General features: G+C 45.0%; 1 protein-coding gene and 2 long non-coding RNA genes across 4 annotated transcripts; all 3 read right to left on the bottom strand.

Moving 5' to 3' along the window:
- Positions 1–20956: 20956 nt before the first annotated feature.
- On the bottom strand, positions 20957–28992 carry LOC144373186 (uncharacterized). Its single transcript, XM_078036284.1, has 7 exons — positions 28708–28992; positions 28312–28542; positions 27102–27216; positions 24703–24801; positions 24418–24536; positions 23329–23443; positions 20957–21424 (listed from the first exon to the last, which is right to left on the bottom strand). Exons 2-7 carry the CDS (start codon positions 28429–28431, stop codon positions 21219–21221), a joined length of 774 nt encoding a protein of 257 aa, XP_077892410.1. The 5' UTR covers positions 28432–28542; positions 28708–28992; the 3' UTR covers positions 20957–21218.
- Positions 28993–29709: 717 nt separating this feature from the next.
- Positions 29710–34763, bottom strand: LOC144373182 (uncharacterized). The gene is made up of 4 exons (XR_013432920.1): positions 33040–34763; positions 31868–32073; positions 31427–31632; positions 29710–30353 (listed from the first exon to the last, which is right to left on the bottom strand). It is a non-coding gene; the product is annotated as an uncharacterized LOC144373182 (long non-coding RNA).
- A 2736-nt stretch (positions 34764–37499) lies between these two features.
- LOC144373183 (uncharacterized) lies at positions 37500–44876 on the bottom strand. 2 transcript variants are annotated; one of them, XR_013432922.1, is made up of 4 exons: positions 44727–44867; positions 44344–44504; positions 41338–41551; positions 37500–38447 (listed from the first exon to the last, which is right to left on the bottom strand). It is a non-coding gene; the product is annotated as an uncharacterized LOC144373183 (long non-coding RNA). The 2 variants fall into 2 exon arrangements; XR_013432921.1 differs by lacking the exon at positions 44344–44504 and having other exon boundaries at positions 44727–44876.
- Positions 44877–59597: the final 14721 nt, after the last annotated feature.

Below are 59597 nucleotides of genomic sequence, written 5' to 3'. Positions count from 1 at the left end.
GTGGCTTTAGGTTATATATTTGTTTCTAGAGAGTGGAGTCTTACTCTCCCTGCTTCTTGATCACCATGATGTGAGCTGTTTCCCTCTGCCATGATGTTCAGCCTCATCTCAAACCCCAACAAATGGAGCCAGGCTTCTATGGACTAAGACCTCTGAAACCTCAAATAAACTTTTCCTCCTCTATAATTGTTCTGGTCAAATCCATTGGTCACAGCAGTGATAGAGCTGACTGAAACCACCATCAACGTATTTAATCCACTAATTAATACAATACCACATTACCACTTACCCCAGAAAATACAATTTTAAACTGACAACCATTTGCTTTGATACCTTTACTTCCATTTCGTTACCCAGTGATGATGAATTCAATACTTCAAGTGATACAGTTTTATTACAGAATGTCTAAGATCTTATATTTTAGCTCTGCCCATGTTATTGTTTAATTATTTTATAAATAATAAAATATAACATCCAAGATCTGTTAAGTCAGATTGTTGTGAACATTTCTGTAAGTCATAATCTACTCAGATACTTTCTATGACTCACCAAACACAAAGACCTATGAAGTATTACAGTTGCCATAAATGAATTTATCACCAATAGCCTTGATAGTCAACAAGAGCTTCACTAGCTGCATGGGTACTTGGCACCAATCCAGCCCTGGTAAAGCAGAATCTGTAGTTTTATAAATTCCCAGGGGAGTTGAGTAAACATCGCAGCCAAAATTTCCAGCAAGGAACATTCTGATGGTGACTCGCATGTTACTAACAGAATTTCTTCTTCTGTGAGTAGATGTGACAGACCAAGATGTCAGTGAAGAAATTGTGCATATTAAAATTAGAATAAGAAAACTATTTCCAATTAATGTCCACCTACCCTATGCATCGAAGCAGTGTCAGAGGATATGTGATTAGGAATGCATAAAACTCACTATGAGTGTCAAGAAAAAACCTTTATTACAATAGGCAATTTAACACTGACTCCCTAAAATCTTCTAAAACATTTCTGTGATCACATTGTAGAACACCCCTTGACCATAGTTCACACACAGCTCACAGTTTTCAGTATTCGTTGTGAGTCTTATTCTGTGATTCCAGGGAAATTAAGCACAATTGCTATTCACAGTTTAGAGCATTAGCCCACCACAGACACAGTGGTCAGCCTAGGCCCTTCTACTTTCCCTCTCCTCAGGGGATTCCCAAAACCACAGTGGTGTCACAGGGTTGTGTGTCCTTCTGATGAACAATCAGTGGCCATGCTGGAACTGACCTCAACACCAGATCAAGCTGGGCCCAAGAGTCACTAGTCTTGGGTACCTTGTCAGAAACATAAAATATCTCCCCCTGCCTCCTGCCACCACATGATTTGGCTACTGCCATGGTCTGGGGACATTTCTATCAAAGTTAGAAATACATTACAATTCCTTTGGGTCAGATCTATGGGATCTCCCCTGTTAAGGTCTGTAGACAAGTCAAAATAACATGTGGTATTTTCCCAGAGAAATGTTAGAGTTCGTAAACAAGTCTGGATGGTGCCTGGCAAAATGTCAGAGGGAGTGGTTTGAGAAGTACCAAAAGCGAGCCATTAAGTGTGGAGATTCCTTATTGGTTGACTGATGTATCTATTTTATGCTAATTAAGATAAGCTGTGCAAAATGTATAAATAGCTCTGTTGTCCTACAATAAACGGCTTCCATTCCTGCTGCATCAACGTACACAAGTTATTCGTCACCCCCCGGTTATTCTGCTGCAGCCGGACTGCGGCACTCCCTGTTAGATGTCTAGCTGACTTAGATGCCCTGGCCAGAGCAGGAGTTCTGGATAGAGCTCTGGACACAATTCCATACTGAGACATTGACCAGGTACCTTATGTCATTGTCTGGTAAACATTTCAATGAACTGAACTAGTTGATGTTTAAAACTTACTAAGAATAAAAAATGCTTCATTATTCCCAATAAAAACAAAATAGTTATCAATTGCCATGTTAAAAATGATTCAAAGTTCAAGGCCAACCTCATAAACTTAGCAAGTCCCCATGCAACTTAGTGTCACCCTAATAAAAAATGAAAGGGGCTGGAGATGTGCTCAGTGGTAAAGTACCCCTGTGTTCCATCCTTAGTGTGAAAATTAAAAAAGAAAAATGAGTTGTTTCTGGAAGGTTGACCATTTGTGAGATAAGTGTTCTTTTTTACTAACTCATGATATCTTACTGGTTATTGTCATTAATCCATTTCAATATCCTTTCTACCCTCTTTTGTATCAAGTCTTCACTTTTCTCTTGACTCTGATTGTAGAATATAGAACATGAAACTCAGAATCCAGCAGAACTTATTGGAAAGAAATCAGATGACAAAGTTCCAGATAAAGCTATCCATTATACCACATTTGATGTTAAAAAGCAGAATCCATGCCAAAATATTCATCATGTCCTGCTGAAATCATGATATAATTTATGCCTCTATCATGGGAAAAGGTTTTCATATTTTCTTTTGGTCAAAATAATTTTTTTAAAAAAAATTGCTGAATCTTTCAGAAGATTTGGAGAGTTTTCTCTGGGTCAGAAAGATAACATATGTGATGAACAAGTCAGTGAAAAGAACTATTTAAAAAACAATAAATGTAACAAAAGTGTTTCATCAGCCACTACAGGAAAGGGAAGTTTGTGGTCTAAAACCACAAATCACCTGTCCCCAGTTTCCCTCCAGAGTTCTGGCTGATAAGGTAAAAATACACAAAATTTAGCCAGAGGTGGTAAAGACACTTCACAGAAGGCTTTATATATCAGAAGGATTCATTCATTCAAAGATACTTATTGAGGGGTCGTTGTGTACTTGGCAATCTTCAAGGTACAGTTTAAGGCAATGAACACAATCAAACTCTTTTCTTGTGAAAATTACATTGTACTGATGAGAAAAATGAACATGAATAATATATGTTAGCTGGATGTTTTAATATGACACAGGGAAAGGTACTAGGGGTTGCAATAAAAGAATTGAAGGAATCTCTTTTATTCTTCTTCAAAATTATACCTTTGACTTCCTAGGCTTGGTCAGATGATATGCAACAGGGAACCAGAAAAAGACAACAGAGGCCTCTGACCACTTATTCTTGACACAGTGGTCTCAATGCCCAATACCCTTGGCCAGCCAGGCAGTAGCCTCTCCCTGAGTCACAAACCAGTCTCCCATTGATTTGGGTTTGAATTAATGGAATCACAAGGCCACCTGCCTCCTGGCTATTGGTGAACACAATGAAAAGAATAGGCCAACTCTGGACAGGGCAGATGGGTGAGAGGGGAAGAGAGGCACAGGGTGATGTGGAATGATGGGGACAGCAATGATGGTGGAATGTGATAGACATCATTATCCAAAGGACATGTATGAAGACATGAATCGGTGTGAACATACTTTATATACAAACAGAGATATCAAAAATTGTGCTCTATGTGTGTAATAAGAATTGTAATGCATTCCACTCTCTCATTGTTTAAAAAATAAAATCAATTAAATATTTTAAAAATAAAAAATAAATAAAAATAAAAAAGAAGTATATGTCATAATAATTGGAACTTAAATCTCATGAAAGAGAAATAAAAACTCATTCTCAGGGCCCAAATGACCTGGAGAAGAGAAAAACTGCAACTTCAGGCTGTACAGGCTGGCATGGGGGGAAGGGAGATTATGAACCCCTCTAACCTTCCATGTGGAGGAAAAGAAATTCTAAACATGAATCCCCTCTAACTGTCCTCTACAACCTAAGGGAAGGGTGGAGGAGGAAGTGAATTTCACTGAGGATGATCAGAATCCTGCACACATGCTCACCAAAACACTAAGTTATAATCCCAGGACCACAGAAAATTCCCTTTCTTCGACATCTTACCCACACATTACTCAAGGCCTATGTATCTGAATTCTTTTAACAAGTACATCATGTCCAGATTTCAAGAAAAAATTATTAGGCAAAAATCATAGCTTGTAGAGACAGTGCATGCATCAGAAGCCAGACTCAGATGGCAGGCAATGATCAGACGAGGACTGTCAAGCAACTGTGACTCATAAGCCAAGCCTGATGATCTGCTATTTATGCCTATGCTAACTCAGGTCTTCGGGAAAAGGGGTGAGGGAACTGAGAGCAGGGCAGGCAGAGGGAAGAGGCCTCATTAGCATGAGAGAAAAATACACCTCCTAGGTCAGGGAGAGAAAATATTGAAGGGACATGAGTAACTAAAGATAAGTGAAACTGAGAGGACCAGGAGACCTGTAAGTTTCAGGGTTTAATCAATGCTTAACTTGTATATGTACTGCACTAGAGGAGAGTTAGGAAAAAGACAAAAGGCTGGTCAGTTTGCGTGTTCATTGCACATTCTAATACATATTATGTCCCATGTGAGCATGTGGCTTAATAAACATTTTTCTGATGTCCATCTGTTACAATTCGGGTATGAAGTGCCCACCCCCCCACACACACAAAGCTTCTATGTTAACACCACAAATTTTCAGAAGTGAAGTGATTGGATTGTGAGAGCTCTGACCTAAAGAGTTCATCCTAGTCGGAATGACAGGGTAGTAACTCTAGGCAGGTGGGATACTACTAGAGGAGCAGGGTTACTGGGGCTGTGCCCTGGCAGGATGTATTGAACACATGTCCCCTTCCCACCTCTCTTTGCTTCCTGATCCTACTAGGCGCTGAGCAGCTATTCTCTGCTGGGCTCTCCTCCATGATGAGCTGCCCCACTCCAGAGAGATCGAGTCAGCCATCTAAGTAGGGACTGAGTCCTCTGAAACCATGTGACCCCCAATAAACTTTATCTCTATCAGTTGTTCTTATTGGCTGCTTAGGTGACAGTGGGGAACAGCAAATGACTACAACAACAACAAAAAATCCAATAGAATGAAGGCAAGTACCAAGATTTTACATAGGTTTGCTAGATTATGGGTCCCCCTGCTGGACACAAAGGATGCAATAATTCTGAATCACCAGATCCTCCCAACCACTTGGAGTCACCTATAGGGATTAAATCTGGAAAAGCAAAGTCCATTTGCAGAGGATTAAGAAAAAAAAAATCCCATAGACATTTCCTGTCCCTGGAGTGTTATGCAGTGGATGCTTGCTTCTTTCTATAGAGTCATGCTAATTCTCAGGCTTTTAAGTTAGCCTCATTTGGAAAAGACAAATCCAGAGTGCACATTTTCCAGCACTATCTGGAAAGCAAAGATTTCTGGACACATGTACTAAGTCCCCAGACATTTGAGCTTATGGAATACTAAACAATGACTAATTGATGAGTCAATAAAGCTGTCCAGGTCATGTTTACATCAAAATGGGAAAACATCTTGATTATTCAAATTAGTGAAAAAATGCACACGGACACAATGTCAGATATAAGGAATCCTTAGTCAGAGGAACATTTTTGCATATAATACAAAACAGAGAGAGAAAAAATGCAACACTCATATACCCACTGCTTAAGATATCACCAGCACAGGGGAAGCCAATGGATACCATCTCAGAGAGCATTCCTTTTCCTTCTGTCTGATATTTGTGATTCTCATTCCCATGCAGTTTTGATATTTATCATAATCAAGCTTACAGATTTAAATCATCATAATATAGATATATATTCTTCCCCAAATTTCTTTTTCTGTTGGACACTATGTCTGGCATATTCATCCATGTTCAAACAGAGTCCTGGTTCTTTCACTGTAGTTTAACATTTCAGAAATGAGTAGAATAAACCCACTTCTCTCTTGGTTTTATCATAAATCATAATTTATTTAGATATCTATTCCCCTATTGTTAGGTGGTTAGGCTGATTCCAAGACTTTGCCCTACCCTCAATGCCACTCTGATTATTGCGACCATGTTGCCTTGGGAGTTTATATCCAGTTTTCCTGGGTATAAACCAAGTAGGAAATTCCTGGGTCACAGTGCTATATATTTACATACAGCATGACCAGATATTGAAGAAAGGCAAAGTAGATTGAACCAGTTTACACTCCCAAAGTTGAGAAAGTTAACCTTTTCACTTCTTGACTGGTCAGTGGTTTAAAGATCTCATTAAAATTCAATACTTTTTTATGATTCTATACCCTTAATATGAATTCTTGTTTTTCAACACTTTCCTCTTTGCAGACATCATTGCCCACACTAAAATACCCTCCTCCCTTTTTAGACCTTAACGTTATTTCACATTCAAATATCTCCTGCTCTTTTTCCAGTAGAGAATGTCATAGACTATAAACCTAAGATACACAGAAATATAAATCTTCAAATTTTTCTATAATTAAGCTTCACTTCTGATTATGAGCCTCGTGTTATTAAAAAATAAGAAATCAGGCTGAAATCATGTCCTGGTGAATATGATTAAGTTGACTATTGCTAAATCACTTTGAAAATTATTACCCAAATTCAGAATTTTACCATTCCCTCTATGTCTTCCAAGGACAGAATCTATATTAAGGGATGGAAAGGTAATAATTGATGTTACTGGGGAAAAAAACTGCATTTAGAAACATGGAGACTACTTGGAAAGAAAATCAGACCAAGATAAAATGGGACAGCAGAAGCAAAGACAGTGAAGGAGATCAAACAATTTTGCCCCAACTGTGAGCTGAAAACCATGCGAGAAAGGTAAGACATTTTATATAGAATCTACAGCTAGTCAGCCTCCACAGAAACAATTAAATAAATCCAACTTCTGCCTATGTATAAGGAATTACAAATAAAACCCAAGGGAATGCCTCTGAAATGGGTTTTCTCAGTAATCTTTCTAAAAGGAACTCATTGAGGGATCCTTGCTGGATGAAGGCTATGGAACACCCTTAGTGGGGTGGAGCTGACCCCAAAGCAAATGGCTCCCAGGCAGTGCTAACCCCACCTCGTGCTACAGTCACCACAGGACTCAGGTGAGGGCCAGCCAATTGACACCCTATCCCCTTCAGGGTAAATGGTAAAAACCAGTGATCTGCAGGAGCCAGCATAGAAGCTTCTAAACCACAGAATGCCTGGCCAGCCTGCACCCACAGGTCCTGCACTTGTACACAGGTAGCAAGCACTTAGCACTGCTACACAGAAGCCCCACTGGAGGGAAATAGGTGCACAAGTTCAAAGCTGCCAGTCCCAGGAGCTCAGATGAGGGCAGGTAAACGGACACCCCACCCTAGTCACATATTGATACCCAGGTGATCCTCATCAGCTAGGGTGCGGCTATTATGCCACCGACCACCCACAGAGAGCCGGCATTCACAGGGCCCACAGTTGCAGTCAGACACCAAGGCTACTGCTACTAAGTCGCCCCTGCAGAGGGAATCAGTGCTCAATGTTCCGCAGCAGCCAGGGACAGTCCTGCACCCTGCACTCTTGCCTCCAAGGGAAACACCAGCATGTTGAGAGCCCATCAGATGTGACGCCCTCCAAGTATGCAGACTCAGGACGCTGGGCTGACTATCAAGCACCAAGTGGCAGGAAAAATCACAGAAGCCAGGGAAGTAGCTCCTATGATCCAGCACCTCTAAGATGGTCCATGGCTTACAAGCCCCAGAATTGCTAGTCAACTTGATTCTCATTCAAACACATGAACTCACAGAAGGCAATGGCTGAGGAGAACCCCAAGCAGCCAGTGGAGAACACTGCACAAACACAACAGCAGTATACCCCACAAAAAGGCTCACAGAGGTGCATCACACAGAAAACAGCCACCACCCAGTGTGCCCAGATATAAGCCCACCAACCTGCATCCTCTGCACTCCAGAGGATGCAAAAACTCAATTCATAAATGAGAAAACACAACTTTTCAAGCCCAAGTTCAAGGTTTAAAAACTCAGCCAGGAACTGCATGAAAAGAGAAAGGGAGAAAACAGATGAGTCCAGACACTAGATGATGTGGAGCCAGATCCCATTGCTGCAGACGAGGCTGCTCCCATGAAAGCAGCAAAAGTTCCTCAAGACCTGGAGAACTTCAACATGAAATGCAGTTTAGAGGAGCAGAACATTCTTTGGACAATATCCTTTTACACTGATTAAGTTGTCAACAATTAAAACCTAGAGAGAAGTGAGAAAACCTATCGCTGGAGTGGATGTGGATCCCTAGGTTCCCCGTACATTACTAGTTGAGGTGAAACTTATTTCAAATACTTTGCCATTTGGCAATATCTTCTAAAGCTGAATTGTCATAAATTTTCATGCAGCAATTCCTCCCATTTTCCTGTGAGTATACTTTGCACATTCATAAAGAAGACACATATTATAAAGTTCATGGCCAAGTACTCTAATTGCATGAACTTTGGCATGATACCAGTGCCAGTAAGCAGTGTAGCAATCATGGTGAAGTACAATGATACAGATGGGCTTTAGGGAAATAGTAAATGCAAAAAAAGCCCTAATACATCAGAAACAACATGACATGCTATTCATGAAGTTAAAAACTAACATGGAAAAACATTTTCAATGATACTTACAGATGCAACGAAACTTCACACAAGGCAAAGAAATCATGAGCATGAATTTAGGATGATGGTTACCTTGGGTGTGGGAAAGTAGTGGGTGGGATAAGAAGGGGTGGAGACCACAGAGGAAGATGCATATCATTTTTTACATCCTAGCCTTTCTTTTGCATTCACAGCTGATTCAATTACAAATATTTCACTATGATGGAATCAGAGACTGCAAAAGTAAAAGTCAACTTTAGAAAACATGAACTTATTACTTCAGAAAGACAGAACATGTTCTATATTTTAAAAAGATATATGAAAGAATATTCAGATATCAAGAATTAGTTTTTTAAAATTAAACATTTAAATCCCAAAATAGAGTGGTAAGAAATCAGAAGTCAATGACATTTCTTAGACAAAATGAAAATGAAAATCAAACGGACAGGGCCCCTGAAAAGGAGCCTGCCATTCTCCTTGTCTGCAAGGGGATGCTGTGACATAGGCCAGGCAGGGAGAGGGGTTCCCCAGAGCAAGGCCCAGACAGAGCGCTGGATGGGCATTGCTTGTAAAATGACTGCTGTGGGTCAGGACGCCAAGAACAAATTGCCATCTGTATTAATAGTCATTAGAAAAATATCGCTCACAACCATTTTTCTACCTCTATTATGTGACTGTATTCCATTCCCCATGAGCAAGGTCATGGGCATGTGTTATTCTGTGCTTGCTCTGTTTCTTATCTCAGAGGCCCCTGGTACTCTTTGGGCTCCAGGACTGGAAGCTCTCTTACCATAGGGTTTTTTTTTTTTAATTCGGTATATGTGAAAGCAGAATGCATTTGGATTCATTGTACACTATTGCAACACAACTTTTCATTTACCTAATTGGACACGATGTAGCATTGCACCCTATGTTACTCATCCATGTACCTGGGGGAATAATGTCCATCTCATTCCACCATCTATCCTGCCCCTATGCGCCCTCCCTTCTCTTCCTTCCTCTTTGGTCAAAATTTCTCCATTTCTCACATTCCCCCCATTTTGGATCAGCATCCAGTTCTCAGAGAGAACATTCAGCCTCTGGGTTTATGGGATTGGCTTACTTCACTTAGCATGATAGTCTTCAACTCCATTCATTTACCTGCAAATGCCATCATTATATTTTCTTTTAATGCTGAGTATTAGTCCATTGTGTTTATATAGGACAATGTTTTTGTATCCACAGCAGAACATCTAGGTTGCTTCCACAGTTTCGCTATTGTGAATTGAGTTGCTATAAACATTGGTGTGGCTGCGTTACTACAGTATGCTGGTATTAAGTCCTTTGGTTATTGATCCAGGAGTGGGGTAGCTGGGCCAAATGGTGGTTCCATTCCAAGTTTTCTAAGAAAAGATGGGGTTTTGAACTGGCCATTGGTCACCTGATGGTACTCCATGGGTTCCTCCAAGCCTGGCTTGCAGCTGCCTCCCCCCATTCTCTGGGATGAGCCAGATGCTCAATCGTGTCATCTGCAGTAAAGATGGCTTTCCTATGTCCTGTTCCTCATCAGCTTGCAGTGCTGGGTCTGCCCCCAAGATGGAACTGAGCAGTGGATGCACAGGCATTGCTCCAATGTCCTGCTACCTCCTGAGATGGAAGGAATATCTCTGAGGTTTGTTGTATATCCACCTCTGCCCCTGCTTTTGCTGTCTCTCCTTGAAGTCTTAAGTACCCTCATTCCACTTGTTCTAACTTGTTCCCCTTCTCCAAAACAATGACTTTTCTACTCTGATAAATACCCCTCATTCAACACCCACATTTGCAAGTTGCTGCAAAGATGAAAAAATTAGGTGCTGTACTAAAATTCTCAGAACAGATGCTCTAGCATTGAAAATGCTGCAGAGACACTTGGATATACCATGAACTAGCTCTGCTATTGACTTCAGATCCTTCCCTGCCAGGAAAGGAGGCCAAGTGCTATCCAGGTGCAGCTAATAGAATTATCTCTGTTCTCTGGCTTTGATTCTTCAGAATCAAACACACACACACATTCTCTCTCTCTCTCTCTCTCTCTCTCTCTCTCTCTCTCTCTCTCAATTTGGACCACGGCACACACATCAATATGTTAAATACTAATTATTTACAGAAGAAGGTTCTAGACTGTGTGTTTGCTTGATGTTGTTTTTATTATTTTCTCAAGAGGCTAGGAGCAAAGAGGATCCTGTGGCTGTCCTCCTTAAAGTCTTCCATGGCTTTTCCTTTCTGTCAAGTCTCATGGGTTATACAGCCAGGAAGGGGAATAACTTTGGAGACTAGAGCTAAGGACAGCCCAGTCTGTGAAATCAGATTTGGTGTTTTCTGGCACAGTTTGGAACACTGACCACATGAGTCCAAAGATTTGTCCAGAGAGTCACCTTTGAAAACACTTGTCTTTACACATGGAAGGCACATCTTCAGGGAAAGATTAAAAGAAGGAAATGTGACTTATAATTACTGTTAAGCATGTGTTAACATGGCCCTTGATGAATGCCAAATTTATGCCCTTTTTCCAAACCACACACACACACACGAAAAAAAAATTCTAACACTTAAAACATCCATGACATCCTATCAAATAATATTCAAAAATAGGTAAAATTAAATGTATAGCAAAGGAATTTCAGAATAAGCTGCTGAATTTATAAAATGAATCAATTTTTAAAACACATTAATATGATATCTCGGGGTAAACTCTATCAAATATGTGTTTATTCAGTGCAAAGTGTTCATTTCCTTCAAGAAAATGTTTCATGATACATATAGGCCAAGAACCAAAACCTGGAGATTTTTTCAGTTGAGAGAAGCCAGGAACTTTGTGTTTCATTGGAGAATTTCTGCCTAAATCTCAGAAGCTGGACCTCAATGACATGACCAGATAGTGGGTTTATTGGAGAATGTCCCCCATTCCTAAAATGATAGTATGGACTATATCCCTCTAGGCCAAGGGTAGTTTTGGCTTCTGCCTTCTATTTGATAATATTTTCCCCTCTCTGCTCCCCCCAGCTCACTCTTGAAAGGCCTTCTGTTCTGCCAGCCATAGTGACATCTGCTGGCGGACATGGGAAGTCACAAATCTGGGGGACCCTCTCAACCAAACCTTGTTAAAGCTGCCATTTATCACAGGGGCAGGGGTGCGGGCTCTGGAGGGCTGGGCGTCTTGTCATTTCTCCCATACCCTCTTCCAAGAGAGCAACCATGTCTCAAGCAGCCAGTTCCCACCTTCCATTCGCAGAACTGAAAGTCAGAGAGATGCAAACCCCAATGCTAGCATGGGCCCTGGAGAAGAAACCACCACTCCAGGTGACAATAGACTTGACTGGATGCTTGGGGACTGAAGCAAGGCAGTTCTCACCCACCTCTGCACCCTCCTCATTTTCAGAAGGCCTCTGACTGCGGCTAGGAGAGGAGTGGAGCTCTGTCCCCCACCTGGCCCCGCTGTCTCAGCGCTGCTTTAAGGGCAAACTTGCAACTAGGTGAGTCCAAAGAGGATTATTCCAACTCAGAGTTTCTTTTCTTCTAAATTAATGCAGTAGATGTCCACTTTGTGTTTCTGAGAAGTTCATGGTGTCCTAAGAACTCCATGTCACTTTTGCTACTCAAAGTGGGGTCCCTTGGTCAGCAGCACCAGCATCCCTGCTCAGAGCCTGTGAGAAACACTGCTACTCAGAGGTGCTGGCGTTTTGCACTGACAGAAGACACTTTGAAAGAATCCCCGAGGCTATATCTGCACACACCCAAGTTCATGTGCTTGTACTCCACACTGGGTTACTCACCTTGGCGCCCTTGGCCCATCAGGCCATATCCTTCTTAGTCTGTAGAGGTCTTCCCCGTGCAGTGTAGACATTCAGCAGCACCCATGGCCTCTACCTGAGTTGTGCACCAACACCCCTGACTTGTGATAACTCAAAAGGTCTCCAGGCATTGTCAAATGACCCGAGGGGAGGGGGAAAGTCACCTGTGTTGAGACCTTCAGGGTCACCTGAGACCTTGTTACAAACACACATTCTCAGACCCCACCCCAGACTGGCAAAACCAGGAGCTCCAATAGGGACCAGGAATCTGATTAAACTCTCTGCAAGACACAGGAACTCTGAGGTAGATGAGGACTCAGGAAAGGCCCTGTAGTGAATCACTGTTTGGTGACAGACAAGTCACAGGGGCCACAGCATGACCAAGAGGTTGCAGGCCGTGGGGGATAAAGAGCCCAAAGCTGGAGCCACATGGGAGGATTTGCAGCCACACTTCCCCCTGTGCTATCTCCATGACCTTGGCCAAGTGACCTGATCTGTCAGTGCCTCAGTTGCCACCTATGGACAACAAAAGCACTGTTCCTCCTGCAACTATTGAATGATGAGGAAGTTTTTACGTTAAGGTGCTTAGAAGAGTGCTCCGTACCAAGAGCTTCGGACACGTCACCTACCGGTCTCATCTTCACCATCACTTTCCTGTCTTGACCCGGATTGTTAAGTCCCTTACAAGCCAGCCAGGCAGGTGCTTCGTTCTCTGCCACATCCTCGGCCGGGAGCCCTGGCCTGGGCTAGATCAGGCTCTCAATGAACATCAGTGGAGAAAGGCATTGCAGTGTGGGAAGTCGTTCTCGCACGTGATTGGGCAGCTCCCTGACTGGGTGTGAGGCCTTCCGGCTAAACTGTGTCAGAACTAATCCCCACCCTTTCTAGGTGAGAGAGCCCATCCGTGTGGGGGTGTGACTGACCATTGACCCTGAGACCAATCACTGACCCTGACCTTGGAATGCTGTCCCCCTCGACCTTCATTGGATGGAATTTTCCCCTGAATTTCTTGTTCCCCAATAAAAGGCCATCCTCTGGCGTGCTCCCTGTCTCTCCTGATAGTCTTGTGTAACCTCACTGCCCACCCGGTGGCTCAAGGCAGGAGCCAGAGGGAGAGCCGTCTCAGACCTGTTGAAAGAAAAAGGTAAATTGAGTTTATGTGTGTTTATTTTGATCTCACTAGTTAACTTCTATGCTTAGAACCTCTAGTATGAGGCTAGCGTGCTGGTTGCGCGGCTGAATTTGCAGTGCCCCCAAGGACATGAGGACACCAGCAGAAGCCCTCTGTCTCAGGGACTTGAACTTTGCTTTGGATCCTCTATGTTCTGCAAAGGGACCCCAGCTTCCTGGATCTGATTCTATTAGAAGGTGGCCTTGCAAATGTGGCAACTGGGCAAAACTGAGCTTTTCCATCCATGTGGATTAGACGGAACCTCAGGTAGATCTACAGGCATGCTGTAACCAACAGTCAATCAACACACACTTAGAAAATCATGGAAAGGCTGATGATGGGGGCGGGGTGCTTCACAGATGCTGTGTGTTTTCTTCCTCTACTTCTAGGAGTCTCTCTACACTCCTCCTGAAGTCAGTCATACAACTATCCCCATTTCAGATATGCAAATACTGAGGCCCCAAGAGGTTACAGACATGCCCAAGGTCATTGTCTAGTAAGCAGTGAAAGTGTTCTTCTCATGCTGGTCTCTGATTCCAAACCCACACCTGCCTTTCTTCCCAGGGCACTTCCTGGTCTGCACACAGGGATTATATGCCTTAAGATTGGGAGGACAATTCTACTTTCAAACCTTCTACCTCATGTTATGCTGAAGACAATCCTAAGCAGCAGAGCACATGTCTTATTTGGTTTAAAAACTCCATCTCTGGTAGTAATGAGATCTCTCTGCCCCAGCCCCACCAGACAGCCACCTGGGATGAAGGCAGAGTGACCACAGGAGTGTGAAGAGAGAGGACAAGATTCAGGAAATTGCAAGACGTAGAAGCAAGAACTGAATACACTAGCACAGACAGGACTTGCAGAGAGTGCAGCTGAGAGACCTGGAGCAGGGCGGGAGCGAGCCAGCGCATTCCACGGGTATTGATGAAGGTCTGCTGTGTGCCTGGCACTATGCTGAGAAGTAGATGCTGCATTGAGTACAGTCTCTGACCTTGCCCTGCTAAAGATCCCAGTCTGGGGATTTAAAGCTGGATGATATTGTCTAGCACTATGCCATTTCTTCACACTCCAGCTGACCTCCAGCCCCCAGCACCATGGCCCATTTGCCTACAGTGAAGGCCAGCAGCAGCTTCCCGTCATGGCTGGCAGGAGTGGGTGGAGAACCCCAGCTCTCTCACTCTGTAGGAAGGCTTCTATTAATAGCATGATCTACATGGACCCCCAGCACTCCTTAGCAGGACTGTGCTTAGTAGCTCAGTGACAACAACTGGCTGGTACACCCTGTCTTCCAGTTCCTAATCACTTCCTGTTCCCACCTGGAGTTTTCTAGCATCACCTCCCAAGAAAACTACTTGCTAACAAATCTGGATCGCAGATTCCCTACACTTTAACCTCAGGGAAGCCAGAGCACAAAAGAAGGTTCTAGAAATGTTTGCAGTGATCCCAGTCTATCTGGCCATTTTACCCCTGTTGTTGGTTCTCCTTGGCTGCTCTGACTGCCCTGATAGGTTTAGGAGAAAAGACAAGATGTATTTTGGCATGTAAAAAGAATTCAGGACAAGTCTCTTTCACACAACTTACCAAGTAGGGGCATATGATGTACCAGAGTTTAGGACTTCAAGGCTGCTGTCAGGTGGTTCCCGGGCTCTTCTGGTCCTCACCCTCACTCAATGTCTTTTTGTTGGTGATGTAGTTCAGCAATGGATTACTTGGCCAGAGACTTGTTCAATATTCCTCAGCAGTAGCAAAACGCTGTTGCCATTATAGGTAGCCAACTCCAGTAGTAGCATGATCTACATGGACCCCCAGCACTTGCCCCCAATCTGCCCCGCAAGCAACCATGCTGCCTAAAATATACATCATGCTTAATTGTGTGGAAGAATTCTACATCTAGCCAAACCACAAGAGCTTGCAAAAGCCAGCCCAATAACATTTAGACGATTCTCTCTCCAAAGCAAGCTTGCCAATGCCTGAGTGCCCACACACTCTATTGGCACCAACCTCACCTCCTTTTACAATGCACATCCACCAAGATATCATCGCCTGTGGTGGTTGAGCAGGCCTCTCCAACAAACAAGGTGTTTTCAGATGCATGTGAATGAACTTACCAAAAATACTGGAAGAAAAAAATTCACTCTCTAAGATATGATGACGGAGCTGCTCTGTGATCTAGACCATCCCCCTCTCCTGCATCCTTTATGTTTTCCTCTGTCTGGCTGGACCTCCACCTCAGCCCAGAAGGATGTGTCCTTTCTAGTCACAAGCCCTGTCATGGCTTCCATTTCCAGGCCCTGATTCCTGGTTATCTGCAGCCAGGTCTCAGTTTCAAGGTAGTCTCTTCAGATCCCTTCCCTACCCTAACCACAGTGTGGGCTTTGGCCCCATCCTTTACTCTCTACACCACCATTCCACAGTGTGGGCTTTGGCCCCATCCTTTACTCTCTACACCACCATTCCACATTATGGTCTTCCTGTTCCTCTCTGTGACCCAGGACTACCCATGACTGACTCCTCCAAACAACAAGCTGTTGAGCCAGGTGGCATCAGAAGGTAGAAATGACCTGATTGCTAACTTGAAGATTTCACAGAATAGTTCATGAGACAAGGAATATCCTGAACCAGTGAAATGACATAAGAGGAAGTCAATGAATTCTAACCTCAAGGGCAAATCCTACAGTACACTGGCTCTCAAATTCAGCTACACACTGGAGCCACCTGGGAGCTGTGCATAGTACTGACCGCTGGACCACCCACTGGCCCTGGGCTGATGGAATGGCTCTGGGCTAAGATGGGACACTGGGGTTTGTAAATTACCAGTTGAGTATAATATAAAGCAAACTTTCAGAACACTGCTTTTTCCCCACATGAAGAACTGTGTGCATACAGATGCAGAAGTACACAAATCTGCAGCATAAGGCTCCTTGAGGGCCATAGATTAAAAGCACTGTAGTGACCAGCACCCTGGCTAGGCACACCACCAGCCCCCTGGAAGCCTCCTATTTCCACCTTCCAGGTTTTTGCAGCCCTGCCATCCAAGCATGGAGGAGTCCTCCCTGCTGAGAAATTTCAGTGTGCAGAATGGAGAGCCCTCTCTCCTGGGAGTCCCTGCTTTGACAATAAGTGCACTGGAGAAGTTTAAGTCAAGTAGGAGGCACATGGGCAGGCTTCCTGGATGAGGCCCTATTGAAGGGAGGATAGGATCTGAGGAGTGGACCAGAGAGAGGAAAGATGGGAAATGGAGGGCAGGGCAGCAGCATCACTGGAAAAGAGGCCCCAGGAGGAAATGCTACAGACTCTCAGCTGAAGACACCCGTGCAGGCCTGAGGAGTTTTCAAGCACAGCCTTCCTTGCCAATATGTGTGAGCTTCGTGTTCAATAGACACTTTACAATTCTTTTTTTTTTTTTATTCCAAGAACCACTACCGTGCGGAACTTGAATGAGTTTAGTGGTAAATGACATGGAGGGACCCGCATTTAACAAACAGGTTTACTGATGGCACAAAGGCTTCAAAGTGAAACTGTGTCTGCCAGTTATTACAAGTCATTCTGCGGCACTCTAGTTCAAACAGGGACAGCCACAAATTCCCCACTGGGAACACACTTTACTGCCACAAGTGGAAGCTGCTTGGATGAACCACTTCACTTCTGAACTTCTAAGCTGTCCTGAGCAAGCACATTCAGAACCCACTTCAGGCCCAATAGGGAAAGTGTACCTATAAGAGAACCCTTGTAGCTCTGATCACCAACGTTAAAAAGGAAAGCTGCTCTTTGAAGAAAATCCATTTGCCAATGTTTCACTGAAATCAATGGTTTCCCCTTACTCAGAAAACAAAATAGAAACACAGGAGCCTTCATGGGAATCTGAATTTCCAATGGAACAGATGCTTCAGAGAGAAACTGAGAGTGCCGGCTCTGAGAAGCGGTTCCACTTCATGCAGCTTCAACCAGAAACAAACCTCAATGTGCTTACAAAGAACAAGACTGTTCCTTCAGTTGGAAGCTGCCCGCACAAAATGTTTCTGTTCTGCACTTCCAAGCTTTTCTCAGCCAGCAAGTTCAGGCGACATTTACACCCAAAGTGCAAATTGTGCTACCCAGAGATCCCTTGGGACATCACCAATATTCACATGGAACATTGGACGGTTGACAAGATAAATGGCCCAGAGTTTCATTGAAATATTTTTCTCAATTTTTTTCTGAAAACTCACTGGAAATGAAGGTGCCCACGAGGAACAAACTCTGCTTTATACAAGACGCAGAAACTTCTAAGTAAAGCCCGTGACTGCTGGCTCTGAGAAGGGGTTCCAATTCCTACTAGTTCAACCAAGCCCAAATCCCAATATGCTCTCTAGAAACACATTTACATCCTGCAATTGAAGCTGTTGCACACCCTGCTTCTCTTCTGCACTTCACACTCTTCTCATGGAGCACATTCAGAGAGCAGTGCAGGCTCAGTATCCGAAGTGTGCTAGCAGGAGAGCCCTTGTACCTCGGAGCACTTGCTCAGATAGGAAGCCATGGGACTGCTGGGTGGATCAATTCCTCAAAGATTCTTTGGAATCCATTCCTCAAGCAGATTCTGAAAACTATCTTGAAATTGCATGAGCCTGTCTGCAATGATCTGTGCTTTACTGAGTGCAAAGATGGTTCCAAGTGAAACGGTGCCATCAGCTCTGACAAGAGGTTCTGCTTCCTGCATGTTCAACCAGGGAAAAACCGCCACGTGTTCACTGAGAACAAAGCTACTTTGTGCACAAAATTTTTCTGTTTTCCCCCTACAAATGCATCTCAGAATGCACATTCAGAACACATTTCCTGCAAAATCATGACAAAGTATCATTGCAAAAGTCCATTCTGGTCTAGCATCACCAACATTAATTAGGAAATGAATTGCATAGGTTTCATTGTATTCCCTTGGTCTCCTTCTTCTAAAAACTCATTGAAATTGCAAGTGCCTGACAGCAAGCAACTTACCATTGACCAAGAGCACAGTTGTTTCCAATAGAAACTGTGCCTGCTAGCTCTCAGAAGCCATTGGATTTAAGGCTACTTCAACCAGGTACAAAGCTCAATGGGCACGATGAGAAAAATGTCATTTCCTAATATGGAAGCTGCTTGACAAAATTCTTCTGTGCTGCACTTCCAAAATATTCTCAGGAAGCACACTCAGAGCACAGTTTCAGCCCATATGCAAAGAGTGCTAGCAAGAGAGCCCTTGGACCTAGGTTCAGCAACTTGGAGAACTGTGGGCCCACTGGGAAAAGCAATTCCCCAAGGTGGATTGAAATCCATTGCTCAATTTCTTGTCACAGAATTCACTTGAAATCCAAGTGCCTGCCTGCATTGAACTTGCACTGACCAATTGTACAGACGCTTCAGAGGGAAACTGCCACCTCTGAGAAGCGGTGGTTCTTCATGCTAGTTTAAGTAGTGACAACCCCAATGTGCTCACTGAGAACAAAATGAGCTCCTGAATGTTGGAGCTGCTGAGAGACTGCTTTACTTTTGCACTCCCAAACTACTCTCAGCAAGCACATTCAGAGCCGAGGTTAGGCCCAAAATACAATGTTGGCTGACAAGAGAGGCCTTGCACCCAGGATCACCAATTTTGAGAAGGCAATGAGGACTGCTGAAAAGAACAATTCCACAAAATTCCATGAAAACCCACTCATCAGAGCTTTCTGAAAACACTGGAAATGCAGGTTTCATGCAAGGAACTCTGGGTGACAGATGGCAAAGTTTGCCAAATGCAAACATGCCTACCAGCTCTGAGAAGCCGTTCTCATTCACACTGCTTCAACCAGGGAAAATCCCATGTGCTCACTGAGGACAAGTTAGCTTGTGCCACTTGAAGCTGCTTCCACAAACAGCTTCACTTCTGCACTTCTAAGCTGTTCTCTTCAAGCCCTTTCAGAGCACAGTTCAGACATGAAACACAAAGGGTGCCAGAAAGAGATCTCTTGAATCTAGCATCACCAACTTTCAGGGGAAAAGAGTACCAGCTGAGAAGATCAGTTCTCCGAAGTCTCACTGACATCCATTTGTCACACTTGTTTACAACATTCACTTGAAGTGCAGGTGCCTACATGAGTGAACTGTTTTTGATCAATGGCACAGAGGCTTCAATGTGAAAGCATTCCTGTCACCTGTAAGAAGCAGTTTTGCTTTCTTCTTGGTCACACAGAAAAAAACAGCAAGAGCCCACTTACAAAAAAGTTAATCAACAAAGCAAATTGAAACTGCTTGCAGCAAATGGCTTCCATTCCCCCACTCCCCAGCTATTTTCAGCAATCACATCCAGAGTCCAATTCCAGCCCAATATAAAATGTGTGCTCCCAAGAAATCCTGTATAATTGACATCACCCAACTTGGGGAGGCAAGGGGAATACTGAGAAGATCAGTTCTCCAAAGGTTCATTGAAATCCAAAACTCCTATTTTTTCATAAAACTCATTGAAAGGCAGGGGCCTCACCTGCAGCCATCAGTGGTTGAATGATGGCACAGAGGCTTCAATGTGAAACCCTGAATGTCAATCATTACAAGTGCTTCTGACACACTCTAGTTCAACCAGGGACAACCCAAAGTGCTCAAGGAGAACAAACTTTGTTCCTGCAAGTGGAAGCAGCTTGCATGAACTGCTTCAGTCAGGAAATTCCAAGCTCTTCTCAGCAAGCACATTCAGAGCACAGTACTGGCCCAATAGAAAAAGGATCCTAGCAAAAGGGTCTCACACCTACAATCACCTTCATAAGGTAGCATCTCATCTTCTGTGTGGAAGTGGGTTTCTTCTTGGCCCTTATGCTGTGGAGGAGACCACTAGGAGCTCAGCCTCATGCAGGACCATCTGACCTGGACATTTTGCAAACCCTATGAAGCCCTCACATAAGCTCAAATGCTACAGGACTTTGCAGAATAGTCCAGGCAACAGTAGACATTCATTCATTGTCTAGAGTCTACAGATTCCTATATGCATGTCATTCATTATCATCAAATGCACAATTTTGATTAAAAATCATATGGCTAGCTAGCTAGATAGATATCATTCCAATTTGAATCAAAAAAATCAGAAATATTCCCAAATCCAAAGAGTGGATCCCCATTGTGATGCTACCAGTGGAAAATTCCACAGCTGACCTCATGGGATGGTTCACAGTGAAAACACAGCTGCATGAAAAATATTACATGACATGACCTTCTGGTTATGTGGAAAGTGGCATGTGAAGTACACATGCATGTCTTCTTCAGACATGGGATTCATTTGCAAGACACCTTATGCAATGGAAAATACTCCAAAATGGGAGAAATCAGAACCACATCTCCAAAGTATTTCAGAAGAGACCAACTTCATCTGTGTATCTATCGCTCAGTGAGTGTGTGTGCTCGTGTGTGTGTGTGTGTGTGTGCTCTAGTGTGTGTTTGTGTGTGTGTGCTCTAGTATGTGTTTGTGTGTCTTTGTTTGTGTTTGTTCCATGATAGCCGATACTTCATTGCCCCCATTGGAAAACTGACTCAGATAATGCCATCTGCCAAACTCCTAAAAACCAAACTTCTTGCTGATACAAGGAAACATTCCTTCCTGTTGGTTTGGATGTGTCCTTTAGGAATCACTGCTACATTTAGTATACTCAAATCATCACAGTAGATCAGGTAACAAAAACATATATATTTTAAAATAATAATATATTAATGGAAACAACAAATACAGGATAGAGTAACAACTGTGTTACTAAACAAGGTAAAGGACAATGGCAAACTATAGATTCAAACTTTGAAGAAAATAATTATCAATGTAAATATTCCTGGGCTGCCTCAGCCCTGCCCAGGCACACAGCAGCAGAATGGTTTTGCAAGCATCCTCAGGAGGGCTGCAGCCTTCTTTGCAGGATGAGAGGGAGGTTGAGGCTGGATCCACAAACCATTCTTTTGGGAGAGGCTCCTTTTCCTCAGCACGAAGTTGGGTTTTGTGTGAGGGTTCTTTGCGTAAAATACATTGGCCTGCGCTGGAATCCTCAGCTCTGGGGAGAGAGGGGTTTACAAAATAAGGTGGCTCAGGAGGTGCTCTCTGGGACACCCCAACATCTGAGAGCCTGTGCCAGAAAAGGCCAGAGCCACACACCTGAGAGCTCTCCAATTCAGCACCAATACCAACAAGACAGCCTCCACAGTCCTCCCTGAGGAAGAACTAGGCAGAGCACTTCAACAGACCTAATGTCTGTTCCTACCAAAGGCTTTGGACTTCAAAACATTCCAGGTCCTCTTGCATCTGCCAAAGCACACCACTAGGGTTTGCATCTGAAATCTCCCACAAAAGGCTCATGTGCCAAAGATTTCGTCCACACATGAGCCATCTTCACAGGTGGGTTTGGAGGGAAGCAATGGATGGTGAGTGCTCTGGTGTCAACATGAAATTCTCATTCAAGATGAATACACTACTGGGGGGTGGGAGGGACTGAAAGAAAGGTTGAGCATGGTTGGAGGAAGACCTAAACAGGGGTGCGCCCTGGGCAACAGTACCTTGTCCCTGTTGGCTCCACTGAATCCTCATTCTCCAAGTAGAGGTCCTCCTTCTCCTCTCCATCTTTCTCTCTCTCCCTGTCTCCCAGCCTTGTTCTCTCTCTCCCAGTCTATGCCTCTTTGGCAAGGGCTGAGTAGCTCTCCACCACAACACACTAGAGCTTTATGGACAGCCTCAGTGCACAACCAAAGAGAAAGTTGTGAAACCCAGAGAAAAGGCCTAGGATTCCTCAAGTATGGCCACAGTGAGGACAGGCTGACCAGCACGGATACCACATTAGAGCCATGCTTCTGCATTGGTGGAGCCCGCCTCCATGTGAACCAGGCTTCTGAGAATGGAGGCCACATTCCAAATGCTGCCCAACTGAGAACAATGGTTCCAAAGACCAGCAAAGGGAATGCTTCCCTCCAACATGGTGTATGGTCCAGTGGTGCCATGACCTTGAGTGGGGGAATACAAAAGCCAGCTTCTCCTTCCTCTGAACATCTCTTTCCTGTCGCCCTCCTCTAACCTAGAGCCTGTTCTCCATCCCTTCTGGGTTGGATGTGGGGATGTCTGCTATGAATTTCTAAGGCTACCAAGGCACCAGACAGACTTCCTCTTCCATTGATTCTACTAACCTAACAGTAGGTTAAGATAGGAGACAAGTGATTCTAGAACTCATAGGGATGGTAGTCTTCAGCATACATAGGCTGGGATAATGGCTGCTGTGGTGTTTGGCTCACAAAAACCAACCAACCAACCAACCAACGAAAAAGCGCTGGCATTATTATCAGATGAGCTTTGTGGCTACGTGCTCAGGAAGCCCTCATCTGACTTCAGTTAGGGATCATAACCTGGCTATTGTGATCACTCCTTGGCAAGCAGACTCAGGTACAGAAGACCATGGAATTTATGCAAAGACAGATGATTCAAGCTGTCTCCCAGGCTGTTTTCTTCCCAATTTCATCCTGTTACTGCTTGCTAGAATCCTGGCAATGCTCTGCCAAGACAGTGGTTTTCTGGTCACACAGAAGGCTTTCAATCCTACTACTTCAGTCCACAAAATGCCAGTTCCCTCTTTAGCCCATGCATTCCCATGTTCCTCTGAAACCACTCCTATCTCAGACTACAGAACCATACTGCTCCTGGAAAGAGGCTTTCCTCCTCAGTCCTCAATGATGTCAGCTTTGGATGCCTGTTCATGTCCTGGGCAGGGCACCTGGTGGGGAGCCGCACTAGCCACTGGGGTATACCAAAACACCTGGAGAGCTTACACCAGCAGAAGTGCAGTTTGCTTTGTGCATGAGCCCAACACACCCTGTTGGAGTGTTCTTGGGGGTCAGAGACTACTCTTTGGTGCTAAAAGTTGACCTGAGTCCACATCCTGACCCTTGCTCTCTGTCATCTGATTGTCCCACTTACTCTGACGGTGAGAGATGATTTGGCCCAGCTCATATTCCTCCGGCTTCTCCTGAGTAAGCATGTGTAGCTCGAGGGCCCTGCGGATCATGACAGGAGCCCGATCATGGCAGGTCACCTGGAGCAGCATGGAAGACAGGCCTTCAAAAAATGGGCCTTAAAGTGACTACTCAAGGACAGTGGGCAGGGGCATTCTGGAGGCACCTCCACTCTAAATACAAGGGCAACATCCATGACCCTACTACCTGAGGCTGACCTCCTGCTCATCGCGTGGGCTTTTCCCATAGGCTACTAGCCCAATACTTGTACATAGGACTTCCTGGACCTGCCATTGCTCTTTGTGGAGCTGCACTTCTCTCCAAGTGAAAGGACCCCACTACCTGCATACAGATGCAATCTCATCCCACAAGTTAGGAGGAATGAGACAATAGCCTCCAAGATTCCAGGTCTGCCCGAGGATGCAGGCGGCATTGGGAATGGCCTAGGCACAAAACCTACAGGCTTTGGTCTGGATTGCCAGGGCCCAAATCAGACCCAGGAACATGACCACACACAGGAGTGCTGAAAGATAGCCACGAGAGCTCCTGGCCTCCAGAGGCTCAGTGCTGGCTGGGGTGTAAGAGGGCACCTCATCCAGCAAGGGTAGTCATTGGGTTACCTGGACATTTAGTGTGCTTGCTCCACATCCATACTGACTCTGCAGAGAGATCCTCTCAGCTCCTTGATCAAGGAACATGCAGAACCTCATACTGATGTCCTGCTCCATAGACACCAGCATCACACACAGGGGAACCTGCAACCTAGGTCCTGGCCTGTTCTCATCTGTCACCCATACCTGCCTCTGCCCTTCTGGACTGCATGCTTCCACCTGACAGACAGACTCCCTCAGACATGGCGGTGGACAAGCTGCTGCTCTCCCTCATCTCAGCTCCAGCCTTTCACACTGACCTCTTTCTTCTTGATTCCCATCTATCCTCCTAATCATCCAGAAGCTCCAAATTCAAGAGGGCATGAGTAGTCCATGGTATTGGACCAGTGTCTGCTCCCCACCCAGGTGTAAGCACCAGGGGACACCCCTGCTCCCAGGCTTACCAAAACAGTCTTGGCCATCTTTGGACTTTGTGTTTCTAAGTGGACACGAATTAAGCAGGTGTCTCCCACCTGCTTGTGGGAAAGCGGCCTGGAGGACTTGCAGGTTGATTCTGAGAACTGTGGGGATTGGAACATCACCAAACCCATAAACAGAAAGCCACCCCAGCCTGTCAGTTGGCTCTATGGGCTTCTAGCACATATATCCAGCTGCTCAGGCTTCTTATTTCCCCAGGTGGGAGTGGAATGGCAGCACAAGTACAGCTTGAATAAGGTAGGTGTTTAACTCCTTTCCCTTGACCTCGCGGCGTTTCCTCACAATGCAATAATATTTTATTTGTGGATTCATGGACAGATACAGGAGTGAGTGGTCAGGGACCTTGATTTCTGCAGAGCAAAGTGGAGAGAATTGTTAGGTGGCACTCAAGGATTATACCACAAAACACCCACAACCCATGAGAGTCTCCACCAGGGTGAGCCGGCACCAGAATTGAGAGCCCTCCTATCCAGCTACAGTGCCACCCAAGACTCCCTTAATGATTCTTTCCTGGAGAAGATGATGTACAGGATTCTAAACCAAAAGAGCACCTGGCAATGGAAACAGCACCTCGGGCCCAGAACTTCTCAGTGCAGGTTGGATCTGCCAAAGGGACACTGCTAGGCTTTGCATCAGGATTGGCAAAGGCTCCTGTGCTTAGGCCTTTCTCCCCAGGGCAGTCATGCTCACACATGGGCATTCAGGGAAGCGTTGGATGGTGGGCGAATTCATCCCCTTGCCCTGGATGAATCCACTTATGGATGAATATGCGGAGGGGAGGTGGTATCCATCAGAGGTGTGTTGGGCATGGACATGGGAGGACTTCAGCAGGGTGGTGCCCTGGAGAACTCTATTGTTTTCTAGGTTCTCTCTCCTTCCCCTTGTTTCTCATCATGAGCTGTCTGCTTGGTACTTTTATTCTGGTTCTTCTTCTACTTCTGGCTCTTCTTTCTGTCCTGCATCTTCTTGTAGTTCTTTCTGGGTCTTTTTCTTGTTCTTACATCATTCCTTCTTGTTCTTCTTCTTGTGTATCTCCCTCCACCCTTCCTTCTGTTCACCTCCTTCTCTTTCTTCTTCTTCCTCCTGCTCTTCATTGTGTGATCCTCTTCCCACTCAGGAGTGTCTCTTTCTCCTCCTCCTCCTTCTCCTTCTTTCTCTGGCAATGGTGGGGCGTCCTGAGGAGTTCAAATCTATCACACTCTTTTGCCCAGATGCAGCCTCTGTTCAGTAGTCCAAGATGAAATCAGTTCTCAATCAATGGCCAGGAGTGAAACCAAGACCAAAGACAAGTGACTTCCTTCCTTTGTCATTGTCACAGTCAGGAAAGACTGAATAACAGACACTGCATTCTGGATAGGCTTCTACCTGTGGTAGTCAGCACCTCATCTGGACCAGGATTGCTAAAATAGATTCCACCTCCATAAAGCTTCCCCCGTGAAAACAAGGTTTCCAAAATCTAGGAGAGGGCCACATCACTGCCACCCTCCTGCCATAAGGCATAGATGCCATCACACCTAGTGGGTTCCAGGCCCCCCCTAGTCCTCCCTTTTGACGTCTGTTACACACAAACCTCCCCTCGTCTGGAGCCTGCTCTCAACTGATGCTTGGGTTGAAAGTCTGTTTCTGAAATCACCTTTGTAGATTCTCGGTTTGGTAATTCCTTTTGACTGTCTTATTTTTTTATTAGGGATAAAACCAGAGGCACTTAAGCACTGAGACCATTCCCAGGCCTTTTTACTTGGGTACAGGGTCTCCTAAAGTTTCTGAGGCTGTTTGGAAATCCCCATTTCCCTGCACTGCCTCCCAAGTCCCTGAGATTCGCAGACACTGCCCCTTGCCCAGCTCCTTGCACCTCAGTCTTCCTCATGTGTGAGACAGAGCCAACTCAAATGAGGCGGTGTGTGAAAATGGAAAAACTCACTTACGTGCCCGACAGATGGTGGGTTCTATTGTGGACAGGCTGGGATGGTGGAGGCTAGGAGTGTCGGGCTCACAAGAAAGGAAAGAGCACTGGCATTGTGGACAGCTCAGCATTGTGGCCTTTGTTCTTCAGATGCCCTTCTTTGTTGCTGGAAGTAATAATAACCTGGCCATTCTGATATCTTCAGGAGATGGGCACCCAGGCACAGAGGACTTGAATTGTTCCAAAAAGAACCCAAACAGGCTGTCCCCTGGCCTTGACTTCCTCTTCACCGAGTCCTGTTCCCAGTTGCTGCAATCCTGACATTCTTGAGTAGGCAGGACTTCTCATATCCTGGCCATGGATTGGGACCTGTGCTGCTTCCGTCCATAGCAATGCTGATCCAATCAGGACCCATGCTCTGCTCCTCTTCATTTGAAGGCATCCTTATCAGTGAGCCATAAACCAAACTGATGATGGATTGAGCCTCTCTCTGCCTTGCCCTCATCGATATTAGCTTTGCATTGCCAGAACAGCTCCAGGGGAGAACACATTTAGAAAGGTCCAGCAGCCCCCTGGGGCAGCATTGAACACCTCCACATTGGACACGCCCATCACTGCACTTGGTTTCCTGCACCAGGCCCACCACACTCTGGCTATTTTAGGGCCAAGGCCCACTTTCTTTTGGCTGTGAGTTATCCTTAGCCCACTGTGGATCATGTCTCCCCACTGTCTGATTGTCCTACTTACTCTCATGCAGAGACATCATTCTCAGCAGCTCAAAGTTTTCCACATCCTGATGCTGCAAAAAATATTGGTCTAAGGTTCTGCGGATGAGGCTTGTCACCCTCTCCTGACACGTCACCTAGATCAGGGTGGGACAAATGTCATCAGAGAATTGCTTTTAGAGGAGCTACCCAGAAGACTGTGGTAAAACATTCAGGAGAAATGTTAGCTACATATACAAGGGCACAATCTTGTTATCCTGCTACCTAAGTGTGGCCTCCATATACCCCCTGGGTTCTTAAAACGTGCTACTAGAACAATCCTGGTACAAATATCTGCCTGTACCTGACATCTCCCCTCCCCCTGGAGAGCCACATTCCACTCACGTCAAAGGACCAAAATGCCTATGCACAGACACACTCTCATCTCACTGAGATGACAGCAATGGGCCAGGGATCTGCGCACCAAGTGTGCTCTGGGATGCAGGCTGCCTTTGTGGGTGGAAGAGGCAGATGCACTGAAAATTTTGGTCCTGACTGCCACTACACAAAACAGACTCAGATACAAGAGTGTGCACTTGAGTGCTTCATGATAGCCTGGAGAGGCCCTGGGCTTTGGAAGCTCGGTGCGGGTCTGGTTCTAATGATGTACTTGACTCAGCACTGGCAGTCACTGAACATGTCTCCTCTGCAGCTGGACACCTGCAGCATTAGCATGTCTACTGCACATCCATAGAAATTCTGCCAAGAACCCCTTTAGCTCCGTATTTACATACATGCAAAGACTGACATTCCAAAGCTTTGGCATGACCCCCCAGGTGATCCCAACCCCAAATTTCCACACCTAGTCATGCTAAGGAGGTTCTCTTTCCTGCCACCAGGAACACACCCCCTCCTACACATGTGACAAGTCACTGCCAGCTTCTCTGCTCCAACCTCACTCATTGAGAATACCAAGTTCTAGGCACTTCAGCCTGCACCCTGGACATATCTCTGCCTTCATCTGTCCACAGCAGATGCCTTCATCTGTCCATCTGCACTTCTGGCCTGCCAAACCCACAATACACAGGCCCACTCACCGCTGCAGCTGGGCATGCTGAGGCTCTCCCCCCTCAGGTCAAGCCCTTAAGACTGACCTCTCTCTTCTTAATTTCCCACCACAGCCCCAGGGTTGGCTATGTCTCCTGCCTTCCACTGTGTGGACACCCAGGAGGCAGCCCTGCTGTCAGGCTTACCAGGATGCGCTTTGTCTCCCTCAGGCTCTGTCCCTCTAGGAGGACGTGGACAAAGTGGCTGTCTTCCACCTGCTGGCTGGAGTGAAGCAGTGAGGAGCTGCTACTGGTGACTTTTCTCATACACCACTCATTGCTTTGGGTGGCCTGGGGCAATGGTCCTGCAACCACCGCAGAGCTGCTGCTCACAGCTGCTGGGATCCTGGATGCCACTGCCACAGAATGCTCCAAGAACTGTGGTGGATGACAACATCAGCAAAGCCCAGCACCTGCACCCCACCCAGCCTGGCATTGGCTCTGTGGGCATTCTACAACATCCATCCAGAACCTGAGGTTCTTGTCCCCTTGGAGGATGTGGAGTGGCACCAGGAGTAAAGACTGAAGAAGGTGGCTGTTTACCTCCTTTGGCTTGACTTTAAACAACTTGCTGGCAGCTGTTTCCCGAAGAAGAAAGTTATAATCCACTCTGCCATCCAGGGCGTAATATACGTTTCCATCAGCAGGGATCCTCAGCTCTGGAGAGGCAGGGGCAGAGGCGTGGTAGGTGACACTCAAGGAATACACTACCCAACATCCCCCACAACTGAGAGCCTCTGCCAGCTCAGGTCTCACACACAGACCTGAGAGCCCCCGAATCCAGCTACTGTTCCACCAAAGACTCCCCACTGATTCCTCCCTGAGGACCCTCTATGCACAGGAGGTCCACTACAGGAACACCTTTCAAGGAAATAGCCCCTTGTACCCCAGGTCACGTTGGACCCACCAAAGTGAAACAGTTAGACTTTGTATCTGGATTGGTCCCCAAAGACTCATGTGTTCAAGATTTTCTCCCCACTGCAGCAATGATCACAGGTGGGTTTGGGGAAAAGCACTTGATGGTGGGTGCCTCCACCTTGCCAGTGGATTCATCCACTCATACAGGGCTACACTAATTTGAGGGGTATGGTTTGGAGGTGTGTTGAGCGTAGGTGGAGGATGTCCACAGCAGGGCTGTGCCATCCAGAGATATATATTTCTCTTGAGTTCCCCACTTCTGCATTTCCTCCTACTGAGTATAATTCTCATTCACATTTTTAATCAATTTATTGTTATACTTCTTGTTCGGCTTGTGTTTCTCCTTCTTGTTCTTGTTCTTCTTCATCTTCTCCTCATGCTTCTTCGTTAAGTCATCTTGACCTTCTTATTCATGGTCTCCTCCTTCAACTTATTTTCATTTTTCTACTCCTCTTTCTCCTCCTCCATGTCCTCCTTCTCCTCCTCCTCCTCATCCTTGTCCTCCTCCTCCTTGTCCTTCTCATCCTCATCCTCGTCCTCCTCCTCCTCTTCCTCTTTCTTCTTCTTCTTCTTCTTCTTCTTCTTCTTCTTCTTCTTCTTTTTCTTCTCTCTCTCTCTCTCTCTCTCTCTCTCTCTCTCTCTCTCTCTGTCTCTCTCTCTCTCTCTCTCTCTTCAAGAAGAGTTTACAAGCTGTGAATGGTTCTATTCTACCACACTCTTCTCTCTAGAAATGGCCTGTGGTCCTAAGTGGACTCAGTTTTCAATGAATAGAAAGATTGGAAGCCAGAAATGATTCTTCATTGAACTGATTTTCTCATGTACTCATCTAGGTCAGGAAAGGCCGTCAAAGTAGGCACCCTTTGGTTGTCTGTCTTCTTTGACACAAGACAAAGAAGCCTCTCTTCTTGGCCCCTTGTGGATAATAGCTTTGCAATGCCTCCTCAGGTAAAGGAAAGAACACATGTTAGGAAGGTTTACAGCCCCTGGGGAACATGAAGAACCTGCAGATTTATGCCCCATCATTAAACTTTGTTTTATGCACAAGTCCTACCATACTCATCCTGGGCATTGGGTCAACGCACACTGTGTCTTGGCTCCCAGATATCTTGAGCCCACTGTGACTCACTGTTCCCTACCCTCTGATGGTTCCACTTACTCTGATGGTTCCAGACAATATGCAGAAGCTCGTAGTTTTCTGGATCCTCCTGCTGGAGCAAGTGTGCATCTAAGGCCCTGTGGATGATGACTGGAGCCCTGTCCTGGCAGGTCACCTGAGCAGAGTTGGAGAAAGCTCATCAGAGAGGGAATTTGGGAGTAGCTACCCAGAGGACAGTGCTCAAGGACAATCAGAGACAAGTGAGCTCTCAACACAAGGGCACCATCTTGATACCCTGCTACCTGAGGCCTTCATGTGATCATGTGGGGTCTTCCTATGAGCCTCTAGTCCAATCTTGGTACAAGAGTTTGCTTCAACCTGCTATGCCCTACAGGGACAAGGGAATAAGGACCAAAAGGCTTTGTACAGACACACTCTACTCCCATCAAGATGAGAGGAATGGTCCAGTGGACTTCCATATCCCTGGTCTTGTCTGGGATGCAGCTGCATTTTTGTGTGCACCAGGCACAAACCCTAGGTGCTTTGGTCCTGACAGCCAGGGCTAAAACACACACTAGGACTCTTTAATGATAGGCATATAAGCTGCTGGGCTCGAGAGTGTCAGTTCTTGCTAGGGTGTCAGGAGGTTTGGACCCAGCAGGTGCAGTGGTTCAACATGGCTCCCCTGGAGGTGGACACCAGAGTCTCATGATGGATACTCCACACCCAGGAAAATTCTGCAGAGAGATCTGCTAAATCTCTATTCACATACATGCAAACTAGGACACTAATGGGCCCCTCCAAGGCCCCCAGTTGTCTATGACCCACACCTACCCACCCTAATCATTCTACAATGGCTCCCTTCCCTTCAACCAGCAACATATCCCCTCCCACACACAAGAAAATGACTGCCAACTCCTCTGCTTCAACCTCCACGGTTCAATATACTCCTCCTCAATACCAAGGTCAGTAGAGGATGGCCTGTACCCTTGATATTTCTCTGACCTCCTCTGAACCCAGCACTCACTCCTGCACTTCTGACCTGCATATCCCCAAACACGCAGGCCCACTCGCACCCAGACCTGGCATGCTGCTGCTCTCCCGCCTCTCTCTTCCTCACTTTCTGCTCTCCTTCTTGACCTTCCAGAAGCTCCAGTTCAAAAAGACAGGCCTAGTCCAAAGTGTTTGCTGTGGACTCGGTCTTCCCCACTGTGGGCTCCCAGGAGACTCCCCTGCTCGAAGACTCACCAGGATGCTCCTATACTGTTTTGTCCTTTCGTTTTCCAGGTAGACGTGAATGAGGCACCTGCCTCTCATCCGTTTGTTATATTGGGGTCATGGGGAGTACCGAGTGGAGACCCCTGATGTCCTGGACTCCGGCTCTGCCCCTTCCCTGGGAGAAGGCTCTGGCTCTGGGGTTGGCTTAGGAGCCGTGATAGGAACTGAGCTTGTAGCTAGAGGAGAAAAGATGCCAACATGACTGCCTTGCCCTGACCTTCGCACAGACAGACAATACCCCTGCTGCCAGGAATAACTCAGGCCCTTAGCCCACACAGGACCTCTTTGCAGACTGGGGTCACTTCCTGAATGGACAAAGGCTTATCCTAATTTCCACCCAACACCAGGCATACAGACTCCCTGCAGTGGGACAAGAGTCGGACCTTTCCTCATATACCCTTAGGTACTCACCACAGTCCGCCTGGCTCTCAGGTTTTGCCTGGCTTGATTTGCCATCTTCAATTGGGGCCAGGAGGTGGTGTGCTTGGTGTTCCAGGTACAAGCCACCCAGCAGGAGCCACAGGGATAGCAGCTGCTGCAGACTCAGAAAGCCTGGAGGCTGATGGGAAGCCTCGGAGTAGAAGTTCACCCAGGTCCCCAGGAAGGAAGGTGAGGCACTGTGGGGAGGAAGGTGTGGAGCCTGCAAAACCCTGGCCTTGCCTTCGCCAGGGCCTCCAGAGGAAACCTATGACCCTACACTGGGGAGAGCAGTCTTTCCTCAGCCTTCCCAAGTCAAATCACCTTGCAGGTCCCTATTCTGGAAACAGAAGCCCACCCTCTTGACCCCAAGCCCATTCCATGTTGAAGTTGGTCCAGGGGTCCACCATAGTCACTGAAGAGGACAACGTGCCGTTATGCCCCATGGAGTCAGGGATGCAGTCACATGTAGGATATGTACTCATGGCACCTGCGGTTTGAGGCTGACCCCCATGAAAAGGGACACAATGGCAGTCACTTGAACCCCATTTTTCACTGAATTATGAAATGTGACTGGAAACGTGTCTTCACACAGTGGGTGCGTTCTCCATGTTCATCAGTGAATGAGCCCAAACTGCTGATTCCCAAATATCTCTGGGTGTGGGAGCTGCCAAGTCCAAAGCCCCTGTCCAGCTATGTCCCAGCTAGGATGCTCTGTCCCACTATGGAAATTAACATGTCTTTATTAATCCAAAAGTGCTTTTCCCAAGGCCTGAGTTTTGAGATGCCTCTGGCACAGATCTACGTTCTTCACAAAGCCAACATCACACCAGAAAGACCACCTGGCCTCGCTGAGTCCACCTGGGAATGAGCTCAGTGCACACCATTGAGCTGTGGTGCCCAGTGTGTGGGGACTGCTACACGGACCTCTGTGGATCAGCTGGAGTCAGGATGGTTTCTCTGCCTGAGAGGGAAGTTCACTCCCCTTGCAAGGCTGTGGCAGGCACCTCCAGGACTCGTCCCATTTGGGGCTGACATTCCACTATGAGTGTGGTCCTCTATCTCATTAGGTATCACAAACCTTTGGGTCCCTGAGAGGTACATGGCAGCCCCAAGACCCAGGCATGAGGGGGCTACACACTTGGGCTTGGTGGTCTGGTGCTTACCTTGGGAACAAGAGATCCAGCACCTGCTGGGTGGGGATGAAATCCAAGAAGATTAACCCCATGTTGCTGCTGAAATGTAGGTTTCTCCCACAAGTGACAGGCAGGAGCTCATTCCTAAGCTGGTCCTGCCTGTAAGGTTCAAGGCTCTGTACCCTGTAGGGCTCCTCCGTGTTCTCATCATTTTCACCCTGGGATGGGACCAAGAATGGTGGGTTCAAAATGGAAATGGTGACAAACAGAAAAATGACTTGTGCCAATACACTAGAGTCAAAGCACAATGGGACAGTTCCCATCAGTACAAACACACACACACACACACACACACACACACACACACACACACACACAGAGTCAGAATAGGAGTCCTGGGCCATTCATCAGGGATCAGACTCGAGGGCCTGCTGGGCTCACCTGCCCTGTGCTACTCACTGTTACTCTTGAGCTCCTCTGTGACAATTGCCAGAGGCTCTGGCTTCTAAGATGAAGCCTCACCCAGTGTATCCACAAAAGGGCTAGTTGGCCCCCCTGAGATTCCTGGGAGCCTGAGGCTCGGCATTGTTTGCAACCACAGGAGAACATCCTTCTCACTCCAGTTTCTCCAACCAAATGAGCTCGGATGGCTTGGTCAGTGAAGTGGGTGCCTGGATACCAGGGTTCCATGTTCTGTTTGATCCATTGTCAAGGCAATGATGTCATTTCCTGTGTCCATACCTGAGCCTCTTTTCACATAAGACCACTTTTAAAAGCCCTATGAGCTGCTGATTTCTCCTCCATGCCTACCCATCTCAGGTGCGCATGTGTTCACCAACAACTACGTAAATACCCCCACCAGCATCTGCCCTGCTTGGTGCCACTAGAGTTCCAGCTTGGAGCCTTCAAAAATGCATTCACAACTAGTCCTTCCCTCTCAGCAGCTTTTGGACCCTGGTCCCATCATTGTGCAACTCATGCTGTGCCCAGTCTTTTCTTGAAAGTAGGGTAGCATCTAATCTCTAGGGTTTATTATGTCTATTGGCCCATAACACCCTCTATTCTCTCTGAAACCAGAGATGGGACTCACAGGTGGCTAAAGCACAAATGTAGAGATGGAACAATCACAAGAAGGGGAGAGACAAAGAATGCACCCCAACTCAATCAGGCCTGTGTCCCACACAGGGACGTGGCCAATGTCCGTCCCATCGTGGCTGCAGTTCCCTCTCTACACCATGGCAAGTTGGAGAAGATTGAGATGCAGAGGCTGCTCCCCTCTGCCATACAACTTCCCAAGGCTTCTCCTAAGATTTCAAAAGGGCCAAGTGTGTCTAGTGTTGGGGTCTCAGAGACTCCGAGGTACCACAGCATCCTGCTGCCCAGAACCGGTTCACCCCTCACCTCAAGGGGGCTCAGCCTCTGGATTCATGGGAACTGAAGTGGGTACAGGTGATGGGATATCACCTCCAAGACTGAGTTATGCCAAGTCTATGACCCCTGTCTGCATCCCTGTCTCCAGCAACACTCCCCTCTCTCTCTTTCCTCCTCAGAGCAAACAAATCCATTTAGCAAGTGTGTCCTGTGATAAAGACATGACAGTCACCCATCCTCTCATTACAAAAACACTGAGGCTCAGCCAACATGGATCCTACCAGGAACACAGGCATAAACTCAGAGTCCGATCCTCCCAGCTGAGCCTCAGTGGAGCCTGGACTCCCAGCCTCCTGAGTCAAGGAAACAGAGGTGCCTAGCCAAGCCACCTTGGATGCAGCTGCACAAAGACTGAACTCATCAATGCCCCTTGCTCTCAGTTTTGAGTAAGAGGGGAGGTGGTGTTTCACAACCCTGGACATCAAGTGCAGTCTCCAGGCTTTGGGGTGTACCCTGACCTCTCTATCTGCCCAAGCCCTCCAACTCACACTGGCCTTTTACCCAACCTCCTCCTAGCGCCAAACTCAATCCTGCCTCTCAATTTCTGCTGCCTTCGCCAACACACTGCTCCCCAAAATGAGCAGGCCTGGCTCTCTGTTATCATGCTGGTGCCAGCAGCAATGCCACCCCACTGACATAATTCTGAGTCCCAACCTAGGCACTCCAGCTGTCTTTGCCACACCTGGCATGTTTGGGCTCTGGCTCTTGCTCTTTTCTTTCATGTGCATGTGTTTTGAGGTTTTGAGTTTCTCCCACTGCAGAACTGCAGCTGTAGCAGGGTAGAGCTCATGAGGGTGACATTCTGAGACACGTCCAATCCCATCCGGACTGTTAACACAGTGCTGAGTGAACACATGGGAGGTGGTTGGACCCACCTTGCCTCTGAGCGGCTTCCTTTCAGGACTGGAATATAGGGATGGGAGCCCCTGGTGTGGAATGCTTTGCACAAGGCGTGACCACGGGCTCTTTTCTGGCAAATATGCCTCCACTCAGGATGGAGAGCACTGTCATTCCTGGTGGCTAACAACAGCCCTAGACCCCAGAAAGGAATCCACACTGAAGATTAACGTCTGAGTGTGCGTGTCCTCGAAAAAATGAGGTCTCCTGATCCCAGGTGCAAAGGGGTAAGTCCTCTAACTCCAGGGGCCATGAAGGGACATCTGAGTTTCCCTTGTCCTTCTTTCCCTCTCTGAACCCATGGTGTCCTCACACTAACCACAGTTAGGACCCTGGCCTCATTCCCCAGTTGGGATCATTAGGCTCCATAAAGGGCAGTCTCTAAGATGCTCAGTGGACCAACACCCTCTGCACAACCCATAACCCTATTCACCCAAGAGGCAAGAGGATTTCTATTCAGGAAAACCAGGAAAGGGAGAGCCTTTCTCAAGGACACAAGGACATTAGTGAGTGAGGGAGTGATTAATGGATGGAGAACTATTTCCACCACCAACTTCCAGGAGCATATATGGCCCTTTGGGCACAGGTAGGGACCCTTTTTTTCCAATCAAGTTTTTCAGAGAAGTGAGGCTGCCTTCTAGATGGCACCTCCACACTAAGGGGGTCTCCTACTTCTTCCACATGTACATATTGCAACGGGCCTCCCACTGTGCATCTGAGAACACTCTGTGGGCATCTGTAGCCTTTCAAGACCCCAGAAACCATGCGGGCACCCCAGCACCAGCAGAGCATTTGTGCACATCACAACAATCACCCCGGGTGAGAACTCTCCATTCCACTCTGTACTATGCCCTGCCATCTGTACTGATCAGTCCAACCCCTCTCCTTCCTGTTTCTTGATTATACTACCATGGTTCCCACACATGGATGCCAGGGTGCTTGTGGTCCCCCAACCATTTGGGTTCCAGGAACAAATGCCACAGTGGAATTTGTTTGCGAACTTCTGGATGATGGGAAGTCCCACCCTCCAGGTTTTCATCTTCAATGTAATGAGTACAGAGGGAGCCAGGACGGCTCTGTCAGGTAGAGAGGTGGGAGCTGATGGAGCCTCAACTAAGTGCCCAGGACTCTGGGTTCAGAGCTGGTGTTATGTGGAATTGTTGAGAGATGTGACGAAAACCCAGCTCACTGTATGCAGAGACAGCAGATGCCCTCACGTGGTCAGGCTGCTGTGCTTCTCAGAGCCCCAAGATGTTCCACAGGTGTGGAGGTGGGGAACCCACGTGCCAGCCCAGGCTGCTCCTGAGCACCTCTACCTGGATTCGAAGCACGTGACTCTGCATCAGAGTCATCACATCAATGTATCCAGGCCCCCCACCCCAAAAGTTCTCTCAGAGACACTGAAGTTCAACTGGCTCTGGATTTGCCCTTTTCTCTGGGATTCTGGGGGCCCATTAATTAGGAGGTCACAACAATTCTCAGCACACAGGCTGAGCCTACTGAGATCCCAGGAGTATCCAGGCATTGCTTCTATTTATAGTCCATCATGACCCACGACACTGTGGACACGTATTGCACTCACCTAAAGAAACCACCAGGCCCAGGGCCTTCATGCCACTGGCCTGCAGAGATCTGGAGGAGCAGGCAACCTATAGGCTGTGTGGAACCAAAGACCCTAGATCCTGAGATCTGAGCTGGACACACAGGTCATGTGCACACAGTCACCACTGTCACTGAGAGTGCAATTGAAACACCCGCAGAGTTAGCAGTGGACCTGGTATGCCCACGAGTGAGGGTGATCTGCATTTCTTGAAAATGATCGTGTCCAGAGAAAGGCAAATTTTGTAGGATTTCACTTATCTCAGATTCTCAATTATCAGGTTCATAAAAAGTAAATACCATGTTCTTTTCCTAGGCCTCAAGGGCACTAGAATTCAGCATTGATGGCAAGAGTATGTCCACGTGAGTTCTGGAGATGCATGGTGGTGATGCCTATACACCAACATGAACATGCTTAATGCCACTCAACTGTGTACTCCAAAATGGTTTAATTACAAAATGGATGTTTGGTGTCAATTACCACAATGTAAACACTTAGGAGACTGCTGATTGACTTATCTTAGCATAGTTTGTGTTGTATTGGCAGAATACAAGACACTGGGTAATTCATAGCACAGATTTTATTTCTCAAATTTGGGAGGCTGGAAGACCAAGACCGGGGGCCAACTTGTAAGAACGTTCTTGTTGTGTCCTCCTGGGGAAGCAGGTGAAAGAGGGACAAGGGCTGATTTGAGAAGCCCTTTCCCAGGGAAGGAGAATCCATGGCCTAAGCACGTCTTCAAGTTCCCACCCACTAACACATCATAATGCAGAGACAGAATAGAATGACAGCCCATGCTCCCCAGAACATCCCAACTTTTGGCATGAGTCCATTTCTGCAACATTTCACAAGTCATGATTTTGGATAAGACAAGAGTTAAGCTGAACACATGGGGAGCAGGCTCCCTTCTCGTCTGCTGCTTGCAGTGTTACAGGTGGCCTTACAAGCCATCACTGAGGTTCTGCACAACAGCTCCGACTGCCCCCCATCACATCCCCATGAGGCTGACTCACACACAAGTCCTGAACACTCCCAAGCCCAGAAACCAGAAATGTTACAAGAAATCCAAGGGATATTTGTTCAAAGTCAGCCCAAAAAACCAGTCCACACAGGCTCAAGTCTCTTACAAAAGAGTATTTGCATCTAAATGCTGCATATCTTCTTCCTGTAGCACTTCCATTATCTCTAGATGACTTTTGACACCTAATACAATGAAAGGGCAGTGTCATTCTCTGTAACACTGTAAGATCCAGGAAACAATGAGGAGAGAAGTATCTGTCCAGAGAGACACAACTGCTTTCCTAATAGTTTGGATTTCCAGCTGGTAGGGATCATGGATGCAGAAGAATGGGTGCAGGGCCAACTGCACTTTCTTGCTTTGCATTGAGGGGAGGAAACACTGCAGCCAGGATGAGGGCTTCTAGGAGCTGATATCCTTCAATTCAACATCTGGACACATCTGACCTTCAGGCTGGAAGACTTTCTACCAGGGGATCCAAGGACTTGCCTACTGTGGAAGGAATCCAAAAGAATAATTTACTTTAAAGGACATCAAAGAGGTTCAGGAGGGAGGAAGCCAACCCAATTGTCTAGACCACTTTTAGAAGTCAGGGGGTGGGTTCCAATGCAAAACACCGCAGTCACATGGAGAATTCTGCAGTGTGTTGGTGATTAAGGAGAATGTGTGAATCCAGGGGTCACTAGGTCCTCTCAGCCATAAGGAGGGAATCTGCCATAAAGGAACTAGGACAAGGGTGCGAGGAATGCTCACTGGGGGGAGATCTGAAGGAAGGAAAGTGTACTCATTAGAAAAGTGTCCCCTGAAAATTCTTAGCCAGCCAAAAGTCGTGCGAACTTGTGTGGAAAAAGAGTCTTTGCACAGGATGAAGCTGAAAGCTCATATGATGGAACACAGCTTCAACTGGGACCAAATCCAATATCTGATATTCTTGTAGGAACAGGAGAGTCTGGACCCAGATACCAGGGAGACTTGGGGATACAGTCTAAGTGAGGATGGAATCAGGAGGGGATGCCCATATAGGAACCACAGATCGTGGGCAGCAGTAGGAGAGTGGGAAGGGCTGGAAGAGTTGGGGGGACAGTCCCCTTGAAACCTGGGAGGGGTTATGGCACTGGGACAGCCCAACACCTACTGTGTTGAGCCTCTGGAGCTCAACGGAAGACACTTCCTCTGTTGTCAGCCACCTAGTTAACAGGGTTTGGTTGCAGCAGCCTAGGACCCAGCTGAAGGTCTGAGCATGTTGGCCATGCAGGTTGGATCTGGACTGCAGACACCCTCATCAGAGACTGTAGGGTCTCAGCCCTGAGGCAAGACAAGCACCAAGTCAGGCCAGGTGGGGAAACGGCTAGGCACATACTCTGGGGGCTGGTGCCTGTGTTACAGGGAGCACTTCTGATCCCAATTCCCTGATCTGCTGCCAACATAGGCTACAGAGGAGGGTACAGGGACACAGACCACAGATCTGCCCCACTCAGTGGGCCCAGGCCAACACCACACCCAGCAGCCTCGTGCCATGCCCAATGAGTCTCGAAGCGGCCCCCTCTTCCCATCCTGAGAGCTCTTCCCTTCCTCATGTGCCACTAGCTCTCTACTGTCTCTGGCAATATCTACTCTGTGAGATGACAACATCCGTGGGTACTGCTCTCTCATCCCAGGACAGTGTGGTCCCACAACCCTGGTGAAATGGGCCACCTGGAGGCTGGACCTGGAGGTTGTTGAGGCTGAATGGCAGGTGTGGTCCTCTGGCACTTTATTATTTAAGTTAAGAAAACAAAAACAAAAACAAAAAACGGGTCTTGATGCTCAAAAATGTTTGATTTGCATATTCTCATCCCCTAACCCCAATATTTTCATTATTTCCTCACATATGAAATCTTACTAGCAGAAAGTTAATTTCGTATTATACAAAATTGATTGAAATAACATTGGTAGGGCTGGGGATGTGGCTCAAGCGGTAGCGCGCTTGCCTTGCATGCGTGCGGCTCGGGTTCGATCCCCAGCACCACATACCAACAAAGATGTTGTGACCACCGAGAACTAAAAAAATAAATATTTAAAAAAAAAAAGAAAGAAATAACATTGGTATAAATAATCAATCACCATACTTTCAATTTTGTTTTGCTTTCCTGTTAGAAACCACTTGGATACTAGAGAACAGAGGACAGACTCATGGAAATGCTTGAAATGACAAGAAGCTCCCACTCAAGCTCAGCATTCAGTCCTGGACAGGGTAAGACAAGGCCACTTTGACATCTGTTCCAAAGAGTCTACCAGACACAATCCTCTGACTGATCCCTGACTGAGCCATAGGAACTGGCTAGGAAAGCCTTGACATCCTCAATACATTCTTCACTTCAGAATACTTGACAACCATTGATATACATCTCTCGTTACCTTGCTCCCCAGCCAACCATTCTTCAACAAATTCAAAGGAGCAACGCATGCAAGCACACAGAAAGGGATGTTCACTACATTCATCCAAGTGCGAAAAAGACAACTGGTATTTCTTGTTTGGGCTATTTCAAATGAAATCCCTTCTGCATGACCTCCACACACCAAAGGAAGATATTTGTGAAATTCCCACATAGAAGATAAGATACACTTGCCAAGGAGGCGGTGCCAAGAATTTTGACACTCCAAATGTAGAGTGTGTGTTTAGGAAGCAGTCACAGTTTCCATGAGAGAGTTCCATGAAATCAATTATGAAGATCCATGCTCTAGCCCTACCATGCACGTGATGTGACTTGAAAGAGTCACTTAGTCTTAGTAACCATCATCACTAACCACTAAGTCAATGAATAAAGGTCCTCAGGTGTCAAGCTACAAAATGTGGGATGAGCATGGATGAGGATGGGTGGGAGAAGTCTCTAACTCTAACACAATTAGGGAAGGCTGTGCCTGCCTTCAAGTGGCTGGGGGGGCTGGGATCCTGCCACAGAGGGGGATTCCAAACCTCACATCCCCTGACCCAAGGCAGAAGACCAGGTAGAGTCCAAGGATCCTGGGGTGGCCCAATGGCAATAAAGGTCCAAAGGAACTAGGGATCTGCCTGGACCCTCAATCCCCTACTCTGAGCAGGGCTGCATGACGAGACCAGAGGCCATCCACAGCAATCTGCCTTTACAGGAAAACAGGGACTGCAGGCTGCCTCTGGCTCACTGAATCAGGGTGGTGTTTTCATAAAGCAAGACCACTTCCTCACATTTGACCAGCAGCTCATGCGCTGACAGCACAATGGCTGGCTTGACTCAGGCCCTGATGAATGAAATAGAAAATTCATAGCAAACACATCTTTAGCTCTTCCACATCATCAGGGGGTGTAATTCATTTCCGTCAACAAAGGGGTCTGAAATGGTGTCTAAACATGCTGGGGACTCACCTCTGTGTGAAACTCTTCAGGAAAAAGGGGATCAAATCTCATGAAGCAACTCTTCTCTCTTCTAGCCCATGGGCAATGCAAGGAACCTGCATGATACCAGAGGCTCACTTCTCTCTTCTCATGTCTTCTGGAAATGATTTATTAATGCTTCCTTCAAGGTGAAGCAGAAGCCTGCATTCCTAGCTGCACAGAAGTGTCTGAGGGCACTGTCTCCCTTAAAACCCAAGAAGAAAAACAGGTTATTAAAGAGGCATATGGATTAGAGTACATGTTCAATGATCCATCCTGCCTGGAGCCTTCCACATGCCCATCTTCCACATTCACAGAGCAATGCTTGGCTATTCTCAAAGACCAGGAGACCATGATGCTCATCACCAGGAAGTCATTAAAGGACTCAAACAGAGCAGCATGGATTGCAGAAGGTGGCACAACAAGGATCTTCATCTCTGCTGCTACAAGAGCTTAACTTCAGTATTGACTTTCTGCCACCTACCAAGTACGATATTAGTGTCAAGCACAACATGCAGACATGCAAGTAGCAGGTGACACCCCACATCCATTTACAGAAGTGGGCAACATCTGCATTGGAACAAGGAAGTATCTTATCCTTACTGGTAAAAATCATAAGAAACAAAGAATAAAATGGATGCAAGATTTCTCATTTCACAATTACGTAGCTGTTGGAATTCCCTATTAAAAAATACCTCCTCCAAAATAAAAAGTATCTCAGACATGTGTCAACTATTCAATGGATGACATTTTAAAACTATGGCCTTTACTTAATATTTATGTATGCTATAGCCCTGCCTAATGCTCTCTGAGAAAGGAGCACATAGAATTGGATCTTTGAAAACCTCACATTTGCTGATAAATATTACTGCCTATGTCAGGCATGGTGAAGTGAAAAGTGGGACTTTGGATACTCAAAGAACACAATGTTGTGGGATTGGTGTCCCTGATTCATAGACAGTATGTGGTTTCAATGAAAGCCAGTGAGGGAGCAGGAGTAACGAAGCTCATTGAACAGATGACCTCAGGGGATACTGGCAAATAGGCCAACCTGAAGAACATGTTCCAGCTAACAGTGGTATTTGGGCTCCTGAGCCCAGACTGGTTGTTAAAAAAGGTGCAGACAGGCAGTGTTCATGTACAAAATGTCTACCATTTAAAGGTGGGTAATTTAAATGGTATCTAGTTACACATCTGAAAAAATGGTCTACCAACTTATGAATTTCATTTTAACAACAACAACAACAAGAAAAAAAAACTAGACAATTGTGGGAGGCCATCCTCGCACATGATTTGACTTACCTCCCTGGCTGGGTGAGAGGCGCTCAAACACAGTTGTGTCAGAGCCATTCCCCACCCTTTCCCAGGTCCGAGGGATTGTCCATGCAGAGGCATGCCTGGCCACTGACCTGAAGACCCAATTGTTGTCCTTGACCTTGGGATGCTGCCCCCCTTAACCTTCACTGGATGGGATTTTCCCTTGAATTTTTTATTCCCCAATAAAAGCTCACTCCCTGCATGCTCTCCCTCTCTCCCTAGTCTCTTGTGTAAACCTTGCCACCACATTAGGTGGCTAGAAGTGGGAGCTAGGAGAAGCCGTCTCGGAGCTATGTGAAAGGTAATGAGAGTCTTGTCTCTTTAATTTAAAACTCACTAACAATTTCTTATGAACTGAACCTTCTTTCATGAAGCTTGAGCTGGTCGCAAGGCAGAAACAATGAGACATATAAAGATAAAACCTTGTCTTCACCAGGACGCCTAGAAATAGGTTTTATTTGGCTCATGCAAATAGCTTTCAATAGAAATTCTGATTTCTGAATGAACCCATTCAATTTTATAAGGCACAGATCACAAGGTTTTCTTTACAGAATATTCTCTTCTTCTTCTTAAAGCCTCACATAGAAAATGTCTCACAGGACATCTGAGTGGAATGACGCAAAGGATGAGAGAATGGCTGGAACCGTTCTCAAATGTGCCCATATAGCCTAAAGTGTAAAGGCATCTAATTGTTCTCTAAAACAATTATGAACCTACTTGATCCATTATTAATAAATATCACCACTTTACCACTTGAAGCAAATCACAGAAAATTGGAAACAGATGATCATTGGCTTTGATACCTTTACTTCCATTTCATTACCCAGAGATGATCAACTCTCTACTTCAAATGATGCACATTTATTACAGAATGCCTAAGATCCTGAGGATATATTTTGGCTCAGCCCATGGTATTGCTTCATTATTTTATTATTTTGTAAGTAATAAAATGTAACTTCATGTTGGATAATATATTCAAGTCATGAAAATATCATCCAACATCATTCTTCCCATTAGCCCAATTTCTGTGCATGCTCACTTACTCTTTAGGAATTTTACTAATTATTTGAAGGTTCTAGAGGACCTGTTAGACTCCTAATGGACAAACCATCCAACATACTCCAGTGAATGTATGAGTGCTATAAGAAGAAAATACGGTCAGCCTACAGCAATGGGCAGCTGCCTGCCCCAGGCTGGGAGGAGCGCTGGCCATGGCACCAGGGCTGCTGGGCAGCAGAAGCCTCCACAGGCCTTCAGGGAGCCTGGAGCACAGCTCTGCAGAACCATCCTCAGCCCTGGACAGATGCACATGAGTTCCCATCACAGGCTAGAGTGTGACAGTCCCAGGTGCATGCCTGTCATGCCAGCCACCAGGGAGGCTGAGGAAGAGGAACCTTTGAGGTCAGCCTTGGCAATTAGACCTTGTGGCCAAGGGGGGAAAATTACACGGGTCTCTGAGGGTGGAGCTCAGGTAGGTCACTTGCCTAACAGGCTCAAGGACCTGGGTTCAATCCCCAGAACCACACATACACCAAAAAGTGACCTTGGAACATGGTTTAAACTGATGGGTCATGTACACAGAAGGAAACAGGAGAGGGTTTTTAAAGCGAGGACTTAAAACAAAATCCACAGGTGCGTCAGGAAAACAAAAGGACACAGAGTCAGTGAGACCTGAAATACCTGGGCGGGTCTGTCTTTTAAACCGCCTCCTGCCCCCAGGTCACCTGGGCTCCTCCGTCGCCCTCCCCTCTCCAGGGGGCCTGCAGGTCAGGCCACCTGTTCTCCTCTGAGGTCCACAGCGCAGGCCACACTGCTGAGGCCACCGCATCCTGAACAGGACCCTGCAAATCAAAACCCACCAGCTGTGACCAGCAGCTCCGCTGAGGAGAGCCCTCAGGTGAGAACCGGGACAGCGGGGTCCGGCGGTGGGCGCTGTGGGGACCGCCCCGACGGCTCCAGGGGACAGGCAGCCCGGGACCGAGGCTCCAGGGCGGCGGCAGAGTCTTCCCGGGGTCCCACCCTCGTGTGGGTGTCTAGACCAGGGCCGCTCCGGGCCAGCTCACCTTCTCCGCTCCAGGATCCCGGGAGCTGGACCCACCACACGCGGACCTGCAGCCCCGCCTCCAGGGCGCTACTTCCGGGCTCCTCCCACACGGAGCTGTGCGCGACCGCGGCTCCAAGTTCCCGCCCTGGCATAGGCCCCGCCCCCGTCTCCCTGGCGACGGCCCCACTTCGCTTCTGCGTCAACCTCTGCGTGCTGAGGGCGGGGCCTTTGGCGCCCCGCCAGCTGCGCTGTCACCTCAGCTGATGAGCTAGGGTGGGACAGCAACTAACTAGAGTCCTCACCTGTCCCCAACTTCTTAGGAGTGAGGCCTGCGCCTGCCCCTCGTAACTGTGGGACCGAGTGCAGGCGGCCCTGGATGCTGGGCTTTCCCGTGCGAAATGGGCCTCAGCCAGGGGGATGGGACTGCTGCCCAGGAGGACAGGGCTCCTGAAAAGGAGCCTGCCACTCCCCTTGCTTTGAGGGACCGCCTCCAAGGGCCTCCTGGACTGGCAGCTGCTGACGAGGGCTTTCCTGGGCAAATGTTGTGAGTCTGCCCCAGCCTCAGGTCTGGAAGTGGGACCTTCCTTCAAGCAGGCACGACACTCAGGATAGCCCTGCCCTGTGGTGGCTCCGTGCAGTCAGCCATGTGGTAGAAAACAGACTCTCCCAGGGTGTTGGGACTAAGCACCTGAGAGAAACCACACCAAAAGAAAGCCCAGGACCCTCGCTTCCCAGGCTGCCCAGGATTTGGGCCTTGGGGTCCCCAGGGCGGCTGTGCCCTGATGTGCTTCCTCCTAGACGCTTTCCTGCTCAACTGCTGAAGCATTTGCTGTCACCCTGACCTCCATTACTGTTCCCATGCACTCCCGTTAACTAAGGTAACCTGGAAGGAGAACTCAGTTCCCTGTTGTTTGGAATGGCCAAAAGGATGCAAAGAGGCAGCACAGGTATGGATCAAATAGATGGTAGCTGATTGTATTAAGTAAAGGAAGTGTCAAGTAAGTGAAAGAGTTGTCACTGCAGATATGATGGTGCCCTCCCTAATATTGTGTGTTATTTCTCTTCAGTGTGTAGCACCCCTAGTGTTTGGCTGTGGTTGGTTCGGGGATAATACATGCTCTAAGGTGTACAGTCACTGAGATTCAAGACTTTGGTTAATGTTTTGATTTAGATATAATGTCCCCACCCTTGGGATATGATTGAAGAAACACAGCAGCTCTGATTGCAGTGGCAGACATTTACCCCTATGGTAGAATGCAGTCTGAGGACAAAATTGCTAAGAGAAATAAGGTAGGCCCAAGCCACCACAGAGGCATGAAGGTTCAGTCCTGGTCCATCTATGATCAGTGAGTCAATAAATTCCTTTTGGTAAGTAAGCCAGTTAGCATTGGGATTTGCTGTTATTTGTTTCCATGTACAAAATGTTTTGGGAAGAAGAGTTTTCCAAGTTGGAAAACAATGATCTCTCAATAGTGAGACAGTTTGAAAAACTGTTCATAAGGCTTGCTATTATGTGGTGCATCCAATAAGTCACTTATTTATGGGGCTAGAAAAATAATCTCAAACAATTATTTAGAAAACTAACTCCTAAGAGATATCAAAATTTTATCATATGTTTATGACAGTAAACAGTATTAAAGAAGAGTGGATAAATGGTTTGGCATCAATATTCAATGTCTTAAAGGAAAAGAGGAATTTCTCCTGTCTTATGTCCACAAATACATTGCCTTTTATGTAACAGGACATATTATATGTATACATGGACACTTAATTGAATCAATTAATTACTGTGGAAAAAGATAATAGGGGGCTGGGCTTGTGGCTCAGCGGAAGAGTGCTCACTCAGCACCTTCGAGGCCCTGGGTTTGATCCTCAGCACCACATAAAAATTAAATAAAGAAATGTGTCCATCTACAACTAAATATATATATATATATATATATATATATATATATATATATATATATGAAAGATAATAAGAATAGAAATCAAGAGCACCAATCAGGTTTTGAGAAAGGTTAGAACTGAAACTTCAGGGATATTTTTCTATGTATTAATACATAGGATATTCTGTAATTTCTTCCCCTTCACTGTGGGTTTTGTGTATTGCATTAGTCATGTCTCTTCAGGCTTCTTTATTTGGACATCTCCACAGCCTTCCTAGGTCTTTTATAAAATTAACATTTTTGAAAGCTATAGTCCTCCTCACCTTTGTTTTTCAGTTGACCTACCATGAGATGAACTTTCCTTTTGGCTTACAGTTCTTTGAATTTCAATGTACATTGAGAAAGTTGTTATTGCCTAAACTCCTCCACCCTATGCCATGGTAGCCACACTCCTGTCCCCTGCCTAATCCCTGGAAAACATGATTTATTCTTCATTATACTTTTGAACAGACATCTTATAAAGGAAAACAGCATGTAAACTTTTGAGCCGGGTTCTTTCACTCAGTATAATGCCTTTTGATTCATCCAAGATGTTACATTTATCAGTAATTTGTTCTTTTTTATTGCTGCCTACTAGTCATTGTATGACTGCATCACAATTTGTTTATCCATTCAATGTCGTGTGAGAGAGAGAGAGAGAGAGAGCAGGATCTGAACCCTTTTATTAAGGAGAAGCCATTCAAATGAGGCAAGAGGTCAGGTTTCAGGAGGTTGAGTCTAGCTTCATGATGTCTGTTGTCAGAGATTGACTGACATCTAGGAAGGCCACACCCAAAGGCCCAGCAAGAGAAGGGGACACACAAAGAATCATTTCCATGGAACATTCTGTCCCAAACAGGGCAAAGCGTTAATATTACAAAGGAATAGGTGAATGTAGCTCAATCCATGGGGCTACATGCCTATGTCTGAAGACACGCCCTCAAACTTCCTGGACCGGAGCAATGTCCAGATCACTACAAGATGTAGTGACCGGTCAAAGTCTTTCTGCTCCAGGATGGAAGGTGTGAATCATTCAGAGTAGCTCCCTACAATTCAACAGTTTAGGGACTTTTGAATTCGTTTCAGTTTGGGGTGATTATGAAGACAGCCATCTAAACATTCGTGTACAGGCTTTTGTGTGAGCCTAAGTTCTTATTTCTCTAGGAGAAATAGCTAGGAGTGAGATTTGCTGGGTTCTGTGATGGGTATGTGTTTGATTTTATTAAGAAACTGCCAAACTGGTCTTCCTGATCATTACCCAGGATGCAGCTGAGAGGAGATGATCTCTTTTTGGGGACAGCTGCATTTAGTGACCAACTGCTTGAGCAAGATGCACACACCAAAGATAAGGGAAGCCACCAATAGCCTATTTGAGTTGATTTTTGAACAACTCATCAGGGTTGAGAACATCACTGCAGAAGAGTGTGGAGTAAGGAAGCAGCTCAGGACAGGACACCCTGGAAGCAGAGAGAGAGCTCCTCTCACCAGGACAGAATAAGAAACCCCAGGGGCAGTCCCTAGAGACCTACCTCCTCCAATCACACCCTACTGCATACATTACCACCCAGTGAGTCCCCCCCAGGGGTTCAATGCACTAATTAGGTTAAGGCTCTCCTAACTTGCACTGTCTCACACAGGAACTTTTGAGGGACACCAACAAACCATCACATCTGCGAAACTGCAAACCTTTGTCCCTCACCCTTTCTTATAGGACGTTTTCCCCGAGCTGTCAGCCTTCAGGCCTTTTGTAGTTTCATGGATTGGAAATCTCACTTTTTAAAATAACTATTTCTTCTTTCAGTTGTAGTTGGACACAATAGCTTTATTTTATTTATGTATTTTTATCTGGTGCTGAGGATGGAACCCAGAGCCTCCTACGTGCTAGGCGAGTGCTCTACCGCTGAGCCCCAGCCCCAGCCCCAGGAAATGTCACTTTTAAATGGTGCATCCTACTGAACACAGTGCTCTACAGGGAAGTCAGACAGGTATTTCTGGTCATAAATACACTGAACAGAGAGATGTTGAGGTCCTACTAGGTATCAGGTACTGTTCAATATTCTGGGATACAGCACAGACCTGGGCCTTGGCTTCCCAGAGTCTGTCATCTAGCTTTCTTGTTTCTGTGTAGCCTGAGATTAAATAAGTTTGAACAGGGAAGGTAGGTGTGTGTGTGTGTGTGTGTGTGTGTGTGTGTGTGTGTGTGTGTAAAGTGTCACCATCATGGATTAAAGTTATGATTAGTGTTGGGTGCATCAAAGGTAAGTGAAATAAAATCTCATGCCAGGGCAAAATAGGGGAGTTAGGGTACATACTCACGTTTTAGTAATTTTATACGGTACTTCCTATATACTGTTATGGGGTGGTTTTTTTCTGAGTCTCTATGGTTCTACCTCTCATAAAAGGAGGTAACTGTAATTAAGCTTCACATCTGGTATGCTGGTGCATGCCTTTAATGCCTTGGGAGGCTGAGGCAGAAGGATCAAGGGTTCAAAGACCAGTATTAGCAATTTGACAAGACTCTAAGCAACTTAGTGAGATCATGTCTCTAAATAAAATATTAAAAGGGCTGGGGATGTGATTCAGTGGTTAAGTTCCCCTGAGTTCAATCCCTGTTACAAAAAAAAAAAAAATTAAGTTTCACATTTTTCATGGAATTGGCTGTTAGGGAAATGCTGTTACCCTGACTACTTCTATGTTTATGAATTAAAAAATTCTTTGTCTCAGAGTCTGATCTCTTCTACCAGTATCCATGAGATTATGACAAGCTTGCTTAACTTGTAAATAGGATAAAAATCTCAAACCCTCAATTTTTGACAGATGTCACTCAAATCCCTTCTGCCTTACATTTTCTCTGCCCCTCATGAAACCCCCAGTATCACTCAGACTTTGGCTCTCTCTTCACAGGAACAACCTGATAACTTGTTGCTATACCTGTGTTGCTGTACTTCTTTCTTCCTATCCTGGGGCTTCTTCAAAATTCCCATGCAGCAAAAATCTAGTCAGTTTGCATGCATGCACAATTGGTGTTGCAGAGGAGACCAGCAGGTGGCGCCAGAGCACGCCAGATAAGGATGTTTCTGTCCCAGATTCTTAGGTTCTTGCTTAATCTTGATGATTCCAGGCAACACAGGAGACTTAGTAAAAGAAAAAAGTTTTTTAGCAGGGATAGAACAAGAGAAAATGGGCATATTCTCAATGGAAAGAGTGGGTCCTCTTAGGAAAAGGATGGTGCACTCTCCCTGTATTCCAGCTTTATATAATTGCTTAGGGAAATTTCCAGTGAATCCCACAAAGGTCCACATCTTGACTTTTGACAACCAGATTGCATCAGACTTCCTAGTCCCCACTGATCATGGTTTTGGGAGTCAATGAATGAAAAATGAAAAGGCTGCAAAGAGGCAGAAACTTTCTGTCTGAAAATAGAAGACAGTCTTAGGCTCAACAGCATAATTTTTAAGTCTTAATAGCTGAAAGGCCAGGGGACATGGAGGATACTGTGCAGTTTTTCAGTTTCCCAAAATGGGCCTATAGAATGGTAAAGGAATGAGTTTCCAGCATGGTGACTGAGTCAACTTTGTTTATGTTGGGTGTTTTTTTGCTGTTGTTTTCATCTTTGGATTTGTTTGTTTTGTTTCCCATATTTTAATTGGTGGATTATAATTATACCCATATATATACAATTATGTATATAATTATTCATATATACTTATATTGTTATAAATGTATAAGTAGATATGTATATAGTAGTGGTGTTCATTGTTACATATTCATGTGTGCACATTATATAACAATGTAATTTGGTCAATTTTGTTCCCCAGTATTTCCCTTTTCCCTCCCCTGTTCCTCCCCCTGGTCCCTGTCCTCTGCTCCACTGGTCTCCCTTTCTTTTTCATGAGATTCCCCTGCCCCTGTATGTTTTCTCTCCTTTTTTTCTCTCTAGCTTCTATATACGAGAAATATATGACAGAGAACATATGACTGTTTACTTTCTGAGTCTGGCTTACTTTGCTAAACAATGCTTTCAAGTTCTATTCATTTTCCAGCAAATGACATTGTTTCATTCTTCTTTATGGCTGAATAAAATTCCACTGGGTATATATACCGCATTTTCTTTATCTACTTATCATTGATAGCTACATAGGCAGATTCCATAATTTGGCTAGTAGGAACTGTGTTGCTGTAAACATAGCATGCATGTAATAATACAGTATGCTGATTTTAATTCTTTAGAATGAATACCAATGGTCACGTAGTGGTTTCATTCCTAGTCTTTTGAGTAACTTCCATACTGATTTCCATAGCAGTTGTACTAATTAACAATTGCACCAACAGTGTAAAAGTGTTCCTTTCTCTGAACGTCCTCTCCAGCATTTATTATTGTTTGTAATTGTGATTACTACCACTCTAAATAAATGAAGATGAAATCTCAATGTAGTCTTGGTTTGCAAACTGCAAATCAAATGTAATTGCTCATTTTGAACATTTTATATATATATTTGTTGGCCATTTGTATTTATTCTTTTGAGAGGATTCTGTATAACTCATTTGCCCATTTACTGATTTGGTTATTTAGATTTTTGATGGTAACTTTTTGAGTTTTTTATGTATCTGGATAATAATCTTCTGTCATATATTTATTGATTTGCATATGATAAACCTTCCTTACATCCCTGGAATAAAATCAGTTTGGTCATGATGGTCAGTCTTCTTAATATGTGATTGAATATGGTTTGCTACTATTTTATTAAGAATTTTCACATTTAATTTCATCAAGGATATTGACCTATAGTTTTCTTTCCTTGATGTGTCCTGGTAGAATTTAACAGAAAATCCATCTGGACCTGGGCTTTTCTTTGTTAGGCTTTTATTAGTATTTTCATCTCATTGCTAGATATTAGTCTGGTTAGGTTTTCTATGTCCTCTTGATTCACTTTTGGCAGGTCACATATGTCTACAAACATGTTTACTTCTTGGTTTCCAACTCATTGGAGTATAAATCTTCAAAATAGCCCCTAATGATCCTCTGGATTCCTGTGATATCGGTCATGATTTCATCTTTTTCATCTCTACTTTTATAACTGTGATATTTCTCTCTCTCTCTCTCTCTCTCTCTCTCTCTCTCTCTCTCTCTCTCTCTCTCTCTCTCTCTCTCTCTCTCTCTCTCTCTCTCTCTCTCTCTCTCTCTCTCTTAATATGGCTAAAGATTTTTAATCTATCTTGCTCATCTGTTAAAAGAACTATTTCATTGATTTTTTACAATTTATTAAATTTTCTATTTCATTGATTTGGGGCTCTGATTTTAATTACTTCTACTGTTTTTTAAAATTGGTTTGTTATCATTTTTCTAAGGCCTTGATCTTCAGATTTTTTACTGTAGTCACTCATAGATATTAACTTCACTGTTAGAACTACCTTTACTGTGTCCTAGAGGCTCTGGAATGTGCATCAGTATTACTGTTTTATACTACAATTTCTAAAAATATTTCCATTTGTTATTCAAAGTGTATTGTTCAGTCTTCTGTGTTTTTATAGTTTCTGTAGTTTTGGGGGAGTGTTGATTTCTAATTTCATCCCACTATGATCTGATGGGATGCAAGAAATTATATCAATTCTCTTGTGTTTACTAGAGTTCCTTTGTAACCTGATTTTGTAGACGTTTCCATGAGCATCTGAGAAGAAAGTGAATTCAGCTATTGTTGGATGAAATATTCTGTAGATATCTGTTAAGTCCATTTCATTTAATTTTTTAGGTCTGAAGGGTCTTTCCTGATTTTCTTTCTGAACGACCTATCTATTAAAGCAGGGTGTGTTGAAATCACCCAGTATTGTAGTGAGGTCTAAGCCTTCTTTAAGTTGATTAGTGTCTGCTTTATGTGTTTAAGTGCATCAACATTTCAAGCATAAATATTTACTATTGTTATATCTTCTTGTTGGTTTGTTCCCTTTATCAGTATGATGTGACTTTTTTTTGTCTCTTCTAATTAATTTTGGCTTGAAGTTCTCTTTTTTGGATATGAGAATCTGTATTCCTGCTTGTTTCTGGGCTCCTTGAGTAGCTAGTTCTGCTTGTTTGGGGCTCCATTTGACTGGTATATCAATTTTTATTTTTTACTTTTAGCCTTTAGATGTCTTTACCTCTAAGGTGATTTTCTTGCAAACAACATAGAGTTGGCTCTTATTTTTTAATCCATTTTGGCAGCCTATGTCTTTTAATTGGAGAGTTGAGGGCATTAATATTCAGTATTATTAAAAAGAGGTGTTTATTAATTTGTGCCATTTTGATTTATTCATAATATTTAATTTGGTCCTGTATCTTATTTGTGTAGCAACTCTTCAATGAGATTTGTCCATTTGTGAGCTCTGGAGTTTGGTTTTGATTTCTTTTGCATATTTTGATTTCTTTTGCATATTATTTCTTCAAGTAATTTTTGTAGTGCCAACTTAGCATTCATGAATTCTTTAAGTTTCTGCTTATCTTGGAAGTTGTTATTTCTTCTTTAAATCTGAAGGATAGCTTTGCTGAACATAGCAATATTGGTCAACAGCTATTTTCTTTCAGGGTTGAGACACATCATTCTAAGCCCTCCTGAATTTTAGGGTTTGAGATGAATTATCAAAAGTGATTCTGATTTGCCTGCCAATTGAGGTACCTTTGGAAGGACAAACCACGGAGCTGAGGTTAGGTAAGAAACAAAAATGGAGTTGAGAATAGAGAAAGGGAAGGATGGATACTATTGACACTAGTGAAGTCTTCTAAAAAGATCTTGGTTTTGATGGGGAAAAAAAGACTTTTTTTGTGTGTGGTCCTAGGAATAGAAACCATGGGAACTCTACTACTTAATTATATACCCACACATTTTTATTTTTATTTTGTACAGGGTTTCACCTAGTTGCCCATGCTGGCTGGGACCTTGCAATCCTCAGACTCCTCTGAGTTACTGGGACTAGAAGTGTGTGTCACTACATCTGATTAAAAATTTAACATGTAATATTTCCTAGGCACTGTGCTATGAGCTCTAAGTTAATTATTTTATTTAGTTTAATTACTAGAAAAAATTTTTCTATTCCTTTTACAGAATGAGACACTTAAATTTAGAGAGGTAATATAGCTTGTTTAAAGTCACAGATCTTGGGGCTGGGGTTGTGGCTCAGAGGTAGAGCACTCGCCTAGCATGGGTGAGGCACTAGGTTTGATCCTCAGCACCACATAAAAATATAATAAAGATATTGTGTCCACCTATAACTAAAAAACAATAATTTAAAAAATTAAGCCACAAATCTTAAAAACAGAAGAACTAGAGTTAAAACTCAGTATACTTCAGAAGCTATTATTATTATTATTATAAATGGTGTCTGTTTATTTTAACTTTTTGGAAGGGCCTCTCAACTTTTAGTAAGTGGGCAATCAAGTACATGTTTTCTACGGGGCCAGGAAAGTGTGATCTATCCTGATGGTTTATAGGTTCATGACTGACACTTCAATAACAAAAGACAGGTTAACAAAAGGAAGACATAATACATTTACTTAAAGTCTTATATTACACAGAAATCTTCTGATAAAAATCCAAAAGACACATTTTTATCCTTAGGATCAGTGAGCATGGGCAGCTGTGTTGGAATGTGATTGGATAAAAGGGTAGGATCCAATGGTAACAGACTAAATGGGGAAACCCAGCAACGCCTGTGGTTAGGTTAGTTTGGGGAAGCAGCAGAGACTCCCCGGGTGGGGAAAGAGGTGGGCCTTCTTGACGCTTCTCTTTTCTGTTATGAATAGTTTCCATAGAGTCTCTCATTTAGGGTGTTAGGGCTCAGAAAATGAATCTCCAAAATATCCTGCTTTAGTATGCTGAGTACTTTGAACAGCAGGAAAGACCTCAGAAGCAGGATCTATCTGACCTTCTCCTACCCTCCCATCCCTGCCTCTCTTCCTTTCTTTCTTGAAAATTAGTCATACAGCCTGGAAATATTACTCTAACCTAAAAAACTTAGCTCACCGGGGTCGTCCTGGAAGGGGATTCAGGTAGTTCTTGTGGTACCCTAATTTAGTTCTCGAGAGAGTTATTACAAAGGAGCAAGTCCAGTACCTCCTGCTGCCTCTGCCTCAATGCCTCAGTGTGTGGGCTTGGTTTGTTTTGTGGGACTGCGGATGGAACCCAGGGCCTTGCCTGCATTAGGCAGGTGCTGTACCCCAGAGCTACACCCCAGCCTTCCTCACTGTGATTGCTCCCTTTTACAGTGCACCCACCACTGTGTTGCTGTCCACCACAAGGACTTAACTACAGTCTAGCTCTTAAGTGTCCCCAAAGGTCATGTGTTAATGGTTTGTTCCATGTCCCATGGTGCTACTAGGAGGTGGTAAAACCTTTAAGAAGTAGGGACTAGTGCTTGACCTTCAAGTCACTGGGCATGTGCCCTCAGAGGGGATTGTGGGACCCAAGTCTCTTCCTCAGCCTCTCTTTTTGGCTTCCTGACTGTGAGAAGAGCACTTTCTGATCTTGGACTGAAACTTCTAAATGAACCAAAATAAAGCTTGTCTCCTTACAAGTTGACTATTGCAGGTATTTGTTATATGACTAACATAAGCTGACTGTATAAGCCTTCACCAGAGCCAAACCAATGCCAGCAGCCATGAATTTGACCCTCCAGCAATGTGAACCAAATAAACCTGTTTTCCTTATAATGTATCCAGCCTCAGATATTTATTTTGTTATGGCAATGAGAAATGGACTAATAATGAAGCTGTTATTTGCAATTCATGAAATGGGCAGCCTTCATTTTATAGGATAGAATAAGCACTCCTACCAGGCAATGGTAGAACAGTGGGTTTTATAAACTGTGGGTTTTGAAAATCAAATAGTAGAGGGAAAAAAAGGTGATCAGTTAGTGTCAGATTATTTCAGGTTACCTTTTTTGTTGTTGTTGTTGTTGTTGTTAATGGTTAAAGCATAGAGTCTTTCTTGTTAGATTGACTTGGGTAAACTGGAATTTCCTGGTTTTTTTTTTTTTTTTTTTTTTTGGAAAATCTGGTCTGTTTGAGATCTTTTTCCTTTAAGTTGCAGATGTATAATGAGGCATTTAACATGAGTGAATTCATATTGGTTTGGTTTGGTTTGGTCTGGTGCTACTTCCCAGTAGCACCATAGGACATGGAACAAACCCTTAACACATGACTTTTGGGGACACTTAAGAGCTAGACTGTAGTTAAGTCCTTGTGGTGGACAACATTACAGTGGAGGGAGCACATGTAAAAGGGAGCAATCACAGTAAGGCAGGCTAGGGTGTAGCTCTGGGGTACAGAAAGCAGGTGTGGGTGCTAAAACGGAAAAAAGAAATACCAGCAAACAGCAACAGGGATGGCTACTATCCTGAAAACTACGGGGGCATCAGGGCTCACTGGTATTTGGAGGCCTCTCTGTAGTCCCAAGAGGGAGGGGCATAGTGGTAGCCCCTGGGAACAGTGGAGGAAGCAGGGAGGGTCAGGGACTTGAACAGAAGCAGCACTCTACCTTTGTTCCAGGCTGCACCCAAAACAAGATTTGCCTCTGTCTAGATGCTGAGAACTGGTCCCTGGAGCACCTTGGAGCACAGATCACCTTGGGGCGTCCTCTTTGGCAGCCACCTTCAGCAGGAAAGGGCACAGGCTGGTCTCAGCAGTAGCCCAGACTGGAAGGCAGAGGAATGCTGGAGAGCCTTGAGAATGTCAGGTAGGCTGGCCAGCAGGGACCAGCTTCTTCTGGTCTGTGCCCGATCTGGGGACACTCCAAAGCCCCTCAACTTCTACTCACAGGACCTTTTCTAAGCCTTTGTGTCACTTCTTCCTTTTCAACACCACATGCTCAGGGACTCTCATTACTTTTCCAATCCCACTTGATATGGAAAAGGCTTTAAATACACTTTAATGAGGCATAATAGCAATCATATGCATACAGTAGGGGGTTATTGATTTTCTTGTGTAAAATATTAACGTGTCTTTCAGGGCTATTTATGGATGTCTAGAACACAGCATATGGTATCTACCAATGTACCAACCACAGAAAGATCTATTTTTCTTTCTGGGAAAATGTCAAGTATTTACCACTAGCACTAGTCATTTGTTTTCTTTTCTTTTTTTACTGCATCTCCAGACACTAAATAATAATAGATAAAGTCTGGCCATGTAAACGCATCAACTATTTCCATTTTTCAGAATTCTGTCTGGTCTTCATGTCCACAGAGACATATCCTTACATTAGCAATCACACCCACCTGGTTTTTGGTGGTGTAATTAAAGTACTGCACTCAATTGTTCTTTCCAATTTTGCCCCTGATGAAATAAAAATGTGAAAGTGTTTGACATATAATTTCCCAAATGTTTCTCTGTTGATTGTAAGAATATACATTATTGACAGATATGTGCAAGGTCAGAATAAGCAATGTTCTCACTGGTTTCAGAGGGAGCATCACCATCAAGAGGCATCCAGGAGTGGAGGCCACATAAGACACCAAGCTTCTTCCCATAACATCAGTCAATAAATGCACTTACTCTGTAGGCACATAAGCCAGATGAGTAGTGCTTCCAAAAGTATGTGGCCCATACAACACTAGGTGTCAAAACCCTTTTCCCCCAGTCACACAGGTAGACCACATTACATCTAGAGAGATAACAATTGTTCCTCCTCAACTTATAGTGGAGTTATATCCATGTACCTCCATCGCTAAGTATGAAATATCCTAAGTCCAAAATACATTCAGTCCACTGGCCTACTGAGCTTCCTAGCTTAGCAATGCAGCACACTGTAGAGTGTTAGTTGCTTCACCTCATGACTGACGGGCTGACTGTAAGCTGTGGCTTGCTGCTGCTGCTGCCCAGCAAAACAAGAGAGGATCATACCACACATCACCAGTCCAGGAAAAGACCCAAATCCAAAAATTAACTTTTTTTTTTTTTTTACTGGAGCAGTAAAAATTTCACAAGTTAGATCATCAAAAACTGGGGACCATCTGTCCAGGCCAAAGGAGCATGGGATGAGCAGAGGGTAATGGAGAGTGATGTCTAGGTCTAGTCCTTAAGTTCTCCATCTGAGACCACCCATTGTTTCTCTCCTTTCCCTGATTACTCAGAATCCACATATCCCAGAGGGAGTGGCTATAAGAGAGGGGAGGCCCATTCATCTCTCATAGACTCTGATGAGAATATCAAGTAAATTGTGATTGTGTCAGGTGGTTGAGATTTTCCTAAGACATCCATCCTTTCTCGTCAATCAAGCATGAACTAGTTGAAAAACTATCAAGTCCTTATTGGAATAGTTTCAAGGTGAAATATTTTGTGCAACTTTAGTTTAAACATGTTTATTTATTACAGAACTTTTCAGTGAACTTATTAATAATATCTATTTGTGAATCTTCTAGAGCAATGTGGAAGACTCAAATTTGACCTAAGGCCTTTGTTCTTTCATGGAAAGAAAATTCCAAGGAATGCAGGAGAGGGAAATGTTTTATCAAAGGCTTGAAGAATGCTCAAACTCTTCTGAATAGGAAAGGTGTCAGCACTTTGCTCCATAGTATATCATTGGTATTTCTGAGACAATGCTCAGGGACACTGCCATTATTGCTGTCTTGAAGGAGAAAAAGTGTAGTCACAGCAGTAAACTGTTCTTGAATGCAATAAGTAGGAAGCCATTAGCCTGAGATTGTGTCCATACTTGAGTTCCTACTTAATGGACCCCAACCTAACTTGACCTGGATACCTTACTTGTTTCTTTTCTTTTTTTTTTTTAATGAGAGAGAGAGAGGAGAGAGAGAGAGAGAGAGAGAGAGAGAGAGAGAGAGAGAGAGAGAGAGAGAGGACAGAGAGAGAGAGAGAGAGAGAGAGAGAGAGAGAGAGAGAGAGAGAGAAAATTTTAATATTTATTTTCTAGTTTTTGGCGGCCACAACATCTTTGTTTGTATGTGGTGCTGAGGATCGAACCTGAGCCGCACGCATGCCAGGCAAGCACGCCACCACCTGAGCCACATCCCCAGCCCCCCTTACTTGTTTCTTTCTTTCTTCTTCTTCTTCTTCTTTTTTTTTTTTGCAACAAATAACAATTTTAGCCAATCACAAACACCCAGGATTCATCCAATGGAGGCAGCTAACTGATCACATTATTCCCCTCAAGTGGCAAATGCCCAGGCATTAGCCAATCAGGTGATGTCCTACTCAGTCTGCTGTGCACTCAGCCTATGGAAGCTCACTGCTCACACTGCCAGGCAGAGCATTCTAGCCTCTCTTGTTCTGAGTGCTTCCTGGCTCACGAATCATTCTTGGCTCAAATAAATTCTGATAAATTTACTTTGTCTAAAGTTGTTCTTTTAACACATGTGTAATAGTATTTTCAAAGCTTTCAAGGGCCTCACATGGACCAGACCAAGGAAAGGGTCAGGCCACTGGCTAACTGGGCCGTAAGCTCTATGTGGCCCTAAAACATTGGAAGCACAAGCAGTCATAGAATTAAATAGAAAAACTGGACTTTGTCAGCATTTGAAATGTTTATGATTCAAAGGACACTGTCAAAAAAGTGAAAAGACAAACCAGGCATGGGAGGAAATATTTGCTAATTGTACCTCTTATAAGAGACTAGTATCCAGAATATAAAGAGTACTTTTACAACTCAGAAATATGACCCCAAATCTTCATCCTCCAAAGATATACATGTGACAATAAGAACCGGAAAATATTCTCAAGGCATTAGTCACTAGGAAAATTTAAATCAAACCTACTATGAGATACACTTTATACCCACGAGGATTTCTATATTAAAAAAGATGGACAGTGGCAAAGTGAACAAGATATGAAGAAATTGGAACTCTCATACATCACTATGTAAAATGCAAATTGAGGTAGCTCCTTTGGAAAGAGTTATCAGTTCTTCAAAAAGCAAAACATAGAATTACCTTAAGACTCAACAATTCTATTCCTAGGTACCAAGATAATGAAAGCATGTCTA

This window comes from Ictidomys tridecemlineatus, unplaced genomic scaffold, assembly GCF_052094955.1.
Source record: "Ictidomys tridecemlineatus isolate mIctTri1 unplaced genomic scaffold, mIctTri1.hap1 Scaffold_292, whole genome shotgun sequence".
Classification (NCBI taxonomy): domain Eukaryota; kingdom Metazoa; phylum Chordata; class Mammalia; order Rodentia; family Sciuridae; genus Ictidomys; species Ictidomys tridecemlineatus.
Note: the sequence above shows the minus strand (reverse complement) of the source record. Positions and strands in the feature narration are given on the sequence as shown.

What these genes read in the sequence shown, in the direction of transcription:
- LOC144373186 (XM_078036284.1), bottom strand. Translation starts at nt 28,431, where the DNA reads ATGAGAAAAGTCACCAGTAGCAGCTCCTCACTGCTTCACTCCAGCCAG. An exon ending in GGGAGACAAAGCGCATCCTG is followed by an intron (nt 27,217 to 28,311) that starts GTAAGCCTGACA and finishes ACCCTGATCTAG; the next exon opens with GTGACGTGTCAGGAGAGGGT. An exon ending in AATCATCTCTCACCGTCAGA is followed by an intron (nt 21,425 to 23,328) that starts GTAAGTGGGACA and finishes CTCTCTCCCCAG; the next exon opens with AGCTGAGGATTCCAGCGCAG.